The following is a 72,089-nucleotide window of genomic DNA, read 5'->3' as shown; positions in this document are numbered from 1 at the left end:
TGAGCATAGTTTACTTGCTCTGTTTGGATTCCAGTCAAGAGTTGACATTCCGCAGGAGTGTGGCCTTGGATTCCACAGACCTCGCAATTCTGAGTTATAGCAACCACGGCGGTTGGTGGTGATACGTTTAAACTTTCAATTTTCTGGACCAAAGCATCCACTTTTGCATTGACGTGATCAAGGTTACTTATCTCGTACATGCCAGTTTTCGGTTGAGGTTTTTCCACTGTTGTCCGTTCGGTTCCCCACTGATAGTGATTTTGGGCCATGCTCTCGATAAGCTGATAAGCATCAGCATAAGGTTTGTTCATTAATGCACCACCTGCAGCGGCGTCTATTGTTAACCTTGTATTGTATAAGAGACCATTATAAAATGTGTGAATTACTAACCAGTCTTCCAAACCATGGTGTGGGCAAAGTCTCATCATGTCTTTGTATCTTTCCCATGCTTCGAAAAGAGACTCGTTGTCTTTCTGTTTAAATCCGTTTATCTGGGCTCTTAACATAGCTGTTTTGCTTGGCGGAAAATATCGGGCAAGAAAAACTTTCTTCAACTCGTTCCATGTGGTGACTGAGTTGGAAGGGAGAGATTGTAGCCATCTTCTAGCGCTATCTCTTAATGAGAAAGGAAAAAGACGAAGTCGAATTGCCTCTGAAGTGACACCATTAGCTTTAACAGTATCAGCATATTGAACAAATACGGATAAATGAAGGTTTGGATCTTCGGTAAGATTTCCAGAGAATTGGTTCTGTTGCACAGCCTGCAACAGTGAAGGTTTAAGTTCAAAGTTGTTTGCTTCTATTGCGGGAGGAGCAATACTTGAATGCGGTTCATCTTGCGATGGAGCGGCGTAATCTCTAAGAGCACGAGCTGGTTCTGCCATCTCGGTTAAAGAAGGAAAAATGTTTTTGATATCAGGAAGGTTTATAGGAGGGAGATTGTTTTCAGCACGATATTCCCGAATTCGTCGTAAGACTCGGAGAGATAGTTCGATATCGTTGATTCGTAAATAGAGCGGTTCGCCTTGAGAGCGAGTGCGTGGCATACAAATCAACGAAAGAAAGAATAGAAGGAAAAAGAAACCTTAGTCTCTACAGCGTAACGGAAGAGTTACGATATCGATTGAATAAAAGTCCCCGGCAACGGCGCCAAAAACTTGATCGCTCGACTGTGTGAGTCGAGAATGGGATACAAACTGCAAGTGCACAGTTCTATCGCGTAGTTTTAAAAGATATCGATCCCACAGGGACTTATGAATCGATGTACCGTTATCTAAAGTTACTACGTAAATCTAAGGTGAAAATGTTTGATTGTCTGGGGAAAAACTAAAAACTAAACTAATATCTAGATTAAATATCAATAAAACGGATATCGGTATGTAGTTCGTCAAAACTAGGGAATCAATTCCTTGTCGGTCTCTCGGTTTTAAAATAAATCGTTTCGATTAACTTTATTGGTTAAAGGTTTTATCTCAAACTCTCGCTCTGTTGAAGAAACCATGATCTTAGATTAATGTAGCTGTCACTTATAATTAAGTCAAAAATCATATTTTGAAAACAATAAAGTTGCAGAAACTCTTTTTAAGAAAATACTGACCGTTTTAAACACCCTTATCTCAAACTTTCGCTCTGTTGACTTAGGTTATACAATTAAATCTAAATGCTTAACTCTCGTCCTCACATTCAATCTTTAAAAATACTTTTTGAAAAAGGTCAGAATTTAATTAATTCTAAAACTTGCTCTCGCCCTGAGATAGACTTAATGACTAACTTACACTGTCCAGTTAAAACCTCAAACTCTCGCTCTGTTGGTTTCAACTTCTTTATGTCTTTTACTTTTGTAAAAAATCTTGTTATTAAACCTGTAAGTTAAGACCATAAAAAGATTGATTCTAATTTTAAGTTTGAATAGACCGACTTAGTCTTGACCCCTCTTTCTGCTTACTTTACATACCGATACCTGGGCAAATTAGCCAGACATGCTAAATAAATAAGAATCTATATCATGCATAAACAGACTCATTCCAGGCATGCAATGTAAATAAACAATAGAATAAAACATTAAAAATTAAATAACGATTAAAGAACCTGAATGCGTAATACAATGGTCTTGAACACTCCACCACAAGCCGGTAGGATTTGTTCTTGGATTCTTCAATTAAACAGTAAAATAAAACAAGGAAATAAAACTGGAATATAACGTAAGGTTAAATCCGGTATAAAGTTGCACAGTAGTTTCCGGTGTAGAAACTACTACGCGAAAAATATCTAAAAGCTAAGAACGGGGGAAAAATAAATTGCAAGGGAAAAAGAAAATAAAGCTTGCAAAATAAAATAAATAAAGTGGACGATGCTGGAAAGGAAGAAAAATAGGCAAAGGCGTGAAAAGTAAATTTGGCAGAGCTTCCGCAAAACTGAGCGTGCAAAAACTTGTATCTGGAAGTTCCCAATTAGCTGCTATTTATAAGCTGCTGGTGTAACCACTTTTCAAGGGTTTCCGCGTGCATGGTAGTAGGCTTCCGAGGGTTAAGCGTGCGTGGAAGTGGGCTTCAACGTGGTCAGTTGAGTTCCTTGCGCCAAAAATATAGAGGACTGGTGTGACGTTCGTCACACCATGTGTGACGTCCGTCACAAGGCTACTTCGCGTGACGCTCGTCACGCGTCCTGTGACGTCCGTCACAGGCACAGCATTGGTGACTTGTGCGCTTTGGGCTGGGCTTTGGCCTTTGGTTCCTTTTCTCTCCTTTTTGTTGCTTTTTACACCTCCTTTTCTTCCCTTTTTCACTTTTGCTTCAAAATGGGTACCTGATGTAAATAGAAAAGAAATACTGCATAATATCTGATGAAATGGGATAAATTAGCGTAAATGATAAAATAATTTAATTGAATTAAGTCTTAAAAAGCGATATAATTTCGTGTTATCAAAAACCTAAACCAGATGAAGGACCCGAATGGGGATCCCGATGGACTATGGTCTTTGATGGATCTTCTAATGCATTGGGCCATGGTGTTGGGGTTGTACTCATTTCTCCCGAGGGTTACCATACGCCTTTCACAGCTAGACTATGTTTTCATTATACCAATAATATGGCTGAGTATGAAGCATGTATTTTTGGACTCAAAGCTGCTATAGATTGGCGAATCAAGTTTTTGAGCGTATACGGAGATTCGGCCTTGGTAATCAGTCAGATCAAAGGAGAATGGGATACTAAACATCCAAATCTCATCCCTTATCGAGAGCAGGTAATGACATTAATCCCATACTTTGAAGAGATTACATTTGAATATATTCCACGAGAAGAGAATCAGTTGGCAGACGCATTAGCTACCATGTCATCTATGTTCAGAGTCAGATGGGACGGGGAAGCCCCCAGGATTACCATTGAGCGACTAGATGAACCGGCATACTGTTATGAACTTAACACTGAGGGAGTACGGGAAAAACCTTGGTTCCACGACGTAAAAAGATATTTAGAAGCTCAGGAATACCCTGAAGGGGCATCCATCAATGACAGGAAATTCCTGAGGAAGTTCTCCGCTAAATTCTTTCTGAGTAAGGGAGTGTTATACAAACGTAATCATGACTCGACTCTGCTTCGCTGTATGGATAAAAAGGAAGCAGAAAAGATTATGGAAGACATGCATGACGGTATTTTTGGGACTCATTCTAATGGACATACAATGGCCAAGAAGATTCTGAGATCAAGGTATTATTGGTCTACCATGGAAGCTGATTGCCACCATCATTCCAGAACCTGTCATAAGTGTCAGATCTATGCGGACAAAGTACATATGCCTCCTGCTCCATTGAACGTGTTAACAGCGCCTTGGCCCTTTGCAATGTGGGGCATCGATATGATTGGAGAGATTAAACCCACGGCTTCTAATGGACATCGCTTCATTCTCGTCGATATTGATTATTTCACCAAGTGGGTAGAGGCAGCCTCATTCGCTTCTGTCACCAAGAATGTGGTGGCACGTTTCGTCAAGAATAGCCTTATTTGCCGATACGGCATCCCTGAAAGGATTATCACTGACAATGGTACTAATTTGAACAACAAGATGATCATTGAACTCTGCACGCAGTTCAAAATTAAACACCATAACTCTTCCCCGTACCGGCCAAAGATGAATGGCGCCGTAGAGGCTGCTAATAAGAACATCAAGAAGATCATACAAAAGATGACAGTAACGTACAAAGACTGGCATGAGATGTTACCGTTTGCCCTCCACGGTTATCGCACTTCAGTACGCACTTCGACAGGGGCAACTCCTTTCTCTTTAGTCTACGGAACGGAAGCCGTTTTACCAGTGGAAGTTCAGATTCCCTCTCTAAGGATCATGAAAGAGGCGGGTTTAGGCGAGGACGAATGGATTCAGACTCGACTCGATCAGATAAATTTGATTGATGAGAAGAGACTTGCGGCTGTTTGTCACGGGCAGATATATCAGAAGCGCATGACCCAGGCATTTAACAAAAGAGTCAAGAGACAGGTGTATCAAATCGGCGACTTGGTGGTAAAGCGCATCACTCTACCACAAGGTGATCCCAGAGGCAAGTGGACTCCCACATACGAAGGGCCATTTGTGGTTAAGAAGGTATTTTCCGGTGGAGCCATGATACTTGCTACAATGGATGGCGAAGACTTCCCGCATCCTGTGAACGCGGACATAGTTAAAAAATACTACGCATAACAGAGACCCGCTAGGTCGACGTACCTAGGCAAAAGTAAGGGCATCCCGGCGAACCAAAAGGGTTCGGGCAAAAATTAGGGATAAACATATAAAGACGTGCACCCGGCAAGCGAAAACCTGAAAAGGCGGCTTGGGCAAAAAGGGGTATCCCGGTGGACTGAAAACCTGAAAATGCGGTCCAGGCAAAAATTAGGGATTAAAGCGTATGACTATGTCCCGTTTTCTGTCAGCTTCAACCAAGTTCAAGGGACTGAACAAGCCAATCACCTCTATCCGACAGCAGGAGATGAGATGCCTGAAGACATGATGACAGTAGTGGAATTAGAATCAATAGGACTTTTTCTGCATAGCTTTCTCTTTGTTTTCTTGACAATTTCCTCTTACTAGGATTTCTGTCTCCTTGTACACAAATTGCCTGTTTATAGGCCCTCTTTCAAAATCAATACCACTTCATTTCGGAAAAAATGTTGTTATTTTACTATTCTGTTTTGTTTGCATAAACGTCCATTGATTTAATTTGAATTGATATATGCATTTGAATATGATCAATGTTTATCAAAAATACATGCCTAAAATGGAAATTGCAATTACTACGAGACTTCAGGACCAAGGAGAAGGTCTAATCATGCTTTCCAATGAATCCGTTGCTAATCCGATTCCCCGACAACGCCAATTATTCCCCAGAAGAGAGTGGCATTACTAGACAAACGGGTCATCTTTTCCATCCCCAGCCAGGCTCTGTGGAGTGTTTTCACCGTCAGACAGAAATCAAGCATCCCCCAGCCGAGACAGGGTCATCAATACCAATGTCTCCGACCGGCAGACTGAGATTTATCTCCCCAGTAGTGTTCCCTGGAAGAATGTTCAGACGCCTAATGCATTCATTACATCATTTCATATTACACACCTACATACAATTTTCATTCCGCATCATTTCATAACATATACATGCATACAATGCCCGCATTTATTCCGGACGCATAATTCATCCATCACATCATATCACGGCACACGCATGCATCATGACATTGCATGAAACTAACTTTATTTTTCAGGCTGATTATCCTTCTGATCGCATTCAAGATTCGAATACAGCTCTCAGATATAATCCATCTGACGAACGTTCTGACATCTTCCCAATGGTGGCATCTCTAAGCCCACCCCAGATATTCACTGCAAATACAACAAATATTATCAGATACAGCCTAACATACGGTTCATTCTGATTCAGCCCAACATATGACTCCTTCAGCTCAGATACGATCTAACGTACGATCCACTCTGGCTTTTAGCAACTCCAATACGGTCTAACGTACGACCCATTTGGATCTTCAAATCCTCGGATGCTGCCTAGCGTACGGTATATTCCGGGGTGTAGTCTAGCGTACGACTACTTTCTTCTTCAGATACAGCCTAACGTACGGCTCATTCTGCAACTCCAATACGGTCTAACGTACGATCCATTTGGACCTCCAGCTCAGATACGATCTAACGTACGATCCACTATGATCTTCAACAACTCAAGTAAGGTTTAATGTACGACCAAGTTAGACCTTTATCTCCTCAGATGCTACCTTCGGACAGGTACATTTCTGAATGGTAGTCTAGTATACGGCTACTCCCTTACTCAGATGCTACCTTCGGACAGGTACATTTCTGAATGGTGGTCTAGTATACGACTACTCCCTTACTCAGATGCTACCTTCGGACAGGTACATTTCTGAATGGTGGTCTAGTATACGGCTACTCCCTTACTCAGATGCTACCTTCGGACAGGTACATTTCTGAATGGTGGTCTAGTATACGGCTACTCCCTTACTCAGATGCTACCTTCAGACAGGTACATTTCTGAATGGTGGTCTAGTATACGGCTACTCCCTTACTCAGATGCTACCTTCGGACAGGTACATTTCTGAATGGTGGTCTAGTATACGGCTACTCCCTTACTCAGATGCTACCTTCGGACAGGTACATTTCTGAATGGTAGTTTAGTATACGACTACTCCCTTTTCAGCAGATTCAGCCTAACGGACGGCTCATTCTGCTCAGATATGGTTTAATGTACGACCAAGTTAAACTTTCATCTCCTCAGATGCTACCTTCGGACAGGTACATTTCTGAATGGTAGTCTAGTATACGACTACTCCCTTTTCAGCAGATTCAGCCTAACGGACGGCTCATTCTGCTCAGATATGGTTTAATGTACGACCAAGTTAAACTTTCATCTCCTCAGATGCTACCTTCGGACAGGTACATTTCTGAATGGTAGTCTAGTATACGACTACTCCCTTTTCAGCAGATTCAGCCTAACGGACGGCTCATTCTGCTCAGATATGGTTTAATGTACGACCAAGTTAGACCTTCATCCCCTCAGATGCTACCTTCGGACAGGTACATTTCTGAATGGTAGTCTAGTATGCGACTACTCCCTTTAAAGCAGGTACAGCCTAACGGACGGCTCATTCTGTTACTCAGATGCTACCTTCGGACAGGTTCATTTCTGAATGGTAGTCTAGTATACGACTACTCCCTTTTAAAGCAGATTCAGCCTAACGAACGGCGCATTCTGTTACTCAGATGCTACCTTCGGACAGGTACATTTCTGATCCCTCATCCCCAGCAGTATATAGCACACGCTGACTCCCCAGCGAAGGCAACAGCATGATGGATGATTCATTATACGGTCTAGCGTATGACCCGGTATGACATCCATGTCTTCAGACATCGTCTAATGTACGACACAATCGGAAGCTCGTCATCAAACTTCCTGGATGGCATCTCTAAGCCCATCCCCATCAAGACTAATGGATAGGCGCAAATTTTTGGGGCATTCTAGTGTTCAATAATCTTTCACCTCCAGACCACGAATGGCACATACCATTCTACTCTCTCGGTTCAAGAATATTGAACAGGGGCAGCTGTCATACCCCAAAATTTGCCCGTCGATATTTCAAAGTATTCCTCAAGACCCTCTGACTTGCTCTGCAAGGCACTGATATCAAATGGACAAAAGCCCAGCTCACAACAGGCCCAATCCAAAGGCGGCCCAAAATAGCTTGCTCGCTAGGCGAGCAGTCCCTTCGCCTAGCGAACATTTCATCATGACACTCGCCCAGCGAAGCATCAGATCCAGGAAAAAGCCCAGAACTAGCTTGCTCGCTAGGCGAGCAATTCCTTCGCCTAGCGAAGCTTGCGAAAATCTGAAGTTTTGGACCTCATTTTAAGCCCATTAGGTCACCACCACTACTACTATAAATACCGGCTCCTCAGCCACGAAAATAACACACAGACCCAGAGGGAGAAACACAGAAACCCTGCTGATCCAGAGAATTCGGAAGACGGAAACCCTGAAGGCCGCTCACCCGCCTCGAAGCTACCACCGCCCAGCTCAATCCGATACCTAGAGTGATCAGTTCAACATAGCAATTGCAAACAGGTTTGCGTATTATCGCTGTTATATGCTTCCAATTGATAACCGTTACCTACATAATGCATCATGATTAAATTTTGATATGTAACCTGATTTCACATGCAAATTTACGTATGCTTGAACATCATGAATGCTATCCATGCTGTGCCTGTAATTTAATGTCATAATTCAAGGTTCCGGAGACGGTACGATTGCCAAAATTCAAAATCTGTGGCCGCTCGCTAGCACATCGCTAAGCGAGCCTGGAGCGAATATTCGCTAAGCCTTCGCTAGGCGAAGCAGAGGCGAACGTACCAGTGGCTGTTCTCATGTTTCGTTTTATGTTTGTCTTATTGTAATCATGCATTATTTGGCCTTGTGACTATTGTGTTCATTCTGTAGTGCAATTTTCAATTGCACTTTAACTTGGTATTCTCACCCGTGTGTTTAATTTGTGTTAAAGCTCGCATATTCTCAAGGAAGTGGCTGGCTAGGTACTCCACTTTATGTGTGGAAGACTTTCATGGAGATGGATTCTAAATTATTTCACTTTAACGTGAAAATTCATATTGATTGCCTAACCAATTTTAATGTATTGATTCTTAATGTATTGATTTTAATGTATCGATTTAATGCGGAATCATCATAATTACCTAATGAACTTAAAATATGGACTTTAAATAAACCATACCGGACCTCTCTTTATTACCCCACGATTACGTAATACGGTCATGTCCCGCGAATGTGGGGATACACCTAGCAATGGCCCTTCGATTAAATCATCATAAAATAAATCATGGTCCCTCGGATGTTGCCTTCGGAAATACGATTTTGTCCCTCGATGACCCTTCGGTGTAGCCTACGGTTAAATGATGATAGTCCCTTCGAATGCTAAGGTATCCTCACAACTGTTGCCTTCAATGACCAATCGATGACCCTACGATGACCCTTTAACATCCAAAGGATAAACTACTTACTTCTCAATAGTAAGGACAGTTTTACCCTCATAAGGATAGGAAATGCCCGGAAAGACCTCGGACAGGTATAACCTTAATTGCTCATTCATAACCTAAAAAATACTTTTCACACCTCACACCTTTCAAACATCCTTTTGGAAAATCACCACTTGGTATACATTCGCACTAGAATCATTGCCGAGTTATATTTTTCTAAACTATTTTCAAAACTAAACGAGATAACCACTTTGTATACATTCATTCAAGAATCATTACAAAGTTAAATTCTCCTTTTCAAAACATTTTCCTACACATTTCTCAACCACTTTTTCAAACTAGAAAAACATAAATGATTGAGCAATTAAGAGCCCATGGATAACCATGGATACAAAGGGTGCTAACACCTTCCCTTTGTATAATGTACCTCCCGAACCTAAGAATCTAAATTAAGGTCTTTTCTGTTCTTTTCCACCTTTCCTTATTGGATAAAAGAAAAGTCGGTGGCGACTCTTGCTAACCGCGACATCGCGATTAAAAAACAAAAAGTCCAGTTCACCGTATGACACACTCCTAGCAGCTTCTAGGGAAAAACCGAATTCACATCGAAATGAGAGGGATCCAAAGGTTGTGCAGGTATGAGACTGCATAGTTGAAGGAAGACTTATAAGGATTAATTGGTACTACCTATACCAACAAGATGCATCTTCTTTTCGATTGCTTAACCAATAAGAACTTCATAGTTAAGCGTGCTTTACTTGAAGTAGTATTGGGATAGGTGACCTTCTGGGAAATTTCCTAGAAAGCGTGCGAGTGAGGATAAAACATGCTGAAAATGCATGTGCTAGTTTGTGGGGTCAGTCGATAATCCTGAAAGAAGTTTGAGACGTTACACATTTTCTTCAAATTCAAAATTCTTTGCAGGTTGTGGGGGGAATATTCAAAGATAACAAAGATAGTTTTGTTTTAGCCTTTACTTATCTACTATGGTGGAAGAATTTTTTTTTAGCAGAGTTTTGTGGGGTGTTTCACTACATAGAAATAGCAAAAGATAGGGGTTGAAACAAATTGTGGGTGAAATCAAACTTTAGATTTTAGTTAGAGCTTTTGAATCTTTTAAACTTGATTTAGTTCCTTGGCATACTAAGAACCAAATACTTGCTTCCATCAAAATCCGTTTCGACATGTCTTTCATCATTTTACACATATATAAAGAAAATAACTATGCATTTTTTTCTTCTAATATAGATCGCACATCTATAACCTCCATTTTTTTATTCTTTACGAAGTGATATTAAAAAATATTTTATAAAAAATATATTAAATTTGTCTTATTTTTAGATTTAAATCTTTTTATTAGATTTTGGCCTAGTCCCAAAAAAGAAAAGATTAAAAATAAATAAATAATTAAAAATATATATATTAATGATATAAAATATTTTTGTACTGTCGAATAAATAAGAGATCCCGCATTCTCTTTAAAATACTAACCTAGTAGAATATTAAAATTATACCGATTGGTTACATCCACATGACACTATCTTTATTATCATAACTAAAAATAAAAAGATATATAAGATTGACATGAAAATGTAAATGTTGAGCTAATGTGGAATGGTTGCTTTTTGCAAGTAAATTGGATTGGATCCCCAGTTGTCAGTAGAGTTAGTTTTAAATTCCATTGATTGATTGACACGCAGCAGGTCAGAATTCAAGAAAAATAAATACTGCATGTGAAAAGTTAAAATTAAAAACTGCGGTGTCAAAAGTACAACAACATAACATAAGACGATAATTACAAATATAAAACTTCAGCTCTGCATGTGCAGTCTGCACACCCTGCTCCAAACGTAGGACCCTACTCCTTCAAAACACCGCTATCAAAAACTATTTTTGATTAATGTTTATTAAAAAATTGTTAATTTCTAATATCAATAAATTATATACTATTTAATCTTTTATCGTAGAACATCACATGTACAGTTTTTGTGTTTGTCTTTTTATATGGTCCAAACAAAAGGAGTGGGAAATATACAAACTGTGATTGCGATTGCGATTGTGATTGTGATTGGATTTTTTCCACTTCTCTGTTTTTCTTCAACCTAAAATCAGGAAGACCAACAAGTGGAATCGAATTATAGCAAAATCATTATAAGTCAATGAAATTAAAAGAGAGTTTAAGTTAATATTTTTTAAATTTGGTTCAGCCATCAATCCAATAGTCAGTTCAATAAGAATAAGCATCAATCATTTTATATCATTTTATTTGCGTTACGGTTTTAATCGATTTTAAACTAAAAAAATATTTGATTTAAATTGATTCAATTCGATTTTAAAAGATTATGATCTGATTCAATTTTATTTGATTTTTGTTTAAATTGATTTTTGGATATTTAAACTATAAATTATATTTTTTATTCAAATTATAAAAATATTAATAAATAATATATTTGATATAATATATAAAAATTAATATTATAAAATAAGAATAATTAAATAATAAAAATAAATAGATTAAATTAAATTAAAATAGTAAATAGTATTAAAAAATTAGAATCATCGAATAGTCATTAACAATATATCATATTAATAAAAACAATTAAGTATACAAATATATATATATATATATATATATATATATATATATATATATATATATATATATATATATATATATTATATATATATATATATATATATATATATATATATATATATATATATATATATATATATATATATATATATATACACGTGGTTCGGTTTGATTTTGATCGTTTTTTGAAAAATCAATTGGTAACATTCAAAAAAATATTTAATTTATTACAATTTTTGATTTTTTGAATTGATTTTTTATTTTTATTTAAATTGATTTGAATTTGAACAATTTCAATTATATAATCAAAAGTAGGGAGTATAAGCGGGTGAGAAAATACGGATTAAACCAACAATTCAAATCAATCAAATTGAAAAAATGGATTGTCTCTGGTCCGAGTCGAAAAACAAACCAAATTAATAAAAATGAAGGTGTTTTTATTTAATTCTCGATTTAAAAACCGCAAAATCGATGAACCGAAACGTGAATATTATTATCCGTTTATAAATTACAAAAATTTAATCTCAGTGAACTACTTCTCTCTTCTCTCGTCTACCACCACTAATAAAAATCATATTATTATGTAGTATAAATTAAGAAAAGGTTATAATTTATCGTGAAATTTATTATTTAAAATAAATTATTTTAAAAAATCATAGTATACTAAAAATGCACGATAAAAGAGAATATGTATTGAAAAAAATTATTGTAATACAAAATTAAACCAAGTTTAATTTGATTTTATTTTTTTAAAAGAACTAAAAATCGAACCAAAACAATTATCATCGATAGAACTATTTTTTTTATTAATAATTAATTTAAATCGAACCATTACGCCCCTAATAAATTTTTTTATAGCCGAACTAGAGAGCCACCGTTAAACTACATGCTTAATTCGGATAAAACTGAATACATTGATCGTATAATTTGGTCTTACTAATAAAATTAGTATTGAACTTCCTGATGCAATCATTAAAAGATTTTTAGAAAATAACAACACTTAAAAAACATAAAAACATATCATTATAAAAGGTATAGTATAATCAATTTAATAGTTATCCTTAATTTTTTTGGTTTGAACTATTCAACCCATTGATATGAACTAGTAATTTTTATAAAGTGAGTTAAATTGTATTATACGGAAGGGTTGTTATGGACCCTTCAGATCTGACCAATAAATTAATGCACTAAATAGGAATCAAATTGGAATGAAAAGATATCTATATTTGTTTGTCGATGCAAATATAGTAAGTTAGATCATGGTAGGTACATAAATAGGAGTATATATATATATATATATATATCAAATACTGTTATCATCATTTACTTTTAATACTCTTTTTTCAAACCTGTCATTTTATTTGGTGAAACTATATGATAAAAAACAATGAGTGGAGATATTTAAAATCATATTTCAACACCGTATACAAATATATATATTTATAACCATGACAAATAACAAGAGAGAATAAAATAATAAAATATAATACTATATATAAAGTCGTCTATAAATCAAATAAATTGAAAAGAAGGGGACATCAAAGTGGTAAAATTCATCTTATAAAATAATTGTTATAGAAAAAGAGTATATTGAGAGCACTCTTCCATACAATGCACATTTTGTTTTTTATTTTGTATGATATATGTACTTGATTAGCTGTTGTATAATGTCCACACTCTTTTGTGGCTTAAATATTTTGAGACAAAAATATTAAATTGAATTGGGTTAATCATTCTAAGATTAAAAATAAATAAATGTACCCACCGTCTTATTTTAATATTTTAAAAACATGTGAATCAGTGTTATATATTCAATAAAAACATCATATTTGATTATAAGTTAATTGAGGCGGTCACTTTGACTGACATTAGTTAATTTTTAAAACATATACTCTAATTTGAAGAAAAAAAACAAAGACAAAAAATATTATTATTTCTTAAGTTGAGAGTTTGGATGGAAGAGGATGATGGTTTTCGAAAATGATTATTTTTTTTAAATAATACAAAAAAATATTTGCTATTGTTTAAAAGAATAATTTTATATAAATAATAAAAAAGTGTTCATTGTTATTATATTTTTAATTTTTCAGATATTATAATAATATAAGTCTATTTAAAAAATTTAAGTAAGTCCTCCGAAATTTTTCAAATCTCTCGTTCAATATAAAATTTTGTTTTTTTTAAATTAGAGGGTTTTTGATGTTATAAATAAAAATAATTTTTTTAAAAAAATTTAATTTTTTCCACTCTCTTTCTTTTTGTTTAAAGTTTTCTCCTTCGTTCTTCTATAAACTCTCAAACTGACCCTACTTGAGTCTTACGATGTATTTATTTTAAAATCTCAAAATTTTAAACTTTCTATATTGAGTCAAGGCCATACAAAAAATTTGCTCTAATTTTAAATGAATTCTTACAAATTAATCATAAAATTAGTCTTTTGTGTTGGAACAAACGGATTTTCAAGAAATATGAGAAAAGAAGAAGAAGGAAGAAAAGAGAGAAAAACTATAAACTGAATTTGTGAAAAGCAGAATTCTTATTGAGTTAAGTTGTTTAGAATTTATATCATACAATGACGCCTTTATATAGGTAATTAAAGCCTATACCCAAAACTATAAAAATCGATCCAAGTCCAAAATATATAAGTTACATTTTGACTTCGACACAATAACTTACATGTTATACTTGATTCTGTTGAATACAATTAACTCATGCACCTTCGACTAGCTACTTCGGCATAGTCGAACGCTAGCTTCCGACTGAACATTGAATCAAAACTTCTAATAAACCCCCTTAATTCATGTTCTCGAGACTTCTCATCTCGATGCTTCTCTACAACTTGTCGAATTTGACTTTCTTAAGGGGTTTGGTGAATATATCAGGTAGTTGCCATTATGTCTTGCAATGCTCAAGTTCAAGTTTTTCTTTGTTAACTTGAACCATAAAAAAAATGATACCTCATGTGTTTACTTTGACCATGACACACTGGATGATTCGTCAGGTTGATAGCTGACTTGTTATCGACAAACAACTTCATTTTCCTAGGTTCCATTATCTTGAGCTCTTCGAGCAGCGTCTCTATCCACGTTACTTGACATGTTGCATATGATGCAACCACGTACTCAGCTTCATAAGAAGACAAAGTCATAATGCTTTGCTTCCTTGAGCTCCATGATATTGGAGCGCCTTAGATCATGAATAGCCTGCAATACTCTTCTTCTCTTCTTGATCTCCACTGAAATTTGAATCAGTGTAACCATATACTTATGCATCTGTACTGGTCTTCTTTTTCCTCGATATTAGCACACCATGATCAATCGTACCTTTGATGTATCTCAATACTCTTTTGACTGTAGTGAGATGACATTCTTTTGGTTTCTCCATGAATCTGCTCAACAACCCGACACTTTCGCATAATTCTGGCCTGGTATTGCAAAGATACCTCAAGAATCCAATGATTTGTTTGTACATTGTTGCACTTACAAACTCATCATCTGTCTTCTTCCTCAACTTTGCTCCAGTTTCTAATGGCGTAACAGCTGCATTACAATTGCTCATTTTGAACCTCTTCAAAATATCTTTGGCATACTTCTTATGGTGCATGATCACTCTTTCACATGTGTCTTTGAATTCCATCCCTAAGAAATATGAAAGGTTCCCTAGGTTAGACATTTCAAATTCCCGCATCAGCTTCGACCTGACTCTTCTTATTTCTGCTTCATTTGCACCTATAATCAACAAGTCATCTACATACATGCATAAGATGATTCGACTGACACTGTATGCATAATTCTCATACACTTCATGTTCAAAGACACACTTTATAAAACCTGCTTTAATCAGGAAGTTATATGTTCTCTTATTCTAAGCTCTTGGGGCTTGCTTCAAACCATAGAGAGTCATCCTCAATATGTACACCTTTAACTCATGCCCTTTGATTTTGAATCGTGGTGGTTGACTGACATAGACTTCTTCTTACAAAGGTTCATTCAAAAATGTTGATATTACATCCAATTGATGTATCTTCCACCCTCTGTATGGTGTATTCGTCACAACAATTATGATTGTCTCCAGCCTTGCAATAGGTGCATACACTTCTTCGAAATCAATATCAGGTTTTTGCAGAAAATCCCTCGTCACTAGTCTTGCTTTATACTTGGAAATTTCACTGTTTGGCCTTCGTTTCAGCTTGCAAACCTACTTCACATCAATTAGCTTCTGATTGACTTTTTGACAAGCTCTCAAGTCTTGTTCTTATCGATTGCCCCAGGTTTTTCTTTCATGGCTGCTAAGCAATTCAAATCGTTCATGGCTTGATCTAAATTGATTGGTTTTACTTCGGCCATTATCATTGCTTCTTCTATTAAGTCACTATCTACATTGACAACTTGATTTGGAAATCTATCATATCCAGCTAGCCTTATCGACTCAGTTCTTGCTGTGGTCAATCTTCTAGCATTCTACTTAGGTGGTTCTTCATTTCGATTTGTTGAGGCTTCAGTTTGTCGATCTTCTTCAAACCTAAAATCTCTTTGGCATATCGGAGCTACTTCACCCCAAAATCTCTTTGGCATATCTTTAACTTTCAACACGCTCCTAGTCATGTTCAATATACTTTGATTCTTCTTCTCAGCTATGCCATTATGTTGAGGTGTATAGGGTGAAATGACACCATGCTTCATACCTTCCTCATTGCAAAATCTAGCAAATTCGCGAGAGTTGAATTCACCACCACCATTAGTTCTCAGTTTCTTTAACTTGCATCCATTTTGTTTCTCGACATGCAATTTGAAAATTTTGAACTATGTGAATACCTTACTTTTTCTTTCATTAAGGTAAGTCCACATATATCATTGAATTCATCTATGAAGGTTAGGAATAGTAGTTACCTCCATTTAGCCTCGCATCAAATGGTCCACACACATCAGAGTGAACTAGCTCCATCTTTTCCTTCGACCTCATGTGCAAGTCATGTTTGAATTCTTTCCTAGCCTGCTTGGATTTGCAGCATTCCTATAATACCTGACTTGGTTGCTTCACCTAAGATAAGTCATACACCATCTTCTTCTGGTTGAGCATACCTAAACTTCTAAAGTTTAGATATCCATACGTGTGATGCCATAACCAGTTATCGTCTTCTTCTGCAGTCAAAGCAATACACTTGTGATAAACTGGATTGATCTCTACTTTGGAAGTCATGTTATCTACCAATGGTGCCATCAGTTGGAAAGTCATGTTATCTGCCAATGGTGCCATCACATTCAACCTTACATCATCATGATACACCTTCATCTGATTCTTTAATAGCTTTATGTTGTACCCTTTGTGAGTAATTGACCTACACTTATCATATTACTTGCCATCGAAGGTACATACAACACATCAATGATGTTGGATTTTCGACCAACCTTTCTGACAATAAAGATATCTCTTTTTCCGCCTGATGTGATGTGTTTACCATCTACAAACTTTATCACTTTCTTTAATGATTCATCTAACTTGGTGAACCAGTTTTTATTACCAGTCATGTGGTTACTACATCCTGAATCCAGGTACCACATGTTGGTTTGCTCAGTTTTCAACTGAGTGTTGGCCATGAGTAGCACATCATCAGAATCATTATCTTCAGCATATGCATACCACACTTCATCATTATCTTTCACTCGTGCTTCCTTCTTTCTTCGACGATCTCGAGCATAGTGGCCAAATTCTTTACAGTTGTAACACTGCCCCTAATACATGTCAACTTTCTTCCAGAATACTTGTTACCCATGCCTTTGTTGGTTAAATCAAAGTGACTCTTTGAATTCTTGTTTGACTTCTCATCATTAGCAAGATTCTTTCCCCGTTGTACCTTCTCTTTCCTAGGTTTCTTGATGAATCTTTTTTGTAGTGCATATTCAATAACCTTCTCCCTTTCAGAGTTCCTCTACTTCAACCTCATCTCTCATGAGCCTCTAGTGAAGCTTGAAGTTCTTCAAATTTCATCTCAGCTAGGTTCTTAGACTCTTCAATTGACACTACAATGTAATCAAAATTCATACTCAAAGATCTCAAAACTTTCTCAATCTTCTGCAAATCATTGATTGATTCACCACACACATTCATATAGTTCCTTAACAACACCACACATGAAAGATATTTCGAGACTGGTTCATCTTCCTTCATATGAGTCAACTCGAATTACTCTCTCAACGTCTGCAACTTTACCTTTTTTAGTTTTTCATCTCTGCCATATAAGTTCTTCAATTTTTCACACACTCCTTTGGTCGTTTCTTCTTCAATTATCTTCTCGAACTTGTTTGGATCCACACACCGGTGAATCAAGAATAAAGTTTTTCCATCTTTCTTCCTTTGATCCTTATGCGCAACTTTCTGAACATCATTTGCATTCGCTTCCAATGTCAGTACTCTATCATTCATGATTTCAGACACATCTTGAAATCTAAAGACGACATTCATCTGTGCAATCCATAGTTCGTAGTTCTCACATTTGAAAACTGGTAGATTTTCTAGAAATTGCATTGATGTTGTTGTTCCTTTTGTCATTACATATTCTCTCTGAATCGCAATTGGACTCCTTGATATCAATTTATTGGAACAAAGGATTTTCAAGAAAGAGTGAGAGAAGAAGAAGAGAGAAAAGAGATAGAAACTGAATCGTAGAAAATTAGGATTTGTATTTAGTGTAGTTCTTATTTACATTATACTATGCCTTATATATATATATATATATATATATATATATATATATATATATATATATATATATATATATATATATATATATATATATATATATATATATATATATATATATATATATATATATATATATATATATATATATATATATATATATATATATATATATATATATATATATATATATATATGCAAATAAAGCTCGAGTCCAAAATTATACAAATCAACCCAAGTCCAAAATTTACAAGTTATATTTTGGTTTCGGCAGAACAAGTTAAATGTTGTATTTGACTATATCGAATACAACTGACTCCCACACCTTTTACTAACTACTTCGACATAATCAAATACTAACTTTCGATAAAACCTCGAATTATAACTTCTAACATTACCAATAACATCCAAATGTTACTATGACTTTAAATGAAATTTTTACAAATAAACAATAAAATTAATACTTTGGTCCTAAGGCTGCATACCAAACTTCAAAAAAAATCTAATGTGAATTTGATTATCATCATTGAATTAAAACAATAAAACAAAAACAAAATTCTAAAGTTTGAAACTTGACCCCAAAAAAAAATCTTGTGGTATCTCTAGGCTCCCGACATTGGACGTGGAGATGACCATACCATCCATGCATGTATCAATTTCACTACCCCACTTAACAAAATAAATTATTAAAGTGGGGTACTATATATAAACATATCATCAAAGTTTAGTAACAAACCACACTTTCTTTTCCTTAAAATCACCAATAATACAAAACCCACACACATCATAATTCACATTTACATGCCAAACACTTTCTCATCTCAATCTTCATGACTACTCTTTGTATTGATTCTGACTCCGCCGTAGAAAACATGAAAGACGATTTACTGGTGCAAGAAGGATACGTTTTCGAAGAAGAGATTCATCTCACAGTGCTGAAAACCTCTCTTTTCTTCGCCGGCGATGGTTTCACCGTCTATGATTCCAAAGGTGAAGTTGCTTTCAGAGTTGAGTCGTATGGACCTGACTCTCGTGACCTAGATGAGCTTGTTTTAATGGATCCAGACGGCCGTTGCATCCTCACCGTTCGCCGGAAGGTACGCCGCCATGATTTTTGTTCTTAACCGAATCAACTCATTGAGTCTACTTTGATAATACGTGAATTTAAGGTCTAGGGTTGCTGATAAATAATCATTGATTTTTCCGTATCTGTGATTTACACGTTGAGTAACTGTTCCTGTAAAAAAAAAGTTGAGTAACAGTTTTTTTGTTTTGTTCCGTACAAACCCTCATAAGGCAAATGTGCTTGCTTTATTCCATATTTTGATAACTAAAATCTAGTCAAACTTTGTGACAATTTTTTTCCCACCGTTATCCGGTCCAACCGGTCGATTAATCTGGATCGAATGTCATTTCTGATACTAAATAGTTTCAGTACGGATGGATTAATCCGGATCGAATGTCATTTCTGATACTAAATAGTTTCAGTACGGATGGATTAATCCGGATCAAATGTCAGTTCTGATACTATATAGTTTCAGTTCACTGCCGATATCAGATATCAATCATGACAATTTTGTTAATTCATTTTTTATAGTATGTTCCAAGCTCTCAAGTTGAACATTAAAACTTGAATTTTTAAAAGAGTACATTGATTATTTCTTTAAAATGTAATATTAAGAATATAAAGAGTATTCCAATCCATTACTATAAGAATAAAATCTTAATTGATATCATAGAGATGATCCACTACCCACTTTTTATGAAGGGTTGATGAGGCCTCACAATATTATGTTCCAAAGCTTGATAACCACAACTCCGAATCAATACAAAATATTGCAAATTTCTTTACCTCTCAATTATGTTACATGTTTTTCTACAATCTTAATAAATATTCTTAAACAAATATAAAATAGTTCTCATAATTCTCTAACGGTTCTTATATTTAGAGACAAAAGTAGTATATGATTGTAGAAACATATTGATATTTGTGTATGGTACAACAATTATTTCATTTGTATATAGATAGAAGTAGCCTTTGTTTTTTACCAAAAAAAGAAGAACTAGCCTTTGTTTTGTTTCAATAATTTGAGTGGACTTAACATTTTTTTTAAAGCAGAAACCGAGTCTACATCAACGGTGGGAAGGCTTTAAAGGTGAAAGAATAAACGGTGATAAACCCACCTTCAGCGTGAAGCGATCATCTATAATGGGACGGTCATACGCTGGAGTTACAGTGGAGGTCTACGATAGTCCCGGTGAGGAGTACCACATCGAAGGATGCTTCTCCCAGCGCAGTTGCACCGTTTTTAACGCAACAAAAGAATCAGTGGCTGAGATTCATCGCAAAGTGGACCCCACCACAGGTGTTTTGATTGGGAAAGAAGTGTTCTCTCTTTGCGTTAAGCCTGGTTTTGATGCTGCTTTTGCAATGGGATTCGTGCTGGTTCTTGATCAAATCGGCGGTGATGATTCTCTTGAGGATGATGCTACAGCTGAGCCTACGGTGCACCCTACCGCAGAAGATTATGATGAAGATACTAAATAAACTTTGTTTAATTTACCCACTAATCTTATAGGGTCATATGCCTTGAAAGAAAAGATATTTCAATTTCCTATGTGATCTAGAAAATTTTATAATATTATTTCATTAAAATACACATGTATCTAAAGTTGAACTTATCTACTCTTAATCAACTAGTACCACTTTTTGAGTGGTTAAGTTAAGTCACTCTAATATTTTAATATATATGAATGTTCGATCTGCATGTAGGTATGAACACAATTTTTTAATAATGAAATATGCTTTTATAACTATATAATGACATGATTAATATTGTCAAGGAACATTCATAATCTTAAATATGATTATGCTAAATTAAAAGTGTCATGATTCATATGTTTAATTTAACGGAAGTGGTTATCATTAATTGCTTTTTAAACTGATGTTTAAGTGTATTTGAAAAGGTAAGACAAGTTATCATTTGGAACATTTGTAAGAAAGTAGGTTACCCTAATATTAAATAGAAAAATGTTAAGAACACTTTTTTTTTCAACACTCTTTCAAATATTTATTTTTTTATTGATTAAAATATGTGTGAGTATTATTGTTTTATATGAAATTCATTTTTAAAGTGAGAGATTCATATATATTTTAATTAATAAAAAATAAATATTTTATTTGAAAAGAGAGTTTGCTAGAACTCATCATACTAAATATATTATCTTTTACAACGATCTTTAATACTATTGATTAAACAGTAAGTAGATAGCTTTTGATTTTGTTCCCCACTACGTTAGATGATGATTTAAAGGTAATATGGTAGGTTGTCAACTTATTAACTAATATATTTACTGTGTCAATTTTTCAAATTTAAGAGTGGTCCAATATATGCAAGACAAAGTTTCAATTTTTTTTAAGAGTGGTCCAATTTGAGTGTTGTATATGTAAGACAAAGTTTCAAATTTTAAGAGTGGTCCAATTTAAGTGTTATATTTGCAAGACAAAGTTTCAAAACTAGTATAATATAAACTCTTAGTACGGTTTTTCCATCTTAATGATATTTCACCACAGATTATTTATATTTAAAAAAAAAATGTTGGTGCACAAGATCAAGATAGAAGAAGAAAGAGAATTGAAACAACAAATTTTCACTATTTTTCAAAACAGTTACGGTAAATGGTTACACATTATTACTCTATTGACAATTACAGTTGTTTATATACACAAACAATAATGTCCATGTAGGCGAAAAATGCTAACCTACACTAGCTAGATTAGGCTTAACAAAACTAATACTACTATTAAATATGAATTACTTTTAACACCATCTCTTAATTCATATTCAGCTAACCAAAACTAACAACACTAAATCCATCCCTCAAATGGAGAAATTGATCAGTCTTGATCGCTTTCGTCAGAACATCTGTCAGCTGCTTCTTGGTGCCATAGTGCGTAATTTCTAGCACTCCATTATGAACCTGACTTCTCAGGAAGTGATACTTAGTCTTAATATGCTTGATTCTCCCATGTAGCACTGGGTTCTTGACAAGATTAATTGTGAACTTGTTATCAATCATCAGCTTCAGAGGCTTGCTTACCTTGATCTTCAGATCCTGCAATAAATTCAGAAGTCAAACAACTTGACATGTAGCCACATCACCTGCAATGTATTCAACTTCACAGGTTGACAAAGCAACAACTGGTTTATTCGATACTAGTCTTGATGAGTGCTAAAACTTGGAAAGCATAAACTTAATATTTAATTTGAGGGAATTTGCAATTATTCTGATCTCACTGGTTTATTTATCATATAAATCGTCTCTCACATGCATCAACATACATTCACATGCATCAACATACATACAAAATGAAACAGTTATGGCCCCTAGCGCAATTGTTCTCCCAAGCCAATGAGAGAACCTAAGCTAACCTAATAACGATCTAAGCTTCTCCAAGCAAGATCTTCAAGGTTTTCCTCCTTTAATATTGTATTCTTCTCTTTCTTCATAACATTACATTACATAAAAGAAACTCATTTTACATACGAGGGAGTGAGATGAGAAAAGAAGTTACATTAAGAGATTAAAAGAGAGGCACGACACGCAGGTTGTATTTTAAAATCCCAAAACAAAATAAAGGATAACTAAGGCCATAATCGATCACCACAAGACAATAATAATAAACACATTATTATTATTAATTTAAATTATGTTAATTAAATAAACCCCAAATTAAATTTCGGCGACCGATCACACTACGCAGAGTTAGCCGATGCAAAATTTTAATGAACAATTTATTTTAAATCGACGTCGATTTTCGTATCAACACTTGATACTTTAAAGCACAACTCTTGCGCAGTCACAACCCTAATCGCACAACTCTTTGGCATCACAACCCTTGTACCATCATTTACCCTAATGCACAAATTTCATACCGTCAAACACATCTCGATTGTTAATTCAGTATGATTGATAAACACAACATTGCTTCACCATACTTTCGTCGAATTCCAAAGCAATGACCATTAATCGCTCAAAGGAAAACAACCATTAAGTGTTTGAATGAACAAAAGAGAAACAGTGTATCATATATACCGTATTTTGAATCAGAATTACTTATATCATATATATAACTTGATCGATCTCAATTGTGTAACCTATGGACGATCGATGTATCGCTGCTTCACCATACTAACGTCGGATTCCGAAGCATAGTCAACATCAATCATCTAAATCGTACACACATGATGCCAAATTTAATTACTAGTTTATTCTTTAATTCGTTATGTCTTTTAATCGTATTAATACAGAAAATACATAAAATACATAAAATAGACAGTTATCAGATGCATGGTTTCGTATGTGGCTCTAATACCACTGAAGGAGAATAGTGATCCAAAACGCAGCAGAAATTAAAAAATTTCTCCTTTAGTGATCCTTACGAATGTGCATGATCAGTGATAGAGTCGTTACCTCTTGTGGAGATTGAAACCTTTGATGCAGATCTAAGGAGTGATCATGAACGTTGAATGGTAACAACGCCTCTACTCAGTCCACACGAATGGATTCCTTCAATCTCAGTGCTAGCTGCTACGAATGAAGGCTTTGAGTGAGAGAGAGAGAGAGAGAGAGAGAGAGAGAGAGAGAGAGAGTGAGAGAGAGAGAGGGAGAGAGATAGAGAAACAGAATTTCAACTGCACAAATGCTTCTAGACGAGGGTTCTATTTATAGAACCACTTGTGTGGGCTGCAAACTAAAAAGCCCACTTAAGTGTATGTGGCCCATATCTTATGATATGCCAAAATCACTTAAGCGCGTGGTACCTTACCATATTTCGTATTCTACTTAATTATATCGTACCTTATAATGTTCTACAATTCCCTTAAGTGCACCGTACCTTACGGTGTTCCTTATTTACTCTATCTCTCATCAATCCGTCCTTTTGTGTGTGACCCTGTAGGTTTTCGCGACATTAGCAATTGTATTAAATTACATATTTTACATAATAAACAGTGAGCGATATCTAGCAACACATCAGTGCTACCCTTGACACGAAAATGTCATGTGATCTGACAAATCCTTTTGTGATAATACTTATGTGTATAATCACCCTTTTGCCCCTATGTCTATATTGAACACAAGGCATAAACCGTGTCATCCTTGTCCAATTCAATATTGGGCCCGTAGACATTTATCCTGTTACGCAAGATGGGCTCCATCTAGGTCACTCATGTCCCTCAACATGCTTCGTGGAGTACCCATCAACTGTCTTTATGGTCATCCAGTTACGGGCAATGTTTAATCAACAATAAAGCACTCGACTCTACATCTAAGGTCCATAGTGGTTTCAGGTCAAAGGGTGGTATACACCACTATCACCATGAGAATAACTTATGACACTTTGCATAACATTCTATATGGTATTCTCATAGCGGGTCAATCCAGTATAAATATTACTCCCAATATTCATACCTATGTTTAAGACTTGATAACTCCTTATCCATGATCCATGAGATGTGATCATCAGTCTATACACATAATAGTCTTAATGCTTTAATCCTATCCTACTTCACAACAAAGCTCGACTACAGGTACTTTAAGAATAATGTCCTTATGTTTAATGGGATCTCATGATTAAGTCACACTTGATATATTAAACAGACTATCTATTCTAGGGACTTTATTAAACAAACATAATAAAGAAAAAACATTTTATTATTAATAAATAATTCGATACAAGTACCAAAAGTATTGGTCTCTAGGGATTACACCAACACTCACTACATAAGATTTGTACCAAAAGAAATGGCTAATGAGTTTCATCAGCGACCTGGGTTACTTCAGGGAAGGTACCCCCCACGGAGGAGTCCGACAAGAAATGACTGTAGTGCCTAATTGAAATTCATTGGTTGATAGAGGCATATTCCCGGGAAGAAAGAAAATTTATATTTTGTAAGTTATGAAAGCTCTTGGATTTTTTGTCTTCAATTTTCCTATTCATTATGTGTTTATTTTGATAATGATTATCTGCAAATTAGATGAAGGATGAATCATAACTCTGGCTTATAAGGCGGAGAATATGACCGACAGGGAGTGATTCAATTTTTAATACTCTTCCGAGGTTGAAGAATGTACTGGGTCTTCCAGCCCACCCGTTGCTGATGGAGTTAAGACCCCATTCCTTTAGAGACCACCAGACCCCTCCTTCAGAAGAGGATTAGTAGTACTTAGCAAATTGTTTGGGAAGGCCCTAGAGGAAGAATTAAAGATTCTGGCTTCGTATACCTGAAACGCCTTTACTGCTCTGGCCCTGGTGGGAACTGGTCGCTGGGATGCTCTTTTGTCTGACCAGTAATGTGAGGATAAGCATCGATTGGAGGAGAGTGTTTGCAATCTGACATTTCAATGGGCTAGGTACCCGCAGGAAATACAAGAAACTTATACTTCTCTTATTGATATAAATGATGCTTTGTCCCCATTAAATCTCCCTGGCCTTTGGCCAGTCAGGTGACTCACCTAGTGAGGACCGTGGCAAGGAAGAACCAAGCTCTCGCTGTTGTTCAAGGAAATTTATAAGTTGCTCAAGCATCTTATCGTGCCGCTAAAAAAACCTGAGTGCATCGCACGCTCGAAGATACAATAAAGTTGTCATCGAACTTTATTTATTCCTGAAGGAAAGGGAAAATATTGATAAACCCAAGGAAAAGAGAAATGGGTAAGGAAGTCGGTTATGCAAGGGGAAAGTATTAGCATCTCTCACATCCGTTGTACTCAATGGGAACCATTTTTTCTGTTTTTTGCACGAGTAGGTGTTACTATCTAAATATTACTTATGAAAGTAGAAAACAAGTTTAATAATTAGTGTGCTCGCTGAGGATTCGAACCCTCGTGCCTACGTATCCTCATAGTGAAATAAGGAAACCAGAGGTCTATAGTTCGTGGAACCAAGGATAGGAACTGAAAAGGAAAGAGTTGATTAGATTGCAAAAAGTAGAATAAAATTGAGGAAAGGTCTAGCTAAACATGGGGATAACAAGATAAACATGAAAGTAAAAAAGGGTTTGCCAAAACATCGGACTAACAAAGCAAACATGAGAGGGTCTATCTAAACATGGGACTAACAAGACAGACGTGAAAGGAAAATAGGTTTGCCAAAGCATGAGACTAACATGGAAAACTTGAGAAGGGGGCTTGCCAAAGCATGGGACTAACAAGGCAAACAAAGAAGGGGTGAGGTTTTCTAAAGCGTGGGACTAATAAGTCAAACATGAGAGAGTCTGTCTAAGCATGAGACTAACAATATAGAATTGAGAGGAAAAGTGGTTTTCCAAAGAAATGAGACTAACATGGCAAGGAGGGGAAGGAATGTCTAAGCAATGCGACTAACAAGATAGACAAAGAAGGAAATATGGTTTGCCAAAGCATGAGACTAACATGGAAAAAATACACAAAGGACTTGCCAAAACATGAGAATAACAAGGAAAGAGTTTACCAAAGAACGAGACTAACATGGTAAGAGCTTACCAAAGCTTGGGACTAACAGGTAAGAGCTGCCAAAGCATGGGACTAACATGGTAACCAATGAATGAAAGAGGTATGTCCAAGAAATGAGATTGACAAATAGGCATAAAGGGGGTTCTTAACCATAGAAAGATGAGTAACCCAAAGGAGTGTATGGAAGTCAAAGAATGTTGTGTTTGATCCAAAGAGGAAATGGATTACAGATGTAGCTTGTTGAAGTGTTGAAGATGCTAAATAATACTTGATAATTATTCGACTTAAAATGCACTAAAGTCTATAAATAGAGGTGAATACTCTGAATAACTAGGACATACGCCCCGTACACAGAGGTACTCTAGACAAGGATAGGAAAAATTATCTCTCATCATTCTCTGTTACTTAAGGCTCATGGTGTGCAATTCTTATCATGGTTGACAAGTGTTGATGGGGGAACTTTGTTGTGCTTGAACAATGCTACAATCCTATTGCTCCGTGGCTTCAAAGCCTTACATAAGAAGCTTGACTTGGTTGGAACTTGTATTTGAGATAGTGTGAGTTTGCCTTGAGACCTTACACATGTATTGAACTGGAATGTGACTTGAGTGTGAAGCAAGCAGAGATATAATCCTATTAAGTGATCAAGATCACTTGAATAAATGAGGGCTCAAATAAAAATTAAATGATTAACTAATCAAAATTACTTTGATAAATTACTCAGGGTATGGATCAAGATGTAAACACATGAGTTTTTTATGGATTAAATTCATGAAGAACTCAAACATGTTAAGCAAATTAAATTTTCACATTAACTAAACACTATGAACATGGTATTAAAACTAATCCATAAAATGATAATCCAAATTCTAATGTGAACATGTGTATTACTTCTAGAATTATAAATTGAGAATTAACCTAAAAACTAAGTGATTTATTTACTAAACTAATGCATTCAAAAATATGAACGAAAATTGTAAAAAACAATAAAAGAAACAATAAAATCTAAGCATTTTTCTAAGTATTTGGATCAAATTAAAGATGCATCAACTAAAAAACAAGTAAGAAAAAATGAAGAAAAAAAACAACTGAACAAGCAAGGAGGTGTATTGATCCAGGGAAGTGTGGTAAGCAAAATGGGTGCAGGGCCCATGTAATAGGCCCACAGTGTAATTTTGCTTGGGTTGGTTTCAGAATGAGGGTTAAGAGGTCGTGTAGGGGTGTGAATAACAATGATATTTGGGCTTGAATCTAGCTAAGCCCAATCCAAATAAAGATTGTCGTAGAATAAAGTTGGAAGTTGTCATCATTCGTTGTTAGAACATTCGCTCGGACAAATCTTTATCAGATCCAAGTAAAAGGTGCTGCAAAATTGAAGTTTATAACAGGATTATTGTGTCTATCAAATTTATTGGATCAAGATCATAACAGTTGAGTAATCTACAACAATGTAAGGGATTATTGTTTTAAACTTGTGTTGGCTAAAACGTCGGATTATTAATGTTCAAGTTGATAATAATTCATTGTATCAAAATAGTTGTCTCTTAAATTTTTAAATAGTAAAAAATATTGTCATTTCTAATATGAAAATCATAAAAAAAAGAAAAAAAGTAGACATATATCAATGAATCGCTGAATTACTATATATCCTATAAACATTTTTCATTCTCCATCTTTTTTAATATACATATCTAAAGTTGAACTTATCTAATTTCAATCAAATACCACTTTTTGAGGGGTTAAGTTTAGTGACTCTAATATTTAATATACATGAAGATTTGCTACATAATGACATGATTATTTAAAGTGATTATGTAATGTGCTTTTATAGCTACATAATGACATGATTATTATTGTCAAAGAACATTGTTGCTACATGATTTAGTCAGTGCTTAAAAGCCTAAGTATGATTATGCTAAAGAAAGTGTCATGATTTATGCGTTTAATTTAACTGAAATGTTATGATTAGTTGCTTTTTACATTATTGTTTAAGTGGAGTATATTCGAAAATGATAAAGCTATATTTAAAAACATGGCACGTTATGGTTTGGAACTTTTGTAAAGAAAGTAGGTTGCACTAAATAGTATTATCTTTTAGAACAATACTTTTTAGTATTGATTAAGCAGTAAGTTGATAGCTTTTGATTTTGTTCCCCACTAACATTAGATGATGATTTAAAGGTAATATGGTAGGTTGTTAACTAATATAATTATTGTGTCAATCTTTCAAATTTAGGAGGGTCCAATTTGAGTGTTATATGCAAGACAAAGTTTCAAATTTTAAGAGTGGTACAATTTGAGAGTTATATATGCAACGCAGTTTCAAAACTAGTATAATATAATGAGAAAAATGATGATGCATTTACAGCGTAAATTTATTTTATACTGTCAATCAATAACGATCATGCATCCCATCAAGTCAGACTGAAAATTTTAAAATATTTGTATGACAGGGTAAAATGATATAGTTCTAATGAATGATAGTGTAAATTTTTTTTCTTTCTTTAATGATCCACCGTCGGTTATATGTCGGTGTTGTGGTAAAACCAGTGTTATTATATTTTAAAAAAATGTTAACGAGTATTTTCAATTAAGAAATTAAAAAAATAAATTGAATGTTTTTAAAAGATTAAAAATATATATATTTTTAAAATATGTATAATGAAAACATAAATAATTAACCATTTTAACTTGTATGTATTAATTTTCAAGATACATTTTGGAGGCATTTATGATACCTTCAATGTTTTATATATATTAAATGTGTTTGGAAATCTAAAATATGATAATGACACAATTGAATTTTCAATACCGTTACCCGCATGGCATGGATAAAGTAATCTTTAGTTTTTATAGCATAACATATTATTTAGTGGGTTTCAAATTACGACTTTATAAATTCCTCCTTATTAATATGAGTTTTTTTTAGGAAAGGGAAGAGGGGAACAAATTAGAAAGTGGTGCATGAATATCTTGTTAGGCGTAAATATTCATTGTTATATAAGCATGTAGTACTACGTGACACTACTATAAAAATATATATCAACTTGGTTTGGAAAGGAGTAAAGAATTTTATCACGATTAGTTGTTCGTACCATAATATAAAAACTGATAGTGCCCCACTTTTTTTCTTTTTTTTTACAGTTGAGTCTGTCAATCGAGGTGAAAAATAGTTGTCATGTATTTAATTTTCAATAAAATTATTTTATCGTTTTGCCGTGTGGATTTTCCCCGGAGTCATTACATTTTATAGAGGAGATATATGTGAGGGAGATAATATTTCACCATGTTTGGAGGATTCAATCGCGAAAAATTCAATTATCTATTAAACTATAATTATTTTAATTTTACATATAATTATTACGACCTTATTTTGTATACCATGTTTTTATCATAACATAATGACATCAAAATATACATTAAAATGTGGAACAAAACTTTATACTATATATGCATCAAAATCACATGCATCTCGTACAACGTGAAACAAAATTATTAAACATTCTTCTGTGAATGGTGTCTCGTCACTAAACGACTATAAGTTGAACAAAACGTAAAAACACTTGATTAGAAATAAAAATAAACTATTATGTAATAAAAATTACAAATACGTAATTTTAAATATATATTATTTGCTCTCATTAATCAATAATGTTGACAGACACAAGGTTTATAGAGTATTTCATGACATACAATCCACACTCATATCCTCTTAATTGTCTCCTTGTCTACAAATAAATTTTATATAGTTAGTCATAATGAACACAAAAAAACATGTAATTATAGGTAAATAAATATCATGAGTAATACACTTATTTTAGAGGTATAAAATTTGGGCTTTTCCTAAGTCATTTCAACATATTGGATCCCACCGCAACTCTATATATTGAAAACAATTTAAACTTTACACACTAGTTACAAGATCACTTAAAATATATATTACTAAGTCACATAAAATATAAATTTATGTGAAACCTATATATTTCATCCTTGAATCGAGTTGTTTGTCTAAAAAACATAACACAATTACATTACTTTGTTGAGTACAGATAATAACCAATTGCCAATGACAGTGTATGAGCACGAGAATAATTAATAATGAGTAAAAAATTGAATACTAAATAAGAGAAAACACAAATTAATAAATACTTACGAATAGATGTACGATGCTACAACAAATTTATTAAAATATCACATATCGTTGTTTGTTGAGAAAACATATTGAATTGCATTTGCTTATACGATGTTTGAGAAGGATTAATTTTCATTTAGGATTTAGAGAGTTGTCATGGGGAAATCTCTAGGAAATGATTTTATGAATGCTACTTTCAAAGTTTTTTCGAAGTCTAAAGATCTATTGTGTTGGAATCACATTTTCCAAAATATTATAGTAGGCTGTAAGTTGAATGTCCACGTGAAATGTTTAAAATTTAGAGATGGAAAAAAGATGAAATTAGATGATGCATGGAAAATTTGTAAGTATTGAAAGTAATTTAAAAATGGGAGTGCATTAGATTAACCTGTATTAATAGATTTTTCTCGATTATGAGCGAAGACAATGTTGTTCTTATTTTTCTGGAATTGTTATGATTGTTAAAGTAGTAAAAAATAAATGCAGAAAAGTAAAGAACACCAAGATATATCTTGGTTCCTATTTCCAAACAAGGGTGTTCCAGTCCCCTCACACCCCGTGAGAGATTTCACTAACCTGTATTAACAGATTTTTCTCGATTATGAGCAAAGACAATGTTGTTCTTATTTTTCTGGAATTGTTATGATTGTTAAAGTAGTAAAAAATAAATGCAGAAAAGTAAAGAACACCAAGATATATCTTGGTTCCTATTTCCAAACAAGGGTGTTCCAGTCCCCTCACATCCCGTGAGAGATTTCACTATGTGAGATATGTTACAATCGATTCTCTGGACTCTCTTAACTATCTAACACAATCACAAAGACACAGCACCTTCTGATTTTACACTTTGAATAGAAAGAACACTACTTTCTAATACAATACGATGATCACTAAACACTTGTGATCAACATAAAATATGAGTAATATATGAAGTTCGCACTTGAATCAATTATGAAGAATTGATCTTCCCTTCCAAATGAACAATTCGCTATGTATAATACTTTTTAAGTGCTCAGAACTTTAATATAAATTTTTTAATGATGCTATAAAAATTATGCAGAAAGTTTCACCAAGTTTTTTGGCTCAAGGCAACTAGATGAAAATTGAGAAAGATTTGAATTTTGAATTGTTATGAAGAGGTGAATTTGAAATTCATAAACCACAACTATCTATATATGAAATGCACATTTTTGAAAAAGTACAATATCATGAAGCATTGCCATGATTCATGAATGAAGATTGGAAATCGTTGAAAACAAAATGAGTTTTGAAAATCCGTTATTGATTCAGTGGTAACCGATTACCCTATTGGTGTAAACGGTTACAACTGTAGCTATTAAAAGATTTTTGAAATTTCCTTAGCTGTAACCAGTTTTAAGTTTTAGGTAACTAGGTACATTTGTAGCATTTTAAAAATAAAACTAAATTTTTGAACCCATAACCAATTATAGGTTTTGTGTAACCGTTATAGCTGTTTGAAAATGCAGAAATATAGCTTGTACCAACATAACTACAATCTAACTCTTTTCAAAATATATTAGGATGATTAGAAATGAAATATGCAATTTGTTCTGAGCTTCAAAGATATTATACAAAGTATAATTGAAATTTGTACCTTATGCTCAGTGATCAATTCATCCATGCTCAAAGTTATTTAAAGTTTCTTAAGTATCAAATTTTGATATAAACGATATCTTAAGACTTTGAGCTTTTTCCTTCTTTAGATTATGCATGTTGAGCTAGATTCTTTGTCTTCATCAAAACATAAACCAATGATGGAAGTGTTTCTTCACAATTTCCACCTTTTTCATTATGACAATAATTCCGCTTTGAGTTGCTAAAAGTTGGTGCTTGAACACATACTCTCCCTTACTTTGATATGCCCCCCTTTATTTATCTATAGTGTATTTAAGCAATTTGTGATCCTACAAATATTAGTAAACACAACCATACACTACAATACAATATTTCTCCCTGTTTGTCAGTAACAAAAAGAAGGGAAATATTTCATAAAGAGAGACATATAGTAAGATAAACATAAACGTAACATATGATCTTAGCATAAACCATAATGCTTAAGTCATAAATATACAAGTCTAAAAGAAACTGAATTTAAAAGAGTATTTAAGATATAAACTTTAGGTATAAATTGTTACAAGAAAACTGTAATCGGTTACAACATAGCGCTAGAAATTTTCTTTTCAAGAAAAAGTGAGATTTTCGAACATGTAACCAATTACAATCAGATGGTAACCGGTTCCACTCAGAAAATTAAATAATTTGTAAAAATCTAGAGTTCAGGCAAGACAACACATTAAAAGTTAACACCAAATATACACATACATAATAGATCTGATTCCCCTATTTATGCATTTTAGGTTTTCTCTACTTTTGATTTTGTTTGAATGTTGACTCAGCATAATAATACTAATGATAAAAATAATAATAGTAATAATCGAAAGATGGTAGTAACACCGTTAAGAAAATAATAAGTCTTAAAAGAGAAAAATAAAAAAAAGGACACTTTACTTAATATTGAAAGAAAAATAATAATTAAAAATATTAATAATAATGGTATTAATTAAAAATAATAATAATAGTAATAATAATGTCCTAATAATACTAATAATATACACGTATTATGCTAACTAAAAAAGACACATGAAATAATAAAAATAATAATCCATACTAAATAAAATAATAGTAAAAAATAATAATCCTAAAAAAAAAATACAATAAAATCCTAGTATGTTAGTGATCTAAGAAAAAATAACAAAATAAGTTAAAATGTACTAAAATAAAATAGAAAGTCAAAATGGTCCTTCTTTGAAAATTTTGAGTCATTAATGTTTGACTATTTGACTTACACATGATGAACTCAGATGAAATAGGGTCTCAAATGAAATGGAACTTGGTCAAAGTTGACTAAGGTGAAGATGACATATTGATGCAGGATATACACTTAGAAGACTTAGTTAGACGAAAAAAATATGGTCAAAATTTGGGGTATGACTTATACAACTATGATTCTCCGACGGTTAGCAGAGAAGAATCTCATGTGTTCATATGTTGGGGAAAATAATCCAGAAAATACTCCCTTGGGAGAAGGTTTACTAACAAAGCTCTGCATGGGAAAAGTTCATATGACACTTTTTAGGGTAACCTCTAATTGGGGAGCAAAATAGCGAATACGCTGGGGAATATCATCATCAACACAGAGTTGAAGAATGACTTGCTGGGAAATAATCCTAAAAGCAAGCGTGGGGTAGGAACTCACTCATAGAAATACCACTGACTTGGCTGAGGACTGACTTTGATACTTATGATTTACCTTGGATCCTGATTTATGCTTTGTTATAAATGTTTGAATTTCTGTGTAATACATCACCTAGGTGGAAATACTATGCATGAACCAATGCATTGAGATGCATGTAGGGATAAAATTGATTGATTAAATTTTTGTAATGAAATTCTTTGCCTCAGAAGAAATGTTATGCATGAAATGATGCATGCAATGCATGTGAGAATGCAGATGGGTGATTGGATACATGGTTTCTTTTTCCCAAGACTGATATTTTAGGGTACCAATGTCAATTGTACTTGGATTTTATGGAGATGCCAGCAGGGTGGACTTTTATTTAGGGAGACCAATGGGGATTGGTAAGGTGAGTGGGTCTGACTTCTCGACACTCAGAATTTAACGACATTAGGATTGGTAAGGAGACGTGGATGCCTTTGGTGCCCCAAGTTAGATTTGTTACTGATAAGTTGCGTGTGAGCGAATTCTTGAGAGAACTTCGCTGTTTGAGTTGACTGGGCCATCACGACCTACAAATGATTTCATGTCTCTATGCGACGAGGGCATCATTGGGGACAATCGATCTTCCTTTAGACATTTCGAAAAAAAAAACAATTTACTATTATTTTCAAATGCTTTTATTATTGACCAAAGTCTTAGTGCAGTGTCTATAAAAAATAATGACATTTCACAAACAAGCAAATAAAGTAAAAAAAATTGGGAACACTTTTTGATGAAAATCATCTTTTACTGATTTGACCCGTAAATGGGCAATGGTACATAAGGATGAAATTCGTTGAAGAGGTAATTGTTGTGGAAGGAATAAGTAAAATGGCAATGGGAACTGTTGCGTTTCCATTGAATTGCAATATTATTATAGTCCTTATGTATCTGAAGATCTAACACCTTGCTTTTGAGAAGAGCGGTTGGATCTATTCTTCTCTTCTAGAGCTTTCCATGGTAACGTGGATTTACTGACTACATTCTTTACCTTGGAAAAATCCCTAACTTTTGTCTAGACCGCCCTTTAGGGTTTTCAGTCGACCCGGATACCCATTTTTTTCCTAAGTCGCCTTTTCAGGTTTTCGACTTAGCGGGTGATATTCTTTTGATTTTATCCATAATATTTTCCTGATATTTTTTGTCCACCGGGGTATCCATTTTTCCTAAGTCACCTTTTCAGGTTTTCGACTTAGCGACTTTTGTATTCCACCTTTTTTAGGCAAAGTATCTTTTGACTGCGTCAGGTTTCATGTGGAGTGGCAATTCGTTGCCATCCATAGTTGTGAGGATTATAACACCTCAGAAAAGGCTCTTACCACAACGTATGGACCTTCATAATTTGGTGCTCACTTGACTAGTGAATCTTTGTGAATTGGCGAGATCTTTTTCAGCACCAGATCGCCTTCTTCGAATCCTTGAGGCAAAACCTTCTTGTGAAATGCTTTCCTAAGACACCTCTGATAGAGCTGACCGTGACATAATACTGCCAGGCGCTTCTCTTATATAAGGTTGAGTTGATCGAACCTTGTTTGAATCCATTTTGCTTCATCAAGCTTAGCCTCCATCAGAACTCTCAGCAAAGGGATTTCAACGTCCACTAGAAGGAATTCTTCCAAGCCATAGACTAATGAGTAAGGGGTTGCCCCCGTTGAAGTGTGTACTAACGTCTGATAGCCGTGCAACGTAAAGGGTATCATTTCATGCAAATCCATATATGTTATCATCATTTTCTGGGTGATCTTCTTGATGTTCTTATTAGCTGCTTTAACGACGTCGTTCATCTTGGGTTGATATGGAGATGAGTTATGGTGTTCAATTTTGAAGTTTTTCCACAACTCCTTCATCGTTTTGTTATTGAGTGTGGACCCATTATCAGTGATGATTTTGTTGGGAACCCCGTAATGTCATATGATATTGTTCTTCAGAAAGTAGGAAACCACTTGTTTGGTTTCGTTGGAGTAAGGCGCGACTTCAACCCATTTGGTGAAGTAGTCTATGGCGACCAAAATAAACATGTGTCCATTTGAAGCCTTGAGTTTGATAAACCCAATCATGTCAATTTCCCACATGGAGAAAGGCCATGGTGATGCTGGGATGTTCAAAGGAGTAGGTGGCATATGCACCTTATTAGCATATATCTAACATTTGTGGCATGTCTTGGCATAATGGTAACAATCAGTTTCCATGGTTAACCAATAAAAGTCTACCCTCAGGATTTTCTTGGTTATCACATGACAATTTGCATGGGTGCCAAAGGATCCTTCATGGATTTATTTTGTGAGCATGTCTGCTTCATATCTATCCATGCATCTGAGCAATACCATATCATAGTTTCTTTTGTATAACACGTCTCCATTCAGGAAGAACTTTAATGCTAATCTCCTCAGAGTTCTCTTTACTATGCTTGAAGGATCCATTGGATATTCTTTCTTATCGAGATTGCGTTTGATATCATAGAACTAAGAGGTTTGTCATCTAATTCCTCTAGTGTTGCCAACTGTGTGCAGGTTCATGAAAATGCTTGATTATGATAGAAGGTTGATGGTTGGGCCAAATAAATTTGTACATAGATGCTAAAGTTTCCAGAGCATCTTCCATCTGATTTTCTTCTCAAGGAATATGGGAGAAAATGATTTTGTCAAACTTTGGGAGTAATTTCAATACGTAATCTCGATTTGGAATTAGGTTTGGATGTCTTGATTCTCAATCACCTCTAATCTGATGTATGACCAAGGTAGAGTCTCCATATACTTCAAGGATCTTGATCCTTAAATCAATAGCCTCTTCCAATCCCAATATGCAAGTTTCATATTCAGCAATGTTATTTGTGCAATCAAAGCAGAGTTTAGTTGTGAATGGTAAATGATGATTCTTGGGAGACATCGAAACTACCCCAATACCATGGCCCATTGTGTTTGAAGCACCAGCGAACATAAGAGTCCATCGCTCCCCTGGTCTGGGTCCTTCATCGGGACCTGAGATCTCATAATCTTTTATGGCCATGATATTTTCATCTGGGAAGTCGAATTTCAAAGGCTGGTAATCTTCCACTGGCTGTTGGCCAAGATGATCCGCAAACACACTACCATTGATGGCTTTCTGTGTGACATATTAAATGTCATAATCTGATAATAGCATTTTCAAATAAGCAATTCTGCCGATGAGATTTGGTTTCTCAAATATGTATTTTATTGGATCCATCTTGGAGATTAGCCATGTTGTGTGGTCAACATATATTGTCGGAGGCGTCGAGCAGCCCATCCAAATGCAGAACAAGTCTTTTCAAGCAATGAGTAGCTGGTCTCATATTTGTTAAGCTTTTTTCTTAGATAGTAAATAACGTTCTCTTTCATACCCGTTTCGTCTTATTGCTCCAACATACAAACCATATCTTTATCAAGTACTATTAAGTACATGATAAGAGGTCTTCCCTAAACAGGGGGTATCAAGATCAATGGTTATTGTAAATATTATTTTACTTTCTCGAAGGCTGCTTGGCAGTCATCGTTCCACTCGATCACTTGATCTTTTCTCAAAAGTTTGAATATTGGCTTACACGTAGTTGTGAGATGTGAAATAAATCTAGAAATATAATTCAATCACCCTAAGAAGCCACAAACCTCTTTTTTTTGTTTTAGGTGCATGCATATTTTGGATTGCTCTAACTTTTTCAGGGTCAACCTTGATCCCGCGTTGGCTCACAATGAATCCTGGCAATTTACCGAATCGAACTCCAAATGTGCATTTGTTAGGTTAAGCCTCAGCCTTGTCATACTCTAAAATTTACCCTACCTTCAATAAAATCTTTATTTGGTTCATGGCTCTAATTCATGTACATACATTTATCTTTAATCATATATATTTGCACTAGCATGGTTCAAAACAAAAAGGCAGGCTTCATGAATTCAAGGTATGCTTGTTGTACTTTAGGAAAACTAGTGTTTCTTGGCATTATTTTGAGGTTTGCTCAACCAAGCACAAAACCATAATCCTATATGCCTTTTGCATTATGGATCTTGGATATCTTACATCTAGGGTTTGGGATTCATCAAGGTTCTTTGGTTAATGTTGGGGCTCATTCTCCATGCATATGGTGATCATATGTTTCATTGTATTGGTGTGTGCTTAATTAAACCTTGACTAGTTAGTGCATTGGTTGATTGGTTGTTGGTCACCCATTCATTGGAGGGAATATCATCATAGTTCATGTCATTTGTTGATTCATTCACAAATTTCCTTAGGGCATGGCATGATCATTAATGTAAGGTACATCTTTCAAATAAGTCATGTGGGTGTTTGGATTACAAATTTTGTTTGTCATTTTGATCCATTCATCCATTGCACGACATTTTAAGAATCATCACACACACAATACATTGAATTTCACTATTTTCACCTAAGTTGACTCATAATTGTGAAAGTTGATTGAAATTTGAATCATAATTGTGAAGGTTGAATCATTTTTTAATTTAAATCATAACTAGGTTCTTCCATAAGCATTTTATTACACATGAAAACTCTACATTACCATACATCCAATTTCTAAATTCAACATTCTCATACATATTTGACCTATCATTCAAAAACATTTCCAAAATTATTTTTTATTCAATGTCTAAAAGCCACGAATTACATAGATACATTCCCAATTATATAAACCTTATGTTCAATGTCATCTTACAAAATTTACAAACCATAAACCATTACATTTCAAATAATTACTACAAATTACAACATAGTCAAAGTTCTATTTCCATCCCATAACCATGGTGTTCCAAGCAATTCCATGAGGATTTCCTAACCACTCCAAGCCAAGCCATATCAAAGTTTAATAAGCACACTGTAGCACCATTATCCGCATAGTAGACTGCACCAAATGGCATCCAAAAGGGAGCAAGGCAACACACCAGTTCACAGCAGCAACTATAATGCAAAACATCAAACATCAACCACAATCATACAAACAACACAAATTCCACCACTATGCCAACCTTCACATAACACAAATTCACCACTCCTAAGTTAACCTCTGAAGATATTTCAGACTCTAAAGAAGAATCTGCCCGTGAAGGAGATTCTGAGCCTGAAGGTGATTCTGATGTTGAAGGAGAATCTGAAGGCGAATATGATTCTAATTTAGATTATGATGATGATCCAGACTCTGGTGGTAATCAAGCCTTTAAAGGTGGTACATCCTCTGAATGTAGTCTAACATCTGATACTGTTCCAGCATCTGAAGAAGATTCTGAACAAGTTCAGAGACCATAAAGAATCATAAAAATACAAAGAAATTTTGCAGAAACTCTAAAAGGGAAGCCGTTCAGTGTGCCATGTTGGTAGAATTTGAACCAGTAAGTACTAAAGAAACTCTCATGAAGAAAGTATAGCTGAAGTTCATGAAATAAGAACTTGAGGCTATAGAAAGAAATAAGACTTAGGAGTTACTGGGCTTTCTAAGAACAAGAAAGCCATTAGTGTGAGATGGGTTCATATGTTGAAACTGGACTCAGATGGATAAATTGGCATACACAAAGTAAGGTTAGTAGCTATAGGATTTCTACAGAAATATGGATTAGATTACTTTGAGGTGTTTGCACCTGTAGCTAGACATGAAACAATCAGACTAGTGATTGTTATAGCTGCTAATAGAAATTGTCCTCTGATGCATTGAGATGTGAAATATAAATTTCTAAATGGTCATTTACAAGAGGAAGTTTATGTGTCACAACCTCTTGGATTTGTGAAAAATAATCCGGAAGGGATGGTGTACAAGTTGTATAAAGCCTTGTCTGGATTGAAACAAGCTTCTAGAGTTTGGAATTTGAAAATTGATTCATTATTCAAGCTTCAAGGATTTAGAAAACTTGAGATGGACTATGATGTTTATGCTCATCATAAATCTGATAGAAATATGATTATGTTGTGTCCCTATGTTGATGACATATTACTAACCGTGAGCTGTTAAAATGAGATAGCTAAGTTCAATAGGTGTTGATGAATGAGTTTGAGATGACTGATATAGAAAATATGGTATATTTTATAGGGATGGAGATTTTGTACTCTAATAAGGGTATAATTTTACATCGGCTGAAGTATGAACTTGAGCTTCTGAAGAGATTTGAGCTAATAAATTGCAAATCTGCAAACACACCTGTTAAAATAAATCACAAGCTAGATTCGATATTGGGGGTCATGATATGGATGCTAAATTTTTTAAATAGTTGGTGGGCTCATTTAGATATCTTTTTAATGCCATAACTGACATCTTCTATACAATTGGAATGGTGAGTATATTTATGAAAAAACCAAAGTGGTCACGCTACCAAGTTGTTTTCAGGATACTGAGGTACATTAAAGGGACTCTGAAGTATGGAGTTTTGTTCCCTTCTGATGTTGAATCTGATTTATAGCTGATATGATATTCAGACTTTGATTAGTGTGGAGATAGAGTTGACAGAAGAAGTACTTCTGGATATTTTTTAAGTATTTAGGACGTCCCATTTCTCGGTGCTCCAAGAAGCAAACGATGGTTGCATTCTCAACCTGTGAAGCTGAATACATTGAAAGTGATGTGTCAGCTTATCAAGCTGTTTGGATTCTGAACTTGTTGCAGAATCTGAAGATCAAGATGAACAAGCCTGTGAAGTTGATGATTGAAAACAAATCGACTATAAGCCTTGCCAAGAATCCATGCATTATGGAAGGAGCAAGCATATTGGCACAAAGTTTCACTTTCTGAGAAATCAATTTCAGAGTGGAGTGATTGAAGTTGTTCACCGTAGAACTCAAAAGCAGCTGGCAGATGTATTGACGAAAGCAATCAAGATTGAACGCTTTATCCATTTGAGGGATGGAATTGGTGTTATTGATTTTAATTAGATTAATATGAAATAAGGGATGATGTTAGTTGTAATTCATTTCAGTTGCATTTAGAGTTAATTTGCATTACATTTAGAAACTTTGATTGTAAAAATACTGAAAGTTAGTTGGATTTGGGATAAGAATTCATTTTGTAACCAATTTTAAATTCTGTTAGAGAAAGTTAGTTACAAATACAAAATTTCTCTCTTTCTCTTCCATCATCTTATACATCTCCAACCTTCTACATCTTCAATCTTCTACATCTCAGGAACTCCAGGTTCAGGTTCTTGTAAGTGGGATGCTTCACTACAAAGAAGTGATCCCAACTCATATGATTAAGCATGTAATGAACTCCGTCTCTGAGTCCTAGGGCTATGAGGCTAGGGAAGTCGGTATATTTGGTGGATGAGATGATCCTCTCAGCAAGTTCTTCATATCGACTTCTTTGTATATCGTTCTTGAAAATGATCCTCATATTGTCTTCACACTGCATTGTGAAATAAGGTTAGTAGAAATATGTGCTAAGGAGACATGTAACCTACCTTAAAAGAATACATGAGAAAGTTAGTAAACAATCAATAGAGGTTATATTTCCCATTTATATATTAGGAATAAGAAAATAAAATGAATCGATAAATGAAATATGTAGGTTGTGTCCCACACATCGCTTTGTTTAACATCGGTAGATCAACGACTCAAGAGTGTAAGTACTTTTGGTGGTTCTTCTGAGGATGAATCCTCAGTCAAACTTTTAATTATCTTCGATTTCCATGTCCAATTATCAAGCCATCTCTCATATCCCTTACCTTTTCTTTTCTTCTTTCTGCGAGGTGGTTTGTTATTTTGAACTTGTGGTGGCGGCTCTGGCTCTATCCTGAAAACCATATTTTCAGGTTTAGGTTCAATTTTTTCATCCACCACCTCAAAGTTTAACCTTCCCCTCTTAACATTAATGAGTTCCCTAATTTCATGGTCTTCTAGTTTTCTCTTCTTATGCAGGATTTAGAACAAACATTCATTGGTGTGGATATTTTCCAATAACTCCACATACCTTTCGGATTGGGAGTCTACCTTAACTTCCATAGACCTTCTCCGGAAAGGAATCAATGATTTATAGGGAGGATGAACAATATTGGGTGCTTACTTTTCTACCTCTTTGACAACCTCCCTTTCGGGTGGTGTTGGTGGATCTTTCTCAATCTCTACTATTTTCTTACCTGAAACCTCCTCATCATCACGCTCCTTAGGATTTTCAATAGATTTTCATTAGTGCTTGTTACAATATCCACATGTTTCTCAAGGAAGGGTTCTAGAGGTGTTTGTGCGAGCAAGGAGATTTGAGTCTCCATTGCCTTATTGTGATTTGCTAGGGACTCGACCATAGTGTTCAGCTGCCTAAGGGTTTCATAGGTATAGAGACTTTATTTTCTAAACTCTTCATTCTAAAGAGTTTGTGTCTCCATAAAGCGCTTCATCATAGATTCTAGCCTAGAGTGAGTTTGCGTCGTAATGAAATCCTTCATTAATATTTCGAGCTCGGATTTATAGGAATCTTACGGTTCCTCAAAATATTAGGAGTGGTAATCGTAGAGAAAATTTGGGTGATACATAGTAATATAGACATGAATGTCTTTGTATATACGGTGCAACAACGGAGTTATGATATTTGACGTGATTGGTCCCCGACAACGGCATAAAAAACTTAATGGGTTATTTCCGCAAGTATATGGAGTCTATTAGAGTAATACAAAAGGTTGTCGAACCCACAGATACCTAACAATCAATCTATCATTTTCTATTGATACGATGTTTATCTAAGGCGGTCTGAATAAGTACTTGAATGAGAAAAATAAAATAATAAACTTGAATGAATTCAGATATGTAATACTGGAATGCGACTCTAATTGACCAATGATACTCTTAATACTCCTAAAATAAACTACCTTTGGGACAATATTTTCTTCCTTGAAAAAGAATTAATTAAAAGGGAACTGTCGCTCTCGCGTATTTGAAACCGGATTTTACCTTTTAGTATATATTGTATCGTTGAATCAACGGTCCTCATATTCCAGCACTATTAATTTAGTTGGACATATTCATGGTAAACAAAGAAACATGCACTTGAAACTTAGAATTAAACATATTGGGCATATCAATTAAGATTAAAGCATGCAATAGGTACATTAAACTTGTAAATTAATGTAAGATAAGAACTTGCAATTAATAAAAATATAATAACTCAACGCATAAAGTAAAGCTTGAAATAGATAGATCTTTCAAAGTAAGACAAATAAAATTGCATATAAAGGAACAAACGATATAATAAAAATTGCTTAATTATAAAAAACCTGCTCCAATGGAGACTTGAATCTGGTACAGAAATAAATCAATGGAACACTTGAATACGAAAATAATAGTGGCAAAAATAACCGCTACAAAGTAAATGCTCCAAACTTAATACAAGAATAAGTGCAATACCCCCCCGATGTGAAGAGTTAAAGATTTCAAATGATAAATTATATGGATTATGTTGCACTAAGCTTGGATGACTAAAATATGAGTTCTAACATGAATATATAGTGCACTAATAACCTAAAAAAAATCAATTTAAACTATTGAATTCGTGTGAGAGAAAGTGGGGAGGAGTGGCTGAAATTTCTCAATTGCCTGCGCATATCCAGATTTGCAGGGTGTGGCAAACGCCACAGGCTTAAAACGTGTAGACTTGGTCTTGGTATTTGTTGGGACATGGGATACTTCATCCACGTCATGGCCACCTCTGTGGCGAACGCCGTGCTAAACTCTATGCCGAACGCCATGCAGAACCCATGTGTGCAAAACATGCTTCTTTTCATGTTTTTCGTTAGTTTCGTCTTGTTTCTTCTTGTAATGACTCTCACTTGACTAGGTACCTGAAACATAGCCAAAACTTCAGCGTAATACTAAAAATAATGTTAAAATGACAATAAAACATGTGCGAGTCGAGTCAAATATGCACTGTGTTTTGGTGTTATCAAACTCTCCCACACTTAAACCATTGCATGCCCTCAAGCAAAATAGCTAGCATATTTTTAATGAAATGCATCAGATCAATAACAAATACATAAAAGGTAGCAAGGGGTATAAGCTAGTCATATGTGGTTGATGTGGATCAGTTCGTCTAGGAATGACTCAATAGGTACTAATTCAACACCAATGGCATTGCAACAACACAAATCACTCTCATAGACACAAGCCTCTCTCCTATGCAAACTAGTTCCAATCATATCGTTGAATAAAATTCTAATTTACTACTTATTTCTTATCCCCTTTCATTCGTGATAGACACATTGAGGCCCTTTATCTCTCATACAACATGGTAGGTTGCCTGTTAGTGATTATGATCCCAAATGTCTTCATATTTTACAATTTTCTTTTCTTTTGCAAAGATGTGTATATATATATATATATATATATATATATATATATATATATATATATATATATATATATATATATATATATATATTTGAATAAATGAACCATATTTCTTTGGATTAAGTGAATGTGTGAGGGTCACCTAACTTAGTAAAGTGCGGTTTTTTTTCCTTTTTATTCAATTTTTCTGCCTAAGGGATCATTCACTTATTATTCGTCGACCTACCTACTTAGTGACTAAAGATGGTGTCTGGCTGGATAGAGAAACTACTATGAGGATTTTCAACAAGTTTGGACTTAAGACTAGAATTCAATGGGGATTTAAACTAATATGCATAATTGGGATGCTTGAGATGTTGGGGAAATAACGATTTTTTCATATTTTCTCAAGTTTCCTCGTCCTAATCTCTTCTTCCCTCATAACCTATATACTTTCAAATCTACCCGAGCCTCCCAAGCCTTTTCTAAAGTTTTTGTATGGCTCAAGAAGGTGGAAAAAGTCAATAAAACTACACATAAAGACTCTTCAGGCACATGCAATGATAAAATCCTAACTAAATGCATGGAACATAAAATGATAAATCTAACTAGAAAGCGATAAAATTGGTAAAGATCCCATCCCACACTTAAACCAAACATTATCCTCAATGTTTAGATATAAGGTGATGAATGAGAGAAAGAACATGTGTCCCAGCTTAATAACGGCCTCAGCCATCATGTATGCATCACTCATACTGAGGGTGCGACACTCTAACATGTTGCACATGCTCACGTAATCCATTCACCCCTGCCTGTAACCTCTCTATCTGTTCGACCATGTCTCCCATGTTTAGTTCGGTCTGTTCTATATAAACAATCTGATGGGCCTGAATCTGATGTATATGGGTCGCCATCTCAGTATGCATCCTCTGTATGTCTCTGAGCAGTTAATCGCGCTCGGCATCTGCATCGTGACGTTCTCACAGCTGGTAGAGAATGTCATCCAGGGAAGTCCAGAGAAATATATAATCATACTCTTCACGGGACCGCTGTCTAGAGGAGGTACTTGCAAAATGGTCAGAATAATATGGTGCGGTGTGTACAGGTGAAACAGGAATATATGGGGAGTGATGTGGAGGTGGGACATGGACATGAGAGTCTCTCTCTTGTCGGTCATACTCATCGTCGATAGCACCATCAGCAGCGACATTCTCACGAATGTCCATGGGCTTCGCCTCGTCCTGAGGCTCAGCACGTAAATCATAAACCCAATTAGCCTCACTACCCACGTCGATGCGTTGTGTGCATGGTAAAACTACACTGTCTATGGCCATGTTATGTACCATCAACAAAAATTTCCTATAAGGCCTAGCTCTAACAAATCTTATACTTCTACAGGCCTGGATATAAAGGGAATTGGGCGGTAACGATTCAAGGGTAGTAAGCTCTGTATCGAGCCCCAAAACACGAGTAATGAAGGTAATCATTCTTCCAAAAGCAATGGAGCCCTTGCTAGCGGTTCACACCACATGCATGTGGGCCATCATGGATGAGGCTGAGTTAACCAGTGTCGGTGCAAAAATAGCCTACAAATAGAACATCTCTTTTGCATTGGTTTTATTATTATGCTCCTGATCAAAAATAGTGTCTGCTAATATTTGGCGAAAATAGCGTATGGTCGGGTTATGGATTTGAGATGTTGTATTTCCCTCAAAGTTATCAGTAGCAAACCCCGTGAGTTTATTCCAAAAATTTCCAATAAGGAACACCCAATCACTGTCCAATAGGGATTCACAAACGACCCCTTCTCCATAAGGGAAATGCAACAACTCAGCGAGTTGGTTAGTGATAAATTCGTACTCCCTATTAAACAGTCTAAATTTCATAGTTTCGAAGGTACTAGCAGAACCGGGCTGCCCAGTCTAAATGAGGGAACTAAGGAATTTCCTAGTAAGCCTGGGATAAGTAACTGATAACACGAAATTATATCATATTTTAGGACTTAATTCCATTAAATTCTATGACTATTTATTTCGGTTTACTGCATTTTATGAGATATTACGTGGTATTTTCTTCCTAATTGTCGCAGGTAGTCTATTTTGAAGAACAAGTGAAAATGGAAGAAAAGGAGGTGCAAAAAGGAGAGAAAAGGGACCAAATGCCAAAGCCCAGCCCAAAGCGCACAAGTCACCAACGCTGTGCCTGTGACGGACGTCACAGGGTGCGTGACGAGCGTCACGCAAAACAGCCTTGTGACGGACGTCACACATAGTGTGACGAGCGTCACACAATTCCACTACCTTTTTGGCGCAAGTAACGCCCTCAGAAGGACTTGAAGAAGAACGTTGAGAAGTTGGTCTCCTATATCCACGCCGTGCATGTAGCCACGTTGAAGAATGAGAGAAACGGAAAGCAGTTACCAACACCATTATAAATAGCCATCTCAAAAACCTAAAAGCCTCTCCGGTTTTTCCACGCTCATATTGCCGAAGCTCTGCCAATTTTCTTTTCACGCTTTTGCTTATTTTTTTTTTCTTTTCCAGCACTTAACATTGTTTATTTTATTTATTTCTTTTGCAAGCTTTACATTCTTTTTCCCTTGCAAATTTACCTTTCCCGTTTTAGCTTTTAGATATTTTTCGCATAATAGTTTCTACACCGGAAACTATTGTGCAACTTTATACTGGATTTAACCTTACGTTATATTCCAGTTTTATTTCCTTGATTTAATTTACTGTTTAATTGAAGAATCCAAGAACAAATCCTACCGGCTTGTGGTGGAGTGTTCAAGACTATTGTATTACGCATTCAGGTTCTTTAATCATTATTTAATATTTCGTTTTATTATTTATCTATATTATCTGCCTGGAATGAGTCTGTTTATGCATGATATAAATTCTTATTTATTTAGCATGTCTGGCTAATTTGCCTAGGTATCGGTATGTAAAGTAAGCAGAATAAGGGATCAAGACTGAGTCGGTCTATCTAAACTTAAAATCAAAATCAATCTTTTTACGGTCTCAACTTACAGGTTTAATAACAAGATTTTTTACAAAAGTAAAAGACATAAAGAAGTTAAAATCAATAGAGCGAGAGTTTGAGATTTTAACTGGACAGTGTAAGTTAGGCATTAATTCTAGATCAGGGCGAGAGCAAGTCTTAGAGTTAATTAAATTCTGACCTTTTCCAAAAAGTATTTTTAAAGATTGAATGTGAGGACGAGAGTTAAGCATTTGGATTTAATTATATAACCTAAGTCAACAGAGCGAGAGTTTGAGATAAGGGTGTTTAAAACGGTCAGTATTTTCTTAAAAAGAGTTTCTGCAACTTTATTGCTTTCAAAATATGGTTTTTGACTTAATTATAAGTGACAACAACATTAATATAAAATCATGGTTTATTCAACAGAGCGAGAGTTTGAGATAGGACCTTTAACCAATAAAGTTAACCGAAACGATTCATTTTAAAATCAAGAAACCGACAAAGACTTGATTCCCTAGTTTTGACGAACTACATACCGATATCCGTTTTATTAATATTTAATCTAGATATTAGTTTAGCTCTTAGTTTTTTCCCAAACAATCAAACATTTTCACCTTAGATTTACGTAGTAACCTTAGATAACGGTATATCGATTCATAAGTCCCTGTGGGATCGATATCTTTTAAAACTACGCGATAGAACTGTGCACTTGCAGTTTGTATCCCATTCTCGACTCACCCAGTTGAGCGATCAAGTTTTTGGCGCCGTTGCCGGGGACTTTTATTCAATCGATATCGTAACTCTTCTGTTACGCTGTAGAGACTAAGGTTTTTTTTTCCCTTCTATTTTCTTTCTTTCGTTGATTTGTATGCCACGCACTCGCTCTCAAGGCGAACCGCTCTATTTACGAATCAACGATCTCGAACTATATCTCCGAGTCTTATGACGAATTCGGGAATATCGTGCTGAAAACAATCTCCCTCCTATAGACCTTCCTGATCTCAAAGATTTTCCTTCTTTAACCGAGATGGCAGAACCAGCTCGTGCTCTTAGAGATTACGCCGCTCCATCGCAAGATGAACCGCATTCAAGTATTGCTCCGTCCGCAATCGAAGCAAACAACTTTGAACTTAAACCTTCGTTGTTGCAGGCTGTGCAACAGAACCAATTCTCTGGAAATCTTACCGAAGATCCAAACCTTCATTTATCCGTATTTGTCCAATACGCTGATACTGTTAAAGCTAATGGTGTCACTTCAGAGGCAATTCGACTTCGTCTTTTTCCTTTCTCATTAAGAGATAGCGCTAGAAGATGGCTTCAATCTCTTCCTTCCAACTCAGTCACCACATGGAACGAGTTGAAGAAAGTTTTTCTTGCCCGATATTTTCCGCCAAGCAAAACAGCTATGTTAAGAGCCCAGATAAACAGATTTAAACAGAAAGACAACGAGTCTCTTTTCGAAGCATGGGAAAGATACAAAGACATGATGAGACTTTGCCCACACCATGGTTTGGAAGACTGGTTAGTAATTCACACATTTTATAATGGCCTCTTATACAATACAAGGTTAACAATAGACGCCGCTGCAGGTGGTGCACTAATGAACAAACCTTACGCTGATGCTTACCAGCTTATCGAGAGCATGGCCCAAAACCACTATCAGTGGGGAACCGAACGAACAACGGTGGAAAAACCTCAACCGAAAACTGGCATGTACGAGATAAGTAACCTTGATCACGTCAATGCAAAAGTGGATGCTTTGGTCCAGAAAATTGAAAGTTTAAACGTATCACCTCCAGCCGCCGTGGTTGCTATAACTCAGAATTGCGAGGTCTGTGGAATCCAAGGCCACACTCCTGCGGAATGTCAACTCTTGACTGGAATCCAAGCAGAGCAAGTAAACTATGCTCAAGGAAGCCCCTATTCGAATACCTATAACCCAAATTGGAAGAACCATCCAAACTTCTCATATAAGAGTAATAATGCTTTATACGCACCTGGACAGTCTCCAAGTCAAGCCCCATCTATACCTCCGGGATATCAGAAACCGAATCCTAACAATAATACCCCTAGAAAATCCAACTTGGAAATCATGATGGAAAACTTTATAGCTTCCCAACAACAAACCAATAAAGATTTCTTAAACCAGAACATACACACTGGCGAACAACTTAAACAACTAGCAAGCAAAGTAGATGCCCTGGCTACCCATAACAAAATGCTGGAAACGCAAATATCTCAAGTAGCTCAACAACAAGCACCTACTGCTGCACCAACTGGTACATTCCCTGGACAGCCCCAACCCAATCCGAGAAGCCAAGCTCATGCAATTATATTGAGAAGTGGAACGGAAGTGGAAGGACCGTCTGACCCAAGGATAGAAAACCAAAACCTTAAGAAATCTACTGAGGAAAGTGAACCTAAGGAAAAGGAAGAGAGTAATAAGGAAACCCTAGAAAAGAAGGAACCTTATGTACCTCCACCACCTTACAAACCACCCATACCTTACCCTCAAAGGCTTGTTAAAACCAAAGATGTAGGCCAATTTAGAAAATTTGTTGATCTCCTTAAACAATTAAACGTTACAATTCCGTTTACCGAAGCTATTACGCAGATGCCCTCATATGCTAAATTCTTAAAAGAAATTCTTTCTAATAAAAGGAAACTTGAGGATAGCGAAACCGTTACACTCCCTGCCGAATGTAGCGCTATAATCCAAAACATGCCCCCTAAACTCAAGGATCCGGGTAGTTTCTCTATACCCTGTCACATAGGAAAATTTGTCATCGACAAAGCCTTATGCGATTTAGGAGCCGGAATTAGCGTTATGCCTTTATCCATATGTAAGAAACTGGAAATGGGAGAATTAAGACCGACCAAAATGTCTGTGCAATTAGCAGATCGTTCCATCAAATATCCTGTAGGAATCCTTGAAAACGTTCCCGTACGCATAGGTCAGTTTTACATTCCCACTGACTTCACAATTATGGACATTAGAGAAGATGATACGACACCTATTATACTAGGAAGACCATTCTTAGCAACTGCCGGTGCAATCATAGACGTAAAACGAGGACGACTCACCTTCGAAGTAGGCGAAGAGAAAATTGAATTCATTCTTTCCCAATTCTTGAAAGCACCTGCAATAGAAGATACATGTTACTTCATGGATATCATCGATGAATGCATAAAAGAAGCAGAGTCAGGAGAAGACAAATCATCAGACTATCTTCTAGAGGACAAATCTAAACAATGGCTAGCAATAACACCGGATCCTACGCAGTGTCTTAACAAACCAACCCCTGATTTGAAAACACTTCCCAAAAATCTGAGATATGAATTCCTAGACTTAGAACTTGAACGACCTGTGATAGTTAATGCAGATCTAGGAAGACTCGAAACAGAAAAACTCCTACATATCTTAAGAAAATATCCAACCGCACTAGGATACCACATCACCGATCTTAAAGGAATAAGCCCTTCTATTTGTATGCACCGCATCATGTTAGAAGAAGACTGTAAAACCTCTAGGGAACACCAGAGAAGACTAAATCCGATCCTAAGTGAGGTAGTAAAGAAAGAAATAACCAAGTTATTGGAAGCAGGTATTATATATCCTATATCTGATAGCAAATGGGTTAGTCCTGTACACGTCGTACCAAAGAAAGGAGGCATAACCGTTATTGAAAACGAAAAAGGAGAAACTATAACTAAACGAATCGAATCGGGATGGAGAATGTGCATTGATTATAGGAAACTAAACAAAGCAACCCGAAAAGATCATTTCCCTTTACCATTCATTGACCAAATGTTAGAACGATTAGCTAAACATTCACATTTCTGTTATTTAGACGGTTATTCAGGCTTCTTTCAAATACCAATTCACCCTGATGACCAAGAAAAGACAACATTCACATGCCCTTTTGGTACCTTCGCTTATAGACGAATGCCGTTTGGTCTGTGTAATGCCCCTGCAACTTTTCAAAGATGCATGATGGCAATATTCGCCGACTTTCTCGAAAACATCATGGAAGTATTTATGGATGACTTTTCTGTATACGGACAAAGTTTTGAAGAATGCCTTGAAAACCTGGAAAGAGTTCTGGAGCGATGTGTAAAAGTAAACTTAGTACTTAATTGGGAAAAGTGCCACTTTATGGTACAAGAAGGCATTGTTTTAGGACACATCATCTCGAACAGAGGAATTGAAGTAGACAAAGCCAAAATAGAGGTAATCGAAAATCTTCAACCCCCAAGAACTGTGAGAGAAGTACGAAGTTTTTTAGGACACGCCGGTTTTTACCGACGATTCATCAAAGACTTCTCTAAGATAACTAAACCCTTAACCGGACTGTTGATGAAAGATGCTGAATTCATATTCGACGATAACTGTTTAAAAGCATTTCAAACTCTTAAACAAGCATTGATCTCCGCACCCATTATGCAGACACCAGACTGGAATGAACCATTCGAAATAATGTGCGATGCCAGTGATTATGCTGTAGGTGCTGTTTTAGGACAAAGAAAGGATAAAAAGCTTCACGTTATATATTACGCTAGCAGAACCCTGGATGAAGCACAGATGAATTATGCCACAACCGAGAAAGAACTCCTAGCAGTGGTATTTGCGCTAGATAAATTTCGTTCTTACCTGGTAGGAGCCAAAATAATAGTTTACACTGATCACGCTGCTATCAGGTACCTTTTAACAAAAAAGGATGCTAAACCTAGACTCCTAAGATGGATCTTGTTACTACAAGAATTCGACTTAGAAATCAAGGACAAGAAAGGAACTGAAAACGTAGTAGCAGACCACCTCTCTAGACTTGAGAACCTTGAACCGGAAAGAACATCCATTAATGATGATTTCTCGTATGATAAACTCATAGCTACTTTGGAAGAGAACAACTCCGACATGCAAGTAGAAACCACCTTAGCTATATCTGTCACACCATGGTACGCTGATCTAGTCAATTATTTAGCTGCCGGAATAGTTCCACCTACTTTATCTTACCAGCAGAAGAAACGATTCTTCCACGACATAAAACACTATTACTGGGATGATCCCTTACTTTTCAAAAGAGGTCCCGATGGTATTTTCCGTCGATGTATACCCGAAGAAGAGGTAGAAAATATAATCCAACACTGTCACTCTGCGCCTTATGGTGGACACACAAGTACATCCAAGACCTGCTCTAAAATCCTACAAGCTGGCTTTTATTGGCCAACTATATGGAAGGACGTACATGCGGCTATTAAGGAGTGTGACAGATGTCAACGCACGGGAAACATATCTAGACGTGACGAGATGCCACAAAAAGGTATTTTGGAAGTAGAGATTTTTGACATGTGGGGGATAGACTTCATGGGACCTTTCCCATCCTCTTTCGGTAACAAATACATACTCGTGGCAGTTGACTACGTATCAAAATGGATCGAAGCTATAGCTTCTCCAACAAATGACACCCGAGTAGTAACTAGACTCTTTAAAAATATAATATTTCCGAGATTTGGCATCCCAAGAATAGTAGTCAGTGATGGTGGATCACACTTTATATCCAAGGTACTCGAAAAACTACTACTTAAATATGGAGTGAGACATAGGATAGCAACACCTTACCACCCTCAAACCAGTGGACAAGTGGAAGTATCTAACAGAGAAATCAAGCAAATACTAGAAAAAACGGTCGCCACTTCAAGGAAAGATTGGTCATTGAAATTACCAGAAGCTTTGTGGGCATACCGAACTGCTTATAAAACTCCCATAGGGACGACCCCATTTAAGCTCATTTATGGAAAATCCTGTCACCTCCCTGTAACACCTCAAAATTTGCCCTCCTCTCTTGGGACTAGCATTAACATATTTGCATGTCATTTTAGGGCATTAGGCATTTCATATTGCATATCATGTGTGTAGCACCTCAAATTTGCACCCTATCATTGTGTGCATTCATTTCATATTAGGTCATTAACATAACATGGTTCACTGCATAACATTGCATTGTCCATTTGCCCAAGCGCAAGCCGACTGAAGAATTAGGTCAGATTGATCAGGAGAATCGGTCAATCAAGCAAGCAGGTGCCATTTTTATTGGCACAAGTCCCTAGGGTTGATTTATCAAGCTCATATGGTCCAAAGATCATTTTGAAGTGATTTGGCCAAAGATTGGATGCTCAGAAGTCATCATTCATTGTTCAGTTAACCAGAAACCCTAGAAAGTCAACTGTGACCAACTGTGGCTGATTTTTTTCTTTTGGATTGGAAGGGGTGAGATGGTTTGAAAGGTTTCATTCATCTCAAAACTTGCCCTCCTCTTCTTTCAAAAAAAAAAAAAAAAAAAAAAAAAAAAAAAATTTTTTTTGAGCTGACCTATGGTCGACCATAGGGGTCAGCGCATAGACCACGGGTCAGCGCATAGCAGGCTATGGTCGACCATAAGGGTCAGCGCATAGGCCTCGGGTCGACGCATAGCAGCCTATGGTCGACGCATAGCAGCCTATGGTCGACGCATAGCAGGCTATGAGTCGACCGCTCGCGCGAAAATTCAGTTTTTTGAGTATTTTTCACTGTGTGAGGCTGTCTTTTGGTTGTTAAGTTGATTATTTTCCAAATTCTGTACACACAACTCATTTTTCACTAATTTCGCTTCATTTCTGCTAATTGTGATTAAGTGTGGATTAAGCTGAAGTATATATTCCTAATCCTAACAAACTCATAACAGATTTTCACAATCCACCAAAAATCACAAGAAAATTCTTCAAATTCTCCCAAAATCTCAAGAACCATAGAGAACTTCAATTGATCCAAACTCTCTCGATTCTTGATCAATTTGCGAATTTCTTCTTGCTGCAAACTCCATTCATCATCATCTTCTGCTGTTTGTGAGAATCCACATCAAAAACCTTGCAAAGCACGACTGTCCAAGTGAAGCTCCATCAATGGTGAATCCAAGTTTCATGCACTAGGAGCCAAAGCAAGTGAACCTGAGCATTCCAGTCGACATTTTGAGGATTCTACTGCATCTGTTTGAGGAGAAATCGCTCGAAGAACATCGAGAACATCACTGCAATTTCCAGGTGTGAAAAAATCGAATTTCAAGATATGCTTAATTGTTATATGCATTTGAGAGTTCATTCAATGTAGAATCCAACGCTATGCTTAGTTTTGATTATGATGCAACGTAGGTTAAGATATCTTGATTTGAAAGTATGTTGCCAAACCCTAACTTGCTCGATTCGAGAGATATAGGAAGAGTTAGTGAAAATCATGTTGATATTTGAGTTCTTGAGAGTGAGACAGTTCCAACGGTCATACGCACGTGCATTTTGGTGATGATTTTGTGTTCTTCATGTTCTTGCTTTTTCTGAAAGAGACGATGAAATTCTGGAAATGAGGCTTGTTTGATCCAAAATCCTGTTTGAAAATTTGAATAAGGTGTTTACCGCGTTACTGTTCATGTTAATTACAGATATGCCATTAAGGAAATCAAATAATTCACATAATAATAAAAAATCGTAACACTTTAGAAAATTCATAAGAAATTCATAAAAAATCAGAAAAATATGGGGATTTTTGTGTTGACTTCCTATTTGACTGTAGAATTTTATTGACCTATTGATTGAAGTTGTGCTTGGTAGAAAATTAATTGACATAGGGATATCCTTAATATACACCATTTTCACATGTTCCACCATTTTAATTATAAAATCACCATACATAATCCAAATGACTTGAAATTTTAGGTGTAGATTCTTGACACATTTCTGGAATTTTTGACATAGGTTTTGTATTTTTAGACCTCTGGTTTTTTTGATATGATTTATTGAACTTGAGTATGATCAAATGTGACACAATGTGACATGCTGAGTTCCCTGATTTTTTTTACCATGCTTCCCCTTGGCCTATGGCCTTGATTTTTTGCATGTAGCACATTTGATATGTTAACATTCACTATGATTTTTCGTGGATTTTTATAATCCATTTCTTAATTGATTAGAATTTTTGAGTGCTGCCTAGCATTTTAGGGCTTTACTTGTGTAACCTTTTGTGTATATGTTGCCAAATCTTCATACCTTATCCAATGATCATGAAACTTGGTAGGGTAGTTCCTAACACATTAAGCTTTCATTTAGCTTTGGTCCCATCCATTTCCCATGTAATGTCACTGTTTGCCATTGGTTTGAAGTTAATGTACATTTTGTGGCTTCATTTGGTTGTGTTTTTGCATGCTTAGACATGTTGAATTAATTCCCATAGTTCCACTAATCCAAATTGCTTGAAAATTGACGTGTAGCTTGTTGAATGACCTCTGTTTAGGATATAATTTTTGTGGAATTTACTGTGTTGTGTTGATATTTTTTGTGATGTGACCTTGCTGATTGCTCATATGTGGTTTAACATTGTTCACTTTGCCTTACATGTTGCATAGAATAAAATGTGTACATAGTTTGGATATGGGACCAATTGGGATCCCTTTGTTATTGAAATAGCTTGACTTTGATCATGAATTGGTTTCTGTTTTAGGATTTTTCCTTCTTTTGGACCCTAGGCTAGTCCTAGTGGTCTTGTCACTTACATTTGAAGTTGTTTTTGGCTTTTCAGGTTAAAGAGTTAACGATTAAAGGAATTGTTTCACATTTGGGATATTTTGCTTGATACTTGTAAACTAATGTGGCTGTTTTGTAGGATGCATAGCATTTGAGCTTTGAGCCTTGTGCCTTGCACATTGTTGTTGATTGTACATTATTGATTCTTATTGTTGTTGTCTGATCATGAATGGGATGCTGATTCTGTTTGACTTTTGTACAGGTACACTTAGTTGCTCAGTTCTCTTAAGAACTTGCATTGCTTTGCTTATAAGCAATTGGCATTGAGGTAGGCCTCCTAATCTTCATGTAGTCTGGAGACCCGGCTGTTACCGAGCCGGGCAAATTGTCTGAAGTCCTCCTTAAGAGGCAATGCTTGTGTATGTTTATATTTGTCCTAAGCAGGGAAAGTCCTCATTTGAGGCAATTGGTGGAAGGTAGGGATAAGCAATCTATCCCCCACTATTCTGTGAGTCTTCTCTTTGCTCCCATTACATGGTTGTAGCATCGAGATCCAAGCCCAAGATCTTGTGCATTGTACAGTCGAGTCTATGTCCTGAGCGTAGAAGGGTCCCCCCATTCTGGACCCACGCTCCCTTGTCTGATGCTCTCTCTGACTTGAGATAGAAGCAATGAGGCACACCCCTCATCACCTTTCATCTGGCTTCACCTTAGCCCCTCAATGGCAAGGTTAAGAGCTATCCTGACCCCGATACAGAGGCTTGTTTGTTGAGGTTGATATGACCCCTCGACTAAAGCCTAACCCTGATGTTTGAGCCCCTTGTTGGTGTGTTTATTTTCATGCTGTATATGTTTGTGTGGTGTGATCATCTCTCCTAGGTTGCTAGACTCCGCGTAGTCTCGTTTGCATGTCAATTAAGGTAGCACGGTTCCTTCGTATAGGACTTCCTTTCTTGCTTGAGCTTTCCTAAAACACAAACAAACATTGTCCCTTCTTAAGGATACGTCAACTCCTTCTACTACAGGTGAGTAAGTCTCCAAAGGTCGAGCATCAGGTAGATGGTGTAGTGACGTTGTCCACTTAAAAAACACAAACCAACAGGAATAGTTTGGCCGAACTACGGCAACTCTGATTCTCATGTTCAGGTGAGATACGTAGGCACGAGACGCGACGTCTTGCCGAGTTTGACTAACAACTAACACTAATTCTTTTCTCTCGCCCTCGTTGCGATTGAGACCTCCCCCTTCTCTTGCCCTAGTTGCAATCGAGACACCCTTCTTCTTGTTGCATGCTGTTGTGTGTTTTGGGTTCGGATGCTGACATAATTCCATCAATTGGTTGTCGGGCTCCATGTTTGCCCTTTTGAGTGCGTTTTTGGTTCGGATGCTGATGTAAGCCCAGTGATTGGCATTCAGGCTCCACGTTTGCCTTTGCTTGTTTTGTTTGTGTGCGCGTCAGCCGAGCTACGAATGCTCTGATTCTTCTTCGTCCAAGAAGATACGTATGCATAGGATGCGACATCCTAGCGAGCATGTGTCTTTTCCCCAGTCCGAACTACTTGGACTCTGATGTCTATGCTTGATAGACTAAGTAGGCCCAGGATGCGATATCCTGCCGAGTCAGTCTTGTTTGTTTTCTCGTGTCTCTTTCAGCCTGTGTAGATGTGTGTTTGAGCAGTGTTTTAGCAACCATTTTCCCTTCCTATTGTGCGTGGATCCCGTCGAGTACGACGGATGCGTAGGGGTGCTAATACCTTCCCTTCGCATAACCGACTCCCGATCCCATTCTCTTTGGTCGCGAGACCATGCTTTTTCCAGGTTTACTCTGAGCGTTTCCTTTCCCTCTTTTGGGATAAATAACGCACGGTGGCGGCTCTGTTGTTCTTGTCTTCCCGCCGGTTTTTCGCGTAATGCGACAGCTGGCGACTCTGCTGGGGAGAACAGCTGGCGACTCTGCTGGGGAGAACAGAGAAGTTGACCTGTGCTGGTCCTTCTTCCCTAAGCGAGTCTCTCCTAGCGCTCTCTAGGTTAGGGCCTTGGTTGTTATACGCTGCCTTATTTATTGCATTCATTTGTATATATGTGCATTTATTGTTTGCATTTATTGTGTGCATTAATGTTTGCATTCATTCATATTCATCTGCTGTGCTGGCTGTGTGTTCTCTGATTGGGGGTGGGTGATACTCGAGGTAAAAGGCCCAATACCCAGGCTGTGAGTGCAATCTAGGAAACCTAGGAATAGAGTGATTCATGGGAAGCGGGTGGTATGGCGCCACTTAGCGGAACATTGATATCACGAGCAGTTCAGACTCTGAGGGGGTATTATCGGTGCATACATCTGGTGTGCACAGGATGATATTCTTGAAAGGGTTGTTTATCCTGCGTTTCTCTCGACCTTACCCTGACCTAGATGACACCCGTGAGTGGGGAGGGAATGATCATTACAGGTACAACTGCTGATTTGTTGGTGACTTGTTGGTGACTCTTGGTACTGATGGTGACTATGGATTGTGGACACTTATTTCTGGGACGCCAGAGTTCTGTCCGTGGTTTATCAGCGGGTTCCGTTTATTTCGGATCCCCCGGGTCGAATTGAGAGTACTTGTTCAGAGGATCCGTTTGTCATCCGTCCAGTGGATGTAATCTCCGGTTCCGTTTATTTCGGAACCCCCCGAGTCGGATTTATGGTGACTCAGTTGACTGGGACTGGTTCAGAGAATGGGTCTTCAGATGACTTGGCGGCACAGCGACCTGCATTCATGCATTTGCATTGGTCTCATTTCACATTCATCTGCATTCAACTCATGTCTGTCCGTACTCAGGGTCCATTATTTTTAACAGAGACTCAGGTTGAGAGACACCCAGATGTCAGTGTTGATAAATTTTTATCTGTCTCGATGAAACCGGAATCCAAGGACAGAATTTTCCTAGTACGGATAGACATTGCATGTGTGAGTCATACTAACCCATTTGCTGTTTTGTAGGTGTCAACCAGTGTGTATAGCTCGCTTTCTCAGATATCCTGCTAGGGGCAACAAATCCGAACTGATGGATCCTCCAAACGCCGACATCCTCGAACTGAAAGAGATGGTGAGAGATTTGTTCAGTATTGTGCAAGGGCTCGCCTTGGGGCAGAAAGCCATGTCTGAGAGATTGGAAAAGATTGAGAAGTGGCTGATAGTGGAAAAAGCCGTGTCAACTGAAGTGAACAAACCTTCTGGCACCGTAGTAAAGAAACTCTCTGACAGTGGTCCTTTCAAGAAGGAGGTTGAGCCAGTTGGGGTGCCAGCAAAGAAAGAACGCAGTAAGGACCGTTATCACCCTTATGCTACTGCTGTAACCACTCCTGTTGGTAATCCACTTGTACCACAGCAGCAACCACCACCTCAACAGAAGGCACCGAGAGCTAGGAGCCAGGTGAAGAAGAAAAAAGAAGAGCGTCGGTTCGAGGAACCACCTGTGACCTACACCCTTCTGTTCAGGAGATTGAGGGACTTGGGGTTAGTCCGGACAAGGATTTTGATTCCCATAGCACAACAGAAGAGGCCTGCACACTATGATGAGAATGCCAGGTGCGAGTTCCATTCTGAGGCACCCGGGCACAGTGTTGAGGGTTGTAGGGCTTTCAAGCATGTCGTCCAGGACATGGTGGACTCTAAAGTTATCAGCTTGGCACAGATCATGGATGGGGATGTCAACCCTGTACCCAGGAAGGGTCCTGTAAAAGTGAAGACGGTGAAAAAGATCAAGAAAGGAATGGAGATGACTGAGGAAGATCAGTTAAAGGTTCCAACGGCTGTGGTCCCAAAACCTCTGATGAAGGATGGAGTTTTCCCTGCTATTGATAATGGTTGTGCGACAGGGGGTACAACCCAAAGGATTATGGAAGTGGAAATGGACAGTGAAAAAGTTGAAACACCCAGTCAAGCAGTTGAAACCATCAAGGTAGAGAATGCTGTTGTTATTGGGAAAGAGAAGACGCTGTCCATTTCTTCTTATAAACAAGCTCTAGAGGTGGTGAAGAACAAAGAGGCCCGAGGCTGGGGGAGGATCATTGACATAGTGGTGAAGGCAGACATGTTTGGGATCGGTTATCCAGATCAAGAGTCGCCTAGACCAAACAGAGGACGCCGTCCACCGTACATCTTCGTCAGTGCAGGAATGCTGAATTCTGATCATGCTTGTTCAGTGAGTGAAGAGATCGACCGCGACCGCGAGCTAGAGCTGTGGATAAAGTCGTGCGTACCAGGCAATTGGAAGGCCTCCGAAGGCATCCCTGTCGCTCATCCGGAAGTGTAGTATTTATGTGTTTTGATTTTGTTTGCATGAAAGCCATACGTTTTGCCCGAAACGTATTGGTCCATTGTAAGGGCCACCTCATGTGTTTCATTTTGCAACATTTTGCATCAATGATAAATGGATGTTTTTGTAGTTAAAAGCGGTATTCCCTGTTTTTCATTTATTTTTTGCAGTTTTAAAAAATAAAAATGGCAATGTTTTTCGTTTTTCTTTTGAACTTGTCTTGTTCCAACCACAAAAGTGATTACCCTCTTGATCTCATCGATAACAATTTGGTTACACCTCTATATGACTTCGACAATCCAAGCTATCATGCCGAAGAAGAAAGCGAAGAAGATTGTGATCTGCTGGAATTAGCTAGGTTGTTGAAATAAGAGGAGAAGGTGATTCAACCACACGAAGAGCTAGTCAAGACGGTAATCCCAAGTACCGCCGAGGTCAGAAGGGAGATGAAAGTTGAGGCTGCTTCAGAGGCGAGTCGAGAGCAGAATGGTAGCCCTGTTGAAAGAGCAGGTTGATATTTTCACCTGGTTGCATCCAGATACACCAGGGTGGAATACCCATGTTATGGGGCACGAGCTACCATCGAGAGAAGACTATCCTCTAGTGAAGAAGAAGGCCGGTGCCACGAATCAAAGGGCTACGGTGACTTTGTTTCATGATATGACTCATCGTGAAAGCGAATGCCATGTTGATGACATGATGACAAAGTCCCAAGCAGAAGAGGGGCACCCGGTGGACTTGATCAAGTTGTTTGACCGGTGGAGATAACTCATACTGTTGAGTCTAAGTCAGTGCACTTATGGAGTGCTGTCCAGCAAGCTGCCGAGGCATGTTGTGAATGAAAGAGGAATCGAGGTTTTTCCTGCAAAAAAAAAGAAAAAAAAGAAAAAAAAACAGTGCAAGAAACGCCTGAACCGAAAAAAAAGAGAGAAAAGAAATCAAATGGTCAGGTGGAATGATGACTGCCAAGGGGCATGGAAAAAAATGAGTAGCAGGAACCTCTGATTCTGATGCCTCCCGTGGAAGAAACAACTGTTAATCTGGTACTTGATAGCCCTCGAAGGGTCTATGAGGTGTGTATTGTGTCAGCATGACTAGTCTTGTCGAAAAGAGCATGCAATTTACCTAAGCAAAAAGTTTATCGACTGTGAAACAATACACTCACTGCTCGAGAAAACTTGATGTACTTTGGCATAGGCTGCTCGCCGATTGAGACAGTGTATGCTGATTCATACCACCTTGTGGATGTCCAAAATGGATCTGATCAAGTATGTGCTTGAGGAGCTGGCGTTGAACGAACGGGTTGCGAGAGGGCAAATGGTGTCAACTGAATACGATATTCGGTATACCTCCCAGAAAGCAATCAAGAAGAGGGTATTGTATGGTTATCTCGCCCAACAACCCATCGATGATTCTCAACCAAGGAAGTCTGAAGTCCCTGATGAGGACATCTCGAGGTACTCAGATCGAAAGATTGAGAGTGACCGATCCCGGAGGAGGGGCCTGACCCTGAATCCGAACGGATTCTGATGTCTGATGGGGAGAGTTTAAAGTGAGTGAGCTGGTGCTTCCCCGATAACAGTTGAAAGCACCAACGATGGTGGCTGAGTACGAAGTTGGTATCCTGAGTGTCATGCTTCGATACGTGCATCTACTGGGGCAACACCTTCCTCATTCAGTATGGGATGGAACTGATATTGCCTGCTGGAGGCTAGATCTCTTTGTGGAGAATCCAGATGGATGAGAAGTTAGAAAAGGGCGAGTGGATGAGGACTCGGTATGACGCGTTGAGCCTGATTGAGAAAAGAGTTCGACAGTTACTTGTCATGGGGTAGTTGTACCCAATAAATGAAGCGTGTTGTTAACCGAGAAGTGGGACCTCGTGGGTAGTATGGAAGAGATGTGATGTTGAAAAGGATCCTTCCTCCTCAAGACGATCGTGGGGCAAGTGGATAAACAGTTATGAATGTCCATTCGTGGTCGAGAAGGTCTCCTCTGACAGAGCCTTGTGATCGATGACCACGAATGATGAAGATTTTCCATCCCCTGAGCGCGAACGCAGTTAAAAGATACTTCGTGGAAAAATTGACCCGCTGGACAAAAAGAAAAGTCCAGGCAAAAAAGGGCATCCCGGCGAACCAAGGAAAAAGAGAAAAGGTTCGGGCAAAAGTTAGGGATAATAAAAGAAAAGAACTGTACACCCGGCAAGTCGAAAACCCCACAAGGGCGACTTGGGCAAAAAAGGGTATCCCGGTGGACTGAAACCTGAAAGGGCGGTCCAGGCAAAAGAGGGATTGAAACGAACAACTGCGTCCAGCATGATCGTTTGTGCTTGAGATATGGCTTGGATAGTCTCCGGCAGAGATCGATTAGAAGCGTCTTGTTCAGAAGACAGAAAGTGCGGAAAGTCTTGAGGACATATGGGGTGTAACCGAGTTGGAACCCGATGAGATCATGGTTTCACATTGCCAATAGGATAGATTTTCTCCTTTTATGCGCAATCACCTCTTTCCAGGGTTTGCCTCCTGTGTGTTGCTCAGTTCTGAGCCATCCTTTTTGTGTTGGTCAATAAAGTGTGTGTTCAGTCAAATAAAGTTTGTTTTTGTTTTCATTACCGCTTTGATTACGAAAACATCCGTTTATTTTGATAAAGAATATTTGCATTTTGAAACATAGAGGTCCCTTCCGATGCATGCTTATAAGATTGAAATCTGGAAATCTTATTCGGAAGTTTGAGTGACCAAGATGTTGAAGTGTTGGCACGCCTGAGGCACGATTTTATCTAACAATCTCTTGTGCAAGCACTGTGAGATATCTTCATTCGCTGACAAGTAGTGATATGAAGCCTTTTGAAAAAAGAGATCCCCACAGAGTCCAACCAGGGGCAAAGGATAGACGAACAATGAAAGGACGGTGAAGGATTACGACGACGATCCTGGAGGATTAATCAAGAAGACTCTTCAAAGTCTACGGACTGGAAAGTTTGTATGAATCCCAGGAATTCGATCTTCGAGGGATGAATCAGAAAAGTCCAGGAAAGTGTGGGAGTTCTCAGAAGTGGAAAGTCAACACTGTGGTAGGATGGTGAACACCGGTGTTCGACGAATCGAAGGGCGGCCCGTGTCCGATAGGCCGTATTTCCCCAATGGGTTTGAGAGTGTCATCTCCCTAGCAGATTCGAGATCGGTGCCTCCCCAGCAAGCCTGAAGGTTACCGTATCCCCAGCGGAGTTGTGATTTTGAAGCTGCCTTCCCAGTAGGGGTCGTGTTGATGGTTTTCCCTCAGCGAGGTCCCCAAGCGGATCGGATTCGGAGAAAATCATCCCCAGTAGAGACAAGCATGGGTTGCCTCCCCTGGCAGGGTAATCGCCAAGCAGTTCGGGTTCGATGGAGGTCATCCCCAGCAAGGTTCGTCTTTCCCCAGCAGGGTGGAAATTGACGTGGTGATGAGATCCTCAGCACGGTTCCTGGAGTTCCCCGGTGTTGTCTCTAGAGGAGACGTGTGTTTATGCATCCATCATTTAGATAAGCATGGCATAGTGCATCATTAGTGCATAGCATTTCCATGATCGTGGGGCATTGTGTAAAACGGAAAAAAAAACTCATGCATCTGCATTGCAAGCATATCCATTAGCCCGAGGCCGTGGTGAATTGACCAAGAATGGGTTGTTGGAAAGAGTTTAGCATCGCTTGGATCGATTTCAGAATTGGTTTCCCCAGCAGGGTTGAGAGAGGTGTTTTCCCAACAAGCGACTCCTTAGTCGAGTAGGTATCCCCAGCAGTACAATTCCCCTAGCAGGTGTGGGTGTGTCTAATCTCTCCATGTAGAGTCTACCCCTTAAGCAGAAAGTGTCTACCATTTCCTTCCGCGCTCCCCACTGAGATACATCCTCGTGGATGACGGTTGCTTCCGTTCCCTCCCTCACGGGATGGGTTTTCCCTAGTGAGTTCTTTCCTCATTAGGATGTCTTGGTTCAGTTTGCCTTTTTGGATCGATCCCGAATTGGCTTCCTTGTGGCTGTCTCCTGTTTTTCCCTGGGGCATAAATGGATAGTTGCTCACTAACCGGCACTCATTCATCTTATCCTCAGCGGAATTTGTGGCCTCTACCTACGAACCGGTAGCTGTAAGTCCTATCTTTGTGGTTTTCTACCTACAACTGGTAGTTGTAAAATCCCACTTCCATCCCATGGCGGAGATTGTTTGTTGGCCTCTACCTGCAAACTGGTAGTTGTAAGTCCTATTTTTGTGGTTTTCTACCCACTAGTCGGTAGTTGTAAAATCCCACGTTCTCCCCTTGTGGAGTTAACCCTGTGTGCTCATCCTATCGATGACTGGTTACTTTCCCGTGGTTTTCTGCCTACGAACCGGTAGATGTAATCCCCTCTTTGCAGTTATCAGTGCCCAGTTTGCGGTGTTGATATTCTTTTCCCCCTGGATACTTGCCTTGATTAAGCAGTATTGTCCCCAGCGGGTTTCTCACTTCCTTTTGGATATTTGCTCCGAGTTAGCAACTCTGTCCTCTTTTGATTGGTCATCTTTGCATACCTATTCCTGGTACCCGATGCCTTTCTTTTCGGTCGATTTATCCATCTAACAACCTACAACCCGGTTATGGATAATCTTCCGTGCGAGTGTGTTATCTACGTTTTGACGGCTATAGATAATATGTCTCATGCGCTCTCTGGTCAGTCTTTTGATTGTTTTCTCCAGCAGAGTAAGATTCGTATTCCCTATGGAATCGGATGTCCATCCTTTAACAAGATCGCTTTTCTAGCCCTCTTCAGGATGATGAGTGTTTCGGAGCACAAACCAATTCACGTTTGGTCGGTCACCCGTCTCATGCCTACAACCCGGTATCCTTGGTGTTCCTTCCTGTTTGCTCACTGTCGTGACCTTGATCCCCAGTGAGATCCCCTACAAGTGTTTAGCCTTGCCCAGACATGTAGATGTCAGTATCCTGTCAGCACCCGCGTGTGTTATTTGTTTGGTGTCGGTAAACACCATCTTTCGGTGCTTTCCCAGTCATGCGTAGTGTCTGGTCTTCTTTGATGTCAGTAAACATCATCTTTCGATGTTCGTAACGTCGTCCCTTCCCTAGTGAAGTTCCTCCTCTCCGTTGGTGTCGATAAACGTCGAGTTTTTCCCGATCATCCGTTGATGATTTGGTTGTGTTCACTCTCCCCAGAAGAGTCCTCCTCTCCGTTGGTGTCGATAAACGTCGAGTTTTTTCTATGCGCCCGTTGGCGTATAGTTGATATCTTTCCCCGCAGGGTCTTCCCCAGTTGAACCTCCTCTCCGTTGGTGTCGATAAACGTCGAGTTTTTCCTAATCGTCCGATGACGTCTAGTTGCTTGTTCCCCACAGATCATTTGGTAATGCCATATGATTCCCCTCAGAGTTCTCCTCTCCGTTGGTGTCGATAAACGTCGAGTTTTTCCTAGTCATCCTATGATGTCTAGTTGTACCTTTCCCCAAGTGGATTTACCTCCCCGTTGGTTTCGATAAACGTTGTGTTTTTCTCATCCGTCCGCGAACGTTTGATTGTATACCCCATTCCCAGTCATTCATTAATGTCTGGTTGACTTCCCAACCAGAATTCCCAGTAGACGTCCTATTCGGTTTCCGGTTGCGGTGCCTTTCCCTCGTGAAGTGGCTTTCTCCTTCTCCCTTTCGTCCGATGACGTCTGGTCGAGTCTCCCTTTCGTCCGTTGGCGTCTGGTTGAGTTTTCTCCTTCTCCGTTGGTGTCGATAAACGTTGAGTCTCCCTTTCGTCCTATGACGTCTTGGCTGAGTTTTCTCCTTCTCCGTTGGTGTCGATAAACGTCGAGCTTCTCCCTTTCGTCCTATGACGTCTGGTCGAGTCTTCCCATTCATCCTATGATGATTGGTTACCTCTCTGTTGGTCTTGGTAAACGTCGAGCTTCTCCCTTTCGTCCGATGACGTCTGGTCGAGTCTCCCTTTCGTCCGTTGGCGTCTTGGCTGAGTTTTCTCCTTCTCCGTTGGTGTCGATAAACGTCGAGCTTCTCCCTTTCGTCCTATGACGTCTGGTCGAGTCTTCCCATTCATCCTATGATGTCTGGTTACCTCTCCGTTGGTCTTGGTAAACGCTGAGTTTTTCCCCATTACGTCCGCTGACGTATGGTTGTATCTCTCTTTCCATTCATTCATTAATGATTGGTTACCTCTCCGTTGGTCTTGGTAAACGTTGAGTTTTTCCCCATTTCGTCCGCTGACGTAGGGTTGTATCTCTCTTCCCATTCATCCGATGATGTTTGGTTACCTCTCCGTTGGTTTTGGTAAACGCTGAGTTTTTCCCATTGCGTCCGCTGACGTATGATTGTATCCTTTCCTGGTTATCCCCAGTAGAGTTGATTTACCTCTCCGTTGGTCTTGGTAAACGTTGAGTGTTTCCTAGTTGTCCGTTGGCACCTAGTTGAGATTCCTGTTCCCATGCATCGTGTGTCGATGTCTGGATGTGGTTGTACCTCTAACGAAGACAAAGAAAGAAAAAAAGACGAATCCCAGCAGTGTGCAAATTTCTACGGTACTTGGTATTCAATCCCTGTTTACCCTGAAAGTCTGACAGCCGTTGCTCTCATCCATTCGGGTTCCCAGTTGATTGAATAGGGGCAGCTGTAGCACCTCAAATTTGCACCCTATCATTGTGTGCATTCATTTCATATTAGGTCATTAACATAACATGGTTCACTGCATAACATTGCATTGTCCATTTGCCCAAGCGCAAGCCGACTGAAGAATTAGGTCAGATTGATCAGGAGAATCGGTCAATCAAGCAAGCAGGTGCCATTTTCATTGGCACAAGTCCCTAGGGTTGATTTATCAAGCTCATATGGTCCAAAGATCATTTTGAAGTGATTTGGCCAAAGATTGGATGCTCAGAAGTCATCATTCATTGTTCAGTTAACCAGAAACCCTAGAAAGTCAACTGTGACCAACTGTGGCTGATTTTTTTCTTTTGGATTGGAAGGGGTGAGATGGTTTGAAAGGTTTCATTCATCTCAAAACTTGCCCTCCTCTTCTTTCAAAAAAAAAAAAAAAAAAAAAAAAAAAAATTTTTGAGCTGACCTATAGTCGACCATAGGGGTCAGCGCATAGACCACGGGTCAGCGCATAGCAGGCTATGGTCGACCATAAGGGTCAGCGCATAGGCCTCGGGTCGACGCATAGCAGCCTATGGTCGACGCATAGCAGCCTATGGTCGACGCATAGCAGGCTATGAGTCGACCGCTCGCGCGAAAATTCAGTTTTTTGAGTATTTTTCACTGTGTGAGGCTGTCTTTTGGTTGTTAAGTTGATTATTTTCCAAATTCTGTACACACAACTCATTTTTCACTAATTTCGCTTCATTTCTGCTAATTGTGATTAAGTGTGGATTAAGCTGAAGTATATATTCCTAATCCTAACAAACTCATAACAGATTTTCACAATCCACCAAAAATCACAAGAAAATTCTTCAAATTCTCCCAAAATCTCAAGAACCATAGAGAACTTCAATTGATCCAAACTCTCTCGATTCTTGATCAATTTGCGAATTTCTTCTTGCTGCAAACTCCATTCATCATCATCTTCTGCTGTTTGTGAGAATCCACATCAAAAACCTTGCAAAGCACGACTGTCCAAGTGAAGCTCCATCAATGGTGAATCCAAGTTTCATGCACTAGGAGCCAAAGCAAGTGAACCTGAGCATTCCAGTCGACATTTTGAGGATTCTACTGCATCTGTTTGAGGAGAAATCGCTCGAAGAACATCGAGAACATCACTGCAATTTCCAGGTGTGAAAAAATCGAATTTCAAGATATGCTTAATTGTTATATGCATTTGAGAGTTCATTCAATGTAGAATCCAACGCTATGCTTAGTTTTGATTATGATGCAACGTAGGTTAAGATATCTTGATTTGAAAGTATGTTGCCAAACCCTAACTTGCTCGATTCGAGAGATATAGGAAGAGTTAGTGAAAATCATGTTGATATTTGAGTTCTTGAGAGTGAGACAGTTCCAACGGTCATACGCACGTGCATTTTGGTGATGATTTTGTGTTCTTCATGTTCTTGCTTTTTCTGAAAGAGACGATGAAATTCTGGAAATGAGGCTTGTTTGATCCAAAATCCTGTTTGAAAATTTGAATAAGGTGTTTACCGCGTTACTGTTCATGTTAATTACAGATATGCCATTAAGGAAATCAAATAATTCACATAATAATAAAAAATCGTAACACTTTAGAAAATTCATAAGAAATTCATAAAAAATCAGAAAAATATGGGGATTTTTGTGTTGACTTCCTATTTGACTGTAGAATTTTATTGACCTATTGATTGAAGTTGTGCTTGGTAGAAAATTAATTGACATAGGGATATCCTTAATATACACCATTTTCACATGTTCCACCATTTTAATTATAAAATCACCATACATAATCCAAATGACTTGAAATTTTAGGTGTAGATTCTTGACACATTTCTGGAATTTTTGACATAGGTTTTGTATTTTTAGACCTCTGGTTTTTTTTATATGATTTATTGAACTTGAGTATGATCAAATGTGACACAATGTGACATGCTGAGTTCCCTTTTTTTTACCATGCTTCCCCTTGGCCTATGGCCTTGATTTTTTGCATGTAGCACATTTGATATGTTAACATTCACTATGATTTTTCGTGGATTTTTATAATCCATTTCTTAATTGATTAGAATTTTTGAGTGCTGCCTAGCATTTTAGGGCTTTACTTGTGTAACCTTTTGTGTATATGTTGCCAAATCTTCATACCTTATCCAATGATCATGAAACTTGGTAGGGTAGTTCCTAACACATTAAGCTTTCATTTAGCTTTGGTCCCATCCATTTCCCATGTAATGTCACTGTTTGCCATTGGTTTGAAGTTAATGTACATTTTGTGGCTTCATTTGGTTGTGTTTTTGCATGCTTAGACATGTTGAATTAATTCCCATAGTTCCACTAATCCAAATTGCTTGAAAATTGACGTGTAGCTTGTTGAATGACCTCTGTTTAGGATATAATTTTTGTGGAATTTACTGTGTTGTGTTGATATTTTTTGTGATGTGACCTTGCTGATTGCTCATATGTGGTTTAACATTGTTCACTTTGCCTTACATGTTGCATAGAATAAAATGTGTACATAGTTTGGATATGGGACCAATTGGGATCCCTTTTTATTGAAATAGCTTGACTTTGATCATGAATTGGTTTCTGTTTTAGGATTTTTCCTTCTTTTGGACCCTAGGCTAGTCCTAGTGGTCTTGTCACTTACATTTGAAGTTGTTTTTGGCTTTTCAGGTTAAAGAGTTAACGATTAAAGGAATTGTTTCACATTTGGGATATTTTGCTTGATACTTGTAAACTAATGTGGCTGTTTTGTAGGATGCATAGCATTTGAGCTTTGAGCCTTGTGCCTTGCACATTGTTGTTGATTGTACATTATTGATTCTTATTGTTGTTGTCTGATCATGAATGGGATGCTGATTCTGTTTGACTTTTGTACAGGTACACTTAGTTGCTCAGTTCTCTTAAGAACTTGCATTGCTTTGCTTATAAGCAATTGGCATTGAGGTAGGCCTCCTAATCTTCATGTAGTCTGGAGACCCGGCTGTTACCGAGCCGGGCAAATTGTCTGAAGTCCTCCTTAAGAGGCAATGCTTGTGTATGTTTATATTTGTCCTAAGCAGGGAAAGTCCTCATTTGAGGCAATTGGTGGAAGGTAGGGATAAGCAATCTATCCCCCACTATTCTGTGAGTCTTCTCTTTGCTCCCATTACATGGTTGTAGCATCGAGATCCAAGCCCAAGATCTTGTGCATTGTACAGTCGAGTCTATGTCCTGAGCGTAGAAGGGTCCCCCCATTCTGGACCCACGCTCCCTTGTCTGATGCTCTCTCTGACTTGAGATAGAAGCAATGAGGCACACCCCTCATCACCTTTCATCTGGCTTCACCTTAGCCCCTCAATGGCAAGGTTAAGAGCTATCCTGACCCCGATACAGAGGCTTGTTTGTTGAGGTTGATATGACCCCTCGACTAAAGCCTAACCCTGATGTTTGAGCCCCTTGTTGGTGTGTTTATTTTCATGCTGTATATGTTTGTGTGGTGTGATCATCTCTCCTAGGTTGCTAGACTCCGCGTAGTCTCGTTTGCATGTCAATTAAGGTAGCACGGTTCCTTCGTATAGGACTTCCTTTCTTGCTTGAGCTTTCCTAAAACACAAACAAACATTGTCCCTTCTTAAGGATACGTCAACTCCTTCTACTACAGGTGAGTAAGTCTCCAAAGGTCGAGCATCAGGTAGATGGTGTAGTGACGTTGTCCACTTAAAAAACACAAACCAACAGGAATAGTTTGGCCGAACTACGGCAACTCTGATTCTCATGTTCAGGTGAGATACGTAGGCACGAGACGCGACGTCTTGCCGAGTTTGACTAACAACTAACACTAATTCTTTTCTCTCGCCCTCGTTGCGATTGAGACCTCCCCCTTCTCTTGCCCTAGTTGCAATCGAGACACCCTTCTTCTTGTTGCATGCTGTTGTGTGTTTTGGGTTCGGATGCTGACATAATTCCATCAATTGGTTGTCGGGCTCCATGTTTGCCCTTTTGAGTGCGTTTTTGGTTCGGATGCTGATGTAAGCCCAGTGATTGGCATTCAGGCTCCACGTTTGCCTTTGCTTGTTTTGTTTGTGTGCGCGTCAGCCGAGCTACGAATGCTCTGATTCTTCTTCGTCCAAGAAGATACGTATGCATAGGATGCGACATCCTAGCGAGCATGTGTCTTTTCCCCAGTCCGAACTACTTGGACTCTGATGTCTATGCTTGATAGACTAAGTAGGCCCAGGATGCGATATCCTGCCGAGTCAGTCTTGTTTGTTTTCTCGTGTCTCTTTCAGCCTGTGTAGATGTGTGTTTGAGCAGTGTTTTAGCAACCATTTTCCCTTCCTATTGTGCGTGGATCCCGTCGAGTACGACGGATGCGTAGGGGTGCTAATACCTTCCCTTCGCATAACCGACTCCCGATCCCATTCTCTTTGGTCGCGAGACCATGCTTTTTCCAGGTTTACTCTGAGCGTTTCCTTTCCCTCTTTTGGGATAAATAACGCACGGTGGCGGCTCTGTTGTTCTTGTCTTCCCGCCGGTTTTTCGCGTAATGCGACAATGTGGTTACATTGTGCAAGCTATCTTCCCAAGTCTTAATCAGGAGGTAGGAAGTCAGAAAGTGCAAGCCTAGGGTTTATTGACTGATCATGGGCCATCTGAGGATTGGGCTGTGAGATTAGGGTTTCAGGATTCTCCATGGATATTGGTCTTCATCTTGTTTGAATTGATACATCATCGTCATCATGGTTGGATGTCATCATAAGATTGAAGCTCATTCCTTGAGATTAGGGTTTTGACCACTGGTCAACCCTAATCAGTTGCATTGGGCCAGTCAGGGCACAATCAGGAGATGAGGTCTCTGATGATTATGGGGTCCATTATGTGATTATATTGTGCTTATTGAGGCTAGGGTTTCACCCTTGAGCCATTTCAGTTGGAAGTTGGGGTTCAAATTGATCTATGCATTGCCAGATTCATCTATCAGATGAAAAGTCAACTGTGGTCAACTGTACATGATCTGATGGATTTGGAGGTGGAAATGAGTTGGATACACTTCATTCATGTTGGAATAAGTGTTAAATGACATTGCAAAGCTTG

The 72,089-nt window shown here is 37.5% G+C and overlaps 1 protein-coding gene and 2 pseudogenes across 1 annotated transcript; 2 read left to right on the top strand and 1 right to left on the bottom strand.

Moving 5' to 3' along the window:
• Positions 1-399: 399 nt before the first annotated feature.
• On the top strand, positions 400-499 carry LOC127089345 (uncharacterized; annotated as a pseudogene).
• An 18,574-nt stretch (positions 500-19,073) lies between these two features.
• On the top strand, positions 19,074-21,079 carry LOC127087582 (protein LURP-one-related 5). Its single transcript, XM_051028488.1, has 2 exons — positions 19,074-19,449; positions 20,472-21,079. Exons 1-2 carry the CDS (start codon positions 19,183-19,185, stop codon positions 20,898-20,900), a joined length of 696 nt encoding a protein of 231 aa, XP_050884445.1. The 5' UTR covers positions 19,074-19,182; the 3' UTR covers positions 20,901-21,079.
• A 27,853-nt stretch (positions 21,080-48,932) lies between these two features.
• Positions 48,933-49,032, bottom strand: LOC127089391 (uncharacterized; annotated as a pseudogene).
• Between the last annotated feature and the right edge of the window lie 23,057 nt (positions 49,033-72,089).

The sequence above is a fragment of the Lathyrus oleraceus genome, chromosome 5, assembly GCF_024323335.1.
Source record: "Lathyrus oleraceus cultivar Zhongwan6 chromosome 5, CAAS_Psat_ZW6_1.0, whole genome shotgun sequence".
Taxonomy (NCBI): domain Eukaryota; kingdom Viridiplantae; phylum Streptophyta; class Magnoliopsida; order Fabales; family Fabaceae; genus Lathyrus; species Lathyrus oleraceus.
Note: the sequence above shows the minus strand (reverse complement) of the source record. Positions and strands in the feature narration are given on the sequence as shown.

Coding starts and splice junctions, on each gene's coding strand:
- LOC127087582 (XM_051028488.1), top strand. CDS start 19,183: ATGACTACTCTTTGTATTGATTCTGACTCCGCCGTAGAAAACATGAAA. Junction 19,450..20,471: donor TCCTCACCGTTCGCCGGAAG/GTACGCCGCCAT, acceptor TTTTTAAAGCAG/AAACCGAGTCTACATCAACG.